General features: G+C 36.9%; 1 protein-coding gene and 1 pseudogene across 3 annotated transcripts; both read right to left on the bottom strand.

Annotated features, from left to right (window-relative positions):
* Positions 1 to 4869: 4869 nt before the first annotated feature.
* Positions 4870 to 12945, bottom strand: LOC132031482 (ankyrin repeat protein SKIP35-like). Of its 3 annotated transcripts, XM_059421467.1 has the most exons (4): positions 12753 to 12943; positions 11773 to 12675; positions 10538 to 10976; positions 4870 to 5933 (listed from the first exon to the last, which is right to left on the bottom strand). In XM_059421467.1, the coding sequence occupies exons 2-4, from the start codon at positions 12336 to 12338 to the stop codon at positions 5133 to 5135; spliced, it is 1806 nt and encodes a 601-aa protein (XP_059277450.1). In that variant the 5' UTR covers positions 12339 to 12675; positions 12753 to 12943; the 3' UTR covers positions 4870 to 5132. The 3 variants fall into 3 exon arrangements, with proteins under 3 accessions (XP_059277450.1, XP_059277451.1, XP_059277449.1); XM_059421468.1 differs by having other exon boundaries at positions 10538 to 10973; positions 11773 to 12945; XM_059421466.1 differs by having other exon boundaries at positions 11773 to 12943.
* On the bottom strand, positions 12635 to 34096 carry LOC132032158 (uncharacterized; annotated as a pseudogene).
* Positions 34097 to 51639: the final 17543 nt, after the last annotated feature.

The raw sequence follows: 51639 nt of genomic DNA, 5'->3' as shown, positions 1-51639 counted from the left end.
GTTTGCCAACGCCTCGAGCATTTTCAAGACCTCGGATGAACCATTAGAATCGAATTTCAAGGCTTCGAATGAACCATTAGAACCGGACCCGTTGCAATTGTCACTCACTCTATCTCCCCCATGGACCGGCTCATTGATTTGGTTCAACTTCGCTGTTGCTGGGCCGTTGTTCTTCTTTTGGAGTTGGACTATGGTCGCCTGTTGTTCCTACAACATATTAAAAATCAAACGTAAGTTAATCTCTTCCCCCGTACCATCAGATGTCTTTGCATCATTAGAATTGACGATGTTTGGATCGACGGGGAGGCCGCTGTTAGGATCAACAAGAGGGTAGGTCATTTGCTGGCACCCCGTTGTTGGGGTTCTCGTCATGGTGACTTGAATCATCGTCGTTCAAGTGGGCTGACTGGCTAAGATTTTACATGCTGAAACAAACCTGAAATTACAAAGACCAATAGAACAAGTGAAAGTAGGGTTGTGAACAAACCACCACTATTATCTCTTGCCCCACGGTGGGCGCCAAACTGTTTACCCCTTAAAAAGGTAACAATTGAATTTATACGCGGTTAAAGGATATGTGGCTTAATTTGTTGTTGAAATAACGAAGTATAACTCACAATCTATGATATGTAAATAACAAGAAAAAGGATGGCCTGGAATTGTTATTGTAGAATACAGTAACTTGGTCCGTTGCCCGAGCCGAAGCTTATTCAACTTGAGAACTTGTAGGTGTACAACGTATGGATGTAGAAAAAATGAGAACTAGATGCCCTAATGAGGGGATCTCCCTCTCTATATATATATAGTACTAGAGTTAGAGTTATACAAGGAAGTTAGAGTTATACGAGGTAAGTATTGTAAAGGAGATAATGATTCCGACGATCTCGGGAGCCTCAACGGTTGATGGCGTTATGGCCGGCGCAACGGATGGCGAGAATTTCGCTACAGGTCGGATTTCTCGGGTTCGTGTCGATCGGCGCCCCTTCGGTTTGTGACCCCTCGGGACTTGTTTTGTCCGACTATTCGAACCCAAGCCGGCGCTATATACCAACCCTCTTATTTTGCTCCGATCTTCCGTCGACGGATATAAACACTTTGTTCATGTTTTACACCGTATACACACACATCCTCAAATACACATGATATACCCGGAAGATATACACATATTTATACATCCGTACACAGCGTGAAAAACCCATCGCAACATTTTAACATATCCTCCACCACACCACCACCATATCCCTGGTTATCCCACCATAACAATGCAAAACACCATTTCAAAAAAACAAAAAAAACTGAGAGAGATAGAAAAGAAACAGAAAGTTGAGATTTGCTTCTTCATTTTCTTCTCTTAAAGCTTTGCTTCTGGTATAGACGTTGAAGATGATGGATGATTGAGAATAGCTATGGGGTACCAATTGTTTTTAATTTCAAAGCTAATATGTGCCAATTGTTTTACTTTTAGGGTGTATTCGATACGAAGGAAAATGTTTTCTAATTTTCTCATATTCGTTTGGTTAAAATTTTTGAAAAACATTTTCTTTAAGAAAACAAGTTTCTTAAAAATGGGAAAATGACTTTACTAATCAAAGTAGAGAAAACAACTCCACAATTGGCATTTCACTAACCACCCAACCCACCCCCTAACCACCAAACCGCAACAACCCCACACACCTCCCCCACCACCATCCCTCCTCCACAAAAAAAAGTTTTTTGTTTGGTTTTTTACACCACCCACCCCACGACCCCTGCCCCAACAACCCCTCAAAAAAATTATTTTTTTGAAAAAAGAAAAAGTTTTGAATTTTTTTTTTTTTGGTTTATTACGACACCCCTACACCCCGCGCCCTACCACCCCCTCCAAAAAAAATTAATTTTTGTTTAAAAAAGTTTTGAAAAAAAAAATCTTTTTTGATTTTCTACACCCACCCACCCCCCGCCCTCCCCCGCACCCCTCACCCCCTCCCGAATTTTCTACTTCATATTTATTTTTACCTTTATAAAAAAATTATAAAAATGGAAAGTTTGTGTGGTTAAATTTAGAGTGAGGTGGGTGGTGGGTTGTAGGTGGGGGTGAGGGTGGGTGGTGGTGTGGGATAGTGGATGGTGGTGGGGTGGATAAGAAAAAGTTTCCCATTTTTTATCAAAGTTAAATGAAATATATAAAATAGAAAATTGGGAGGGAGTGGGTGGGTTGAGGGTTGGATAAAACGGTGGTGTGGGGTTGGCGTGGGTGGTGGTGTGGGGTAGGATGGGTGAAGATGAAGTGATTGGAGAGTGGTGGTGGTGGGATTTGGTTGGGGGTGGGTGGGGTGGGTGGTGGAGGGTGGGTGCTTGGGCTGGGGGTTGGTGTGGTATGGGGTGGTGGGGTTAGGGTAGGGTTCGAAAAAATATTTTTCTACCAACCAACCGAACATGAGAAAATAAAGTAAGAAACTCACTTATTTTTCACTACCCAACTGAACATGAGAAAATAAGTACAATTCACTTATTTTTCAAGAACACATTTTCCAGGATTCCTTCATACCGAACACACCCTTAAAGTTAATACGGATTATCGGGTGCCAATAACAAACCAATGAGCTATTTTATGCCATTGGCTGAGCGTAGTTGTCATACAATGCCAAATGCTCATTTATTTAATCTCACTGATATTACAAGTAGATTATACTATGGAGGTAATGGGCATCCAATCTAGGGGTAGGCGTTCGGGCCATCGGATGGATATGAAATTTTCGGTTTGGATATTCGGTTTTCAAATTGAAGAAATTACAATTCAAATCCAATCCAAATAAGTTCGGATTGGATTGGATATTTTAAGTTCGGTTTTGGATTATTCGGTTTGGATATTTCGAATTTTGGGATTTGACTCTTGAGACTTAAGGCAAACTTATTAGGAACGAAATTCATGTGTTAGTTCCACAGAGATAGATCTAAATCTTATTTGCTCAGTAAAAGAAGCCTTCCAGTTCAAATTAGGATTAACAAATCCAAGTCATGTCCAACATAGTAAATCCATACTAAATAAAAGCATTCTTGAAAAGTGAAAATGAACAAAATAAAATCTAAGTAGTCATCTAGAAAAATAACAAAGAACTCTATCATGGGTGACACTAACGTGAGACTTTTGAGACTTGAAAAGTAAGAAAACCCTATATTATTTGATTTAGTAGAGAATTGTATATTGGATTTAATATTTTAATGGATAGGGCCTTAGGTACTAATCTATTGGACCTTTAAAAACTAGAGTTATAAGTACTGGGCACATATGATATAGGTAGGTCTAGATAAAAGGTATAAAAATTTCGGATTTTCGGATATCCAAAAATCCATAGTACTAAATCCATATCCAATCCGAAATCCATAAATTTTAAAAATAAAATCCGGAAGTCCAATCCATAATCCAAATATCCAAACCAAATATTTAAAAAGTTCGGATTTCGGGTTGGCCCAGACTGTACCCACCCCTAATCCAATCACACATTATTAAGATTTGTCGAAAGTCTAAATAAACATGACAAAAGTTCTTCTCACAAAATGAGCTGGATGCTATGACTCCTAAACCAATGCTTGAATGACTTGATGTTATTATAGATAATGGCTCGAGATCATCGGGTCAGGTTACACTTATCTTTTCAATTATGTGGCATATTTTGAAAGAGCATCATAGAAATTTGATTGAAAATAAATGTATCCTTATTGAACTTATATACAATCAGATAACAGATTATGCTCGAGATATTGGCTAATCAAACTCCTACTTCCAAATAAGTTAAACTAATAGCTTGGTTTCCTCATTGGACAGGAAAGATAAAACTGAACAGTGACGATAGTGTCAAGATGCAATCTGGAGATGCTGCTTTAGAGGGATCTTTAGAGATGATAAGGGAAAGTGGTTGTTGTAACACTCGGGTAAGATGAAGCCTACTTCAAGCATTACTTCAAAATGGTGGAGCATCAAGCAAGGATTAAAAGTAGCAAACCAAATAGATTATGAAGCAATAGAAGTGGAAACAAATTGCTTAATGGCTGTCAAGCTTATCAATGAAGAGGACATCTAAGATTATTCACTTAGACCTATTATTGGAGATCGTAGATATTTCTTTGAAAGCCAACAAGGTTGCAGGGCAAACCAATGCGCCGATTTTCTAGCAAATGGACACAACCACACAAAGGCTTCACTACTCTGGAATAGTGCATTTAAGGAAATTGAGTTTCTTCTCCTAGCAGACTTAAGCCATGTGTCTTATTAACGTTTTTAAGTTTTTCATTTAGTTTTTTTTTTTTAATTGTACGAAAGAAAAAAAGGGGCGTCCGATCAAAAATCCTCATTGACTCACTAAGTCTTACTCAAATTCCCACATTGAAGTTGCGGGGAAAGAAGCTGCTAGGCAGCAAACTTGACAGTAATTTTAAACACAGGTCACACTTGAAGTGTATGTTAGTTGTAGACAAACATTTTATTGCAATTATCTACTTATTTATTTTCAAACATCCTGTCACTTCTACAAATATGTGGTCTTTTTTTCTCGCCTTCTTTTGCAGTATTATATGTAATTTTTATGCATAATTTCAATATAAAACTGCATACAACAAACTCAACATAATTCAATTCTCCAAAACCCGCACATTACGAGAGCTCTGAACCATCCTTTCATTTTTAAACTTATTTAAGCATATACCCCATTTGTAACTAATGTCTACTTTTTGATGAATTCATTTTCTACATCCAGGTCCATGTAACGTTAATTATATAAAACAAAGCTGACATAGCCTGGCAGTAGGCAGTTGATGAGTTTCACGGCCATCCACTTAATCGATTCTTGAGACAGGATCACGAAAGATAAGCGGGAAAAAACACCAGGAAACTAGCCGATATACAATGCCCATTTGAGTTACTAGCCCTTCTTAATGTGGTTAACTCTGCTTACATAACATTCAACATACACATTTAAGTATACATCTTTCAAGACTCCGCGCAGATATGCAGCAACTAAGCAAACAAAGCTCTACCTAATTGTTCATTTAGAAAATAGACCAACCTTGGATGCTTCTTCCTCACTTTCAACCCAACTATTTCTGTTATTATACTTGGTGACCGGGGAGGTGAAAATTTCAAAACTTCGAATGTACTATGATGCATTTAGCAAAAATGGAGGAAGATGGTGCTCCAAGACGGCCAATAATTCTTTTCCTTGGTTTGCCTCTTGCAGTACTACGCCACCGAGCCTTTTGGCTGCTTCCACAAGCTGTCCCCTAAGTCTTTGAGATAACAAGCAGCATCCCCCTGCCTTAACACTTTCTCTATACAGTGGCAGGTATGCTATTGCTACCCTCAGAGGTCCAGGAAGATCCTTCAAAGAGATAGGAGTTTCGCCCCATTTTACAATACGCGCAAAGTTTAAGTAGTGTTCTTGTCCTTGCTGCAGTCCATCTGAGAAAGCAGCTTCCGACCAATGCTCCCGAAGGAAACTCCTCAGCTTGGGATTAACAGCATCATCATCGGACTTAGCTATGCTGTCGGCAACAGCATAAGTGGCAACAGGATCACCGAGGAAGTCTGAATGCAAAAGAAATGCTACCCCATCAAGAGAACCACCGCTTCTTTCACCAGCAGCCTTGAGAATCTCGATGCTGAGGGCAGCAAGAACATGGTGAGGAACATGGGGGAGGAGATACGCAGCAACTTCAACCTGACTACTGGAGGTCGCAGCTGTGAGAGCCAGACATAGTTCCATGTCTCTGCATCCCCTTGTGACAAACCATTCAACAACCTGTATGCATCCCCTCTCAGCAGCTCTCATCAGAGGGCCCAAGAAAGCCATTGCATTACCCTCGTCCACTAAACATTGCATAGTTCCAATTTTACCGTAGTGGGAAGCAAATCCCAAAGCCAGGTCAACATCAACATCCAAGCTATTCCTTTGAGCAATCTACGAGGGAACCAAAGATGAGAATGACAGACCACTTCCTCTCAAAAGACATTTTTAAGCTTCGAATACATTGGAAAAGAACACAGCAACAAAGTATAAAAGTAAAACACATCCTCCAAATTCATGCACACCAATCGAAATACAAATACTGAAATCAAGCACATTTAGTAACATAAGGAATATTATGGACGACACAAACCCAATTAGAGAATTAGACCACCATCAATAGCATTTAAAACCAGGATAATAACAAAGAACTCAAACTTAATGACTAACTGCAACCCCTCATAATCGTGGTATGCAGATAGTGAATTTTTCATGCCACTTGAAATACCAAATGATCCTTTACAAAGCCCCCAACTCCAAACAAGATTGCACTTGAGTAGTTTGCAAACTAAAGCGATGAAGATAGTAATAGAACATCAAAACTTGAAGCCTACAGTTCCATCTCCCTTCTTGTACGCCGAGTCATATGAACTCCAGAGTCGAAAGAATTAGCCCCCGCATTCTGTTCCCCCCTTCCCTTTTAACTTTAGAAAGGGAAAAACATGCCACTACACTAGTACACAAGTTAGTGTTAGGTTATTTTGAAAAGGGATGACCTATTATTCCATGATTAATATGTGAGGCTTTGCGATCATATAGATGGTAGTAACTAATTTTTTGCCTTGCTTTTATGCTGTTCTTTTGTCTGATAAACAGCATCACGTCCAGTTTTAAGTTATTAACAGAGGCATGCACTCAATCGTCTTGCAGGATGTGAAGCAGGAACATCAATGAATTTATCCCCAAATGTCAGACTTCTGAAACCATGTTACATTCTTCATAGAGAGAAGACGAGTTGCTGCTGATACTGATGGCTAAAGAGGGGTAGCTTCTTCACAAGATAAGGATATTGAAGACACTACATGTTGGGTTTTTGGGTTTTCCATTCCTATGTGGAATTGGATTAATAAAACCCAATCCAATTTAGACTAGGCCACTTTTGCCCTAAAATCCACTATATATAGGAACAACTTGGGTCTTATTTTCATAACACAAGAGTGAATTCATAGCAGCCATATAGAGAGAAAAATGTGAGAGAGAAAGCAGATTTTCGTCCAGAAATTTTCTACTACAGCAGTCCGCTCCAAATTGTGTTTGCCGATTCGTTAACCGTTGGATCGTTCTCAAACTTGAACTGGGGGTTTTCAACATCAGGTTCTTCGATTTCAACGGTGGAGATTGGATTTTGTGGTCTGTAGCTCCAGTTTTCGAGTACGATCAGTAGCTCGTTTTTGGGGGTGATTTCTCTCCTTTCTTCACTAGTTTTGGTGCTATCTTTTATGTGTTGTTGCTCCGTCTTTGGCGTTGATATTGTAGCCATTTGGAGAACATTATTGGAACTCTTGTTGATTTTAGTGGAGCTTTTGTGGGCCGGAGGTCCCGTGGATGTTTCCTCTTCACCTTGAAGGGTTTTTACCACGTAAATTTGGTGTCTCTTGCATTGATTTACTTTTGCTTGCTTTGCTATTTTGTTGTTGGTATAGTTGCTCTTCGGATTTCCACTTGTGCTAGTGTTTATTGTCTTCTCTTGATTCAAATAGTGTGGGAAGTTTTGACTTGGGTATTTCTTCCGCTGTTACCTCGTCGTGCAATTTGGTATTTGCTTGTTTCTTCCCAACACTACAGTCTACATAGCACACCATAAGGAAGATATCCTAAGCATAATCAATTCAGAGCCAATCAGCTTGACGCCACCCAAAAGTTTGTCCAACAATAAGGCCTTCATTGCTTTAATCAGCTAAATCCCTCCATCACTCCACCAAACACCAAGAGGAACTAAATCCTAACTTCTAATTTCATCCAGGGATACAAGACAAATTTTAAAGAAACCAATTAGGTCTGTTTCTCATGAAAATATGAAATTCAAGACAACACTAACACTCTGGTGTCATAATTAGATCAAGTTCTTCCAATTCCTTCCTCTTCTCTTTTTCTTTTTCCAATTAAAATTGTTTGGTAAGACTTCACAACTAGATTTTATGCAATTGGTATCAAGCAAAGTCCTTTTTTTCGAGATACGTATCAACTACATCCTTTTGTAACCATTTTGCAGTTTAAATGCTTTCCTAGTCTACGTTTTGATGTTGAATTATAGCAATTTATCATTTGTATCCTTTGAACCTTCAAATTTGATGGAAAATGTCCTTCACATCTTTTGTTTGACGGTCCTAAATGTTTTCTAGCATATTCTAAAATGCCCTATGCCAGACAATTTAACTATGTATTACTCAACTTGTAGTCAGTAGGATAGGGACAAACGGGACGAGATAGAGATAAGTTGTCTTGCAATACCTACAACCACTTGAAGCATGCAGTAGTACAAATTTTGCTACAAAAAAAAAAAAAAAAAAAAAAAAAAAAAGCACAACAGAAGCAAAGGATCTATAGAGATGATACCGACGATTGAGATTAAAGTTTACTTGTTGTAACCAATGTCGTTAAAGGCTCGCTGAAAGCGCGCTTAAGCCTTGAACCTCGGTGAAGCCCAAGTTGTGCACCTCGCCTCACTTTATTGTCGCTTTAGTGTAGGCATCAAGGTGTTAAGGCGTGTAGATCTTCAGCGATGGGTACTGTCTTCTAAAGCACAACAACTATATATATATATATAGAGGTCAGACCACGATGATCGATAGGGACAAACGGGACGAGATAGACCTAAGATTACAGGAAGATAAGTTGTCTTGTAATACCTACAACCACTTGAAGCATGCAGTAGTAAAAATTTTGCTAAAAAAAAAAAAAAAAAAAAAACACAACAGAAGCAAAGGATCTATAGAGATGATACCGATGATTGAGATTAAAGTTTACTTGTTGTAACCAATGTCGTTAAAGGCTCGCTGAAAGCGCGCTTAAGCACTGAACCTCGGTGAAGCCCAGGTTGTGCACCTCGCCTCACTTTATTGTCACTTTAGTGTAGGCATCAAGGTGTTGAGGCGTGTAGATCTTCAGCGATGGGTTCTGTCTTCTTATATCTAAAATATAATTTTTCCATTCTTCTGTCCAAATAATTATTATGTGTTTATAATTACATTTTTTATTCAGTATTTGTGTTTATAATTACATTTTCTTGCATTACATTTCGAATTTTTGTATCTTTTCTTCATTGGCGCTTTTCTGGCTAAAGCCCACGCTTTAATTGCACTTGGTTTAAAACTCCAACATATTTTGGTGTTTTCTTGTACTTCTTACTCTGGATTTGTAACAGCTACATTAGGCTAGTGTCTGTCAGAAGCCTTTTATTCTGGTCTGAGACTTGTATGTTTGTGTAATTTTAAACTACTCGTCAAATAATTTAAGGTTGAAAGTTGACGTAAGTTACTCCGTGATGAATGTGTACCAATCTATAGACCAAGTGAAGGGCCTATACATTCTAAAATTATGAAGTTTATACTATTTTCACTTATTTACTTCGATCGGAAATAGTTCAAGCTTCTACCATCAAATAAAAAATTCGTTCTTTTTTTCTGACATGTATTTTTCCATTCTTTTCTTTATCATCCATATGCCTTTGGTTGTTGTATTCACCACAATTACAGTTTTATATAGCATTTCTTTCGGATAACACATTGTAGCAGAAGTTCACTTTACACCTTGGGTCGCTTAAGGTCCCACTTCATGCCTTACATCTCCACCAATGGAACTAGTAGAGGACACAAACAGTTCGAAGTCAAAATCTATTACCTTACATCATAGTACCCCCCCAAATGTATGAGGTTCAATTGCCTTTTTGCTCCAAGGTGAATTCATCACAAAACACTAATGCAGTGTAGCGAAAAATAACCCAAACGCAACTGCTTCAGAGACGAGGAGCATGCGGAGAACCATACAAAGTTACAAAAACCACACACAAAAGAAAAGTTTCAGTGATATGTACAATAGCTAGAAAATTTTAGGTGTATTCAACCGGTATTTTCTTGACAAAAATGCGTACTGAACTGGAAAAGCACAACTAATGGTTTAACAGGTCCTTCTAACCCTCTCAAACCCAAATAATTCCCCACTTTTCTGTCTTTTCTTCTCTTACAAACAATCGCGGAATTAATGAGTTCTTATGCAGAAAGCTATTTCTATCAACGGCCAAAAGGGAACCTACGTACTTTTTTTTTTGTTTCCTTTTTTTGCCTTTATAAATAAGAGGCACGAGCTATAATAATTTTGACCTAACTAAGTATTCCAGCGAGCTACAAGTCTCAGGCGTCTACTTGCCCTGAGGGGAAGTAAAACAAGATTCTTTATAAGCAATTTTTAGTTGAGATTCATTTATTACTTAAAGGTATATCTAAAGTTTTCTTTTATGTATTTACTTTTTTCTTTTATCTACTTACAACAAAACAACAATATTACCCAGTGTAATCCCACAAGTGGGGTCTTGGGAGGATAAGATGTATGCAGACCTTACCTCTACTTATCAAAGTGAAATTAACATTGCTTAAAAACCAATGATGAGAAAGACAAAAAGCAAACAGAACATCCGTGACAGGTGAATTACCAATATAAAAATTACAAAGGCAGTTAAAGTTACCTTTCTTTAAAAAAACTTCAAATATACATCAATATACCTGCAGCAGAATGCGGACCAGCTCTGTGCTCCCAAAACGCGATGCTTCAAGAAAGCACTGATTGACATTGTCTGCACCCCCTTCCACAAACATGCCGAGCAATCCTTGGATTGCATTAGCTGAAACTCCTGATGCCCAGCCAGTATCAAATGAACTTGAGAATAGTGTAAGCGGAAAGCAAGCTGCATCAAATGCTTCTGTAAAGTCCTTCCCGGTAAGGTGGTTCCCAGCAAGATCCAGGAAAGTTTTGAAAGCTGATAGCTGCAGTTGTACTATTTCAATAGCTGAGTTACGCCCAACCCCAACCCTCTTTCCTTGGCAGCGGGAATGGAAACCTATACATTTAAGAGCCCACTCCGTGAACTTCTGAACCTTAGCACCAGCTTCAGCCTTCAAGACTTCATCTCCGTTGCATTCTTGTAGTCGTTCATGCAACCTGCTGAGAGTGGTGGTAAATACCCAGCAAAAATTTTAGTGCCACAAACATCTACAAAACCAGACATCAAGGGAAATGGAAAGAGATATGTTGAAACTTGACCGGACCCAATGGTCTGGCCTAATGTCAATGAAGTGGGAGCAAACCCTAGATACCGGGATTCAAATTCCAGCAGAGACAAAAAATACTACGTGATTTATCCTCATCTACCTAAGCCTTGGTGAGTAAAGTTACCCAGTACCCATGCTGACGGGACGTAGCAGGTACCCGGTGGAATAGGTAAGGTGCACACAATCTAGCTCAAACACCACCGCCATCAAAGAAAAGAAATTGTGACTTAACCTTGTAAAGTATCACCAAGGAAATTCTTTTGTATGAAGAATAAACTTTTCAATAATATGTCATCCTGTGTATTCATTTTGATGATAGTCCATAATAGCAACAAACCAGCAAATACTAAAAGAGTATTTTCAGCATAAAGATAACTCAAACAAAGATTTCACAGGCTGTTGGAACCTGAAATAAATGCTTCTTTTGAGCAAAAATATATTAGTATTGGAGAAAATAAAAGAAAAACTATTTCACAACTACGTACACAAAGCATCCAGTGACCGATATCTGGGAATAAAAATTTGTTGTTCCGGGTGGAAGAACTTGGATTTCAATAAGCATGCTACGCTACACAGGAATCCTACTAATTTGACTAGACATGTATACTTCAGACATTCAGCAGCAAATTGAAGGCCTTCTCTACCATCATTTAAGCATTCAACGACTAAGGAAAGGCAAAAGGTCTGACCTTTGTGCCATTACAGTGACAGTATCTGCAAGGCCCATCGTTCGACTCTGGCAAGCAGAAACACAAGAAGCAAGAAACGAAGTCCTCAAGGCAGCCCGAGTGAAGTCGTATGCACCATTAGCGATAATCTTCTTAATCAAACCCGTTATCCCATACAACTCATCATGACTAGTTAAAAACCAGATTGAATCCAAAGCAATACACAACGCATCATTCAGGGTTTGGGGATCAGCCAGTAGGATCAAACTCTCTGCCAGCTCCCAATCACTGCCACTCACAGCACCCTGTAACAACCGCCCCAACTCAATCCTATCTTGTCTACTAAGCTTCTTTTCAGGAACTGATTCCGAATCAGCGTTAGCTACCCTCGATTTATTCTTATTACCTCCACCACAACTACAAGTGGAGTCCTTATGTACAAGTGGAACTTCTCTTGAAAATACCACATTTCCATTGCTTCCCTCACCTTTTTCGGATGGTAAAACAACAATCTCATTGCTCACATCAGATATTTCCACTTCCATAGTCTCTTCTTCACTAACAAAAGCCGCCTTATCTTCTTCCATTATTTTTCCTTAACAATTCTCAACGCCAAAAACTGGGCAAAATACCTCAAGAATCAATTTTTCCCATCAAAATCCACTAAATACCAAAATTTAAGCAAAACCCCAGAATTGTTTTTTTGCTACACAATCAAGATCCTTTTTGTTTTTTTTTTTTTCCCTCAGTCACAGCCACAAAAGCCCCAAAATTTCAAACCAACAAGTAATCAAAAGCACATCAAATTGCAGAAAGAAGTTGAATGAAACTTAAAAATCAAGAAAAGAGCAAACCATCATCATAGCTTATACAGTAGAAAACACTAACAGATGAATTCTTGATCAGGCATATCCACTAACAAACCTACAAAGCAACAAATACCCATCAGCTAAAAAATAAAGAAAATTAATGGAAGTGAAAATGAAATAAAGAGAAGAAACCCCTTTGCCTCTTCATTGGCTTGGATGGTTAACTACTGGTTAGGAGTATTTTGCTTTTGCCAAATCTGCAATTTCTTTATTTTTTATCTTCTCATTTGTTTCTAGGGAATTTTTACTTTTGATTCATCAATTATTGAATGAACTTTTATTTTTATTCTACAACTAGAGCCTGGAGACCATCTTAAAAATTGTTTATCATGTTAAATTTTGTTGCTTGAACATTATTATTACATTATATACTTTGATTAAATTTCAACTGTCATACTAGTATTAATACCCACTCAACGTGGGAAAAATATTAATTATTTTTACAGTAAAATTTACGTGCAAACAAATCTATCTATATTTATCTATCTAATTACATATATTAAAAGCATGAATAATTTTCACTAAATCTTTGAAGCATTAAAAAAAATATCCTCTAAACGTTGATCGCTTTTTTTTATACTCTTAAAAATTTAAATTAAGTCAAGATAAAATTATAATAACCCACTATCCGTATGAATGTAAATAGCCTAGAATCCTAAAATATATCTAAAACCAAGACACAGAAAGCCGCAAAAAAAATTCCACTAAGAAGCTGATATGGAGTATAACTCTTTTCGATGCTAATTACCGCACCGCCGCTGTGCGTTATTTTTTCAAAGGATTGTGAAAGAGATAATTGTTCAAATGTGTAAATCCTGTATATAAACAACATCAAACTCCTAAATAATAGGATGATTTATCTTTAAAAAAGAACAACTTCAAAAATATGTGAGTCTATCACTCGAATACAAACCAAATGAAAAACTTCTAAATATTGTCCTATTGATTCAAAAATCAAAATAATAGACAATTCTAAATTACAATTTTAATTTGACAACTATTTGATTCATAGATATTATTTTCTCAGATTGCCTTATCAGTAGAGAAAAGAAAAGAGTCCTTTGTAGTTTAAGATCCCGTAATAAAATATCAAAGAACTCATCTTTTAAGGTTCTAATAATATCTAATTGTATTAAATTTAGATATTAGGTGATCGCATCACAAGCATGTGCAATTAATTATTTTTAACATAAATATTATAATAATCGATAAGGGATATCCCTGCAACAATTCTAAATATTGATTGACAAAAATATCCCCAAAATGTTGGTCAACTTTTATGTCTTTTGAAAGCTAAAGTGTTTATTTAATGAAGAAATTATATGTATAATTATAATATCTATAATGTCGCTCAATATGTGTAGGACATTGAGTGGACTAATTTAAAACAAATTTGGTGAAATAGAATTCTGTTTGCACTTTAATCAGTCAGTGGATGTTTAGTTGAGGTGATCACGTCAATTGCCGCAAGGATTGATATATCATTAGAAATTATAATGCGGTTATAAATTTAAATTACTCAACAGTTCGAACTCTTTTAGAAAATAATTAAGTACAATTAATTATATTTAAGACATATTTGTCAGCTTAAAGATTCGCTATATTGAGCTTCTGCTTTGAGAAGATAAGCATAATTAATTTATAATTGAATACCAATTTCATTCTTCTCTCAGTGTAGTGATTTATTGATGAATTATTTGATATTCCATGTAGGAGGAGATCTCTCAACTATTTATGTGGAATAAAAAAATTTCCAAGTTTGTTTTCAGTATATTAAATGGTGGACTCGAGATTTAAAGGTTATCTTTGATTTGGATCCAACATATTTTATGATAAACTCTTATTTTTTTGTTATACTTTTTATTGAATTCTTATCTTTTCCGTTTGATTTATTTGAGCCTATTTTTTTTTAGTAAGGTAATAAAATGAATGACCTCTTTCCTAATTTGGAAATAAATTCACTTTATGAATGATTTACAGATACACAAATTTTCAAGAAACTTATTTTGAGCTACAAAGTTTTAAAAGTCTTACTCTTTCTTAAATGTCGTCTTTCGATCAAATGGGTTCATATAAATTGAAAAGGAGGGAGTAGTATTTTTGTCTTTTTAGTAGATTAGAAATGAAGAATTAGGATCAATGATGTACATACTGAAGGGGCAGATCAAAATCAAAATTGGCCGAAGTTTTATATAGGATATAGATAAATACGTTATCAATAAAGTTCAATTTTCTAGAAAGATGCTAATCGTAAAAAAAGAAAAGGCCAATTCATAGTATTATCGTACAGAAAATTCTTGTCTAAAGTAACCTACAAGTCGATATATAATCCTACATGTTAACCAAATATTTAGGACTCGGAGATTTTGTAAACCACCCATATAAACTTACAATTTATTGTTTTAACATAAATATTGTAACAAGCCACCAGGGATATTCGTGCAACGCACGTAGATAGAGACTAATCTATATCTATATTATCTTAAAGGCTGAATAGCCTGGGAGGCCCTTATACTTCTATTTTTATCGTGCCGGCGTTCATACTTATAGATTTGCCAATTAAACCCCTCAACTCAATCAAAACAAGTGTTTTAAACCCCTCTGAGCTGTGGGTAGACCACTCGCCCTGACAAAATGGACACCTCATATCCATCTAGATAAATTAATGCCATATCATCATTTATTATATTTAAAAAATTATTCTTTACAAAATATCCGAATTCATGACTTTTTTTTTTCCCTCAAAATTAAAGAATAGAAAGCTAAGTGTGGAGAGAGAGGCCGCCAAAGTTTCTGCCGGCGTGGATATCACCATAATTGGTTTCAATTGCAGGTCAATTAGACCAATTCCATTAATCCAAGACCCCTTTATCAGCCATAACCACCATCTTCTTCCTCTAAATGTCCACCATTTTCAAAAGTCACCTTAAGACCTATTTGATAGTCACTTCATGAAAATTCATCAAATCAATCAACCACCCATTTTCCTCTTTTCCCCTTTTCACCAAAGGCATAAAAACACCATTAACATACCCATCTTCATCTTTCGTGCAATAGCTTTTCGTGTGTATAATTTTGATTAATTTGACTCGACCCATTTGACAACTCAAAAAATTCATCCCAAAACAACCCTCTTGAAACTTCTAGCAAAATTTTTCATCGAGAAAAACATGGCCTCACCGGAAAGAATGGCTCTCAAGATAAATCTCTCTTCTCTTTCCTATATTTCTTCATGGCTCCTCAAAAGAGACGGCTGGAATAGAGTGGAAGAAAAGGAAAGAAGGAGAAAAGAGAGAGAAGTGGGTGGGGGGGGGGGTGGAGTTCAGGGGAAATATTGGGAAAAAATAATTTTTTAATCAAAATCAATACTTTCACTCGCCTTCAAAGCGTGAAAATCACGCACTTTATCAAATTCTGCAAAGCACATGCCACATATGCTTGGTCAACGGTCAGAGGGGTTTAAAATACTCGTTTTGATTGAGTAGAGGGGTTTAGTTGGCAAACCTGTAAGTACCAACACCGGCATGATAAAAATGAACAAGTATAGGGGCCTCTCAGGCTATACTGCCTATTATAAAAACATGAATATAAATGTTGGTTGACCAAAATACCCTTCAAATATTGAACGACTTTTATACTTTTTTAAGTTGAAATCTTTTCTAAAAAGATAATTTTATATTGGATAGAATTATAATATTAACTTTTTCTAATATTTAGGAGTTTGAGTTTAACTTGAAACTAAAATCTTAAAAACTAACGTACACCCATACTTCCCTTTTTTTTTCTTTTTTTTTTTTAAAAAAAATTTTGAGTTAGACAGGGAGAAGGATTCCTAACTACACTTTTTTTTTTTTTTAACCTTAATGTCAAATTGATTATATTTGTCAAAATAGGAAGTTAAAAATTAAAGAATACACCAACAGAATGTTGAGGAAAAATGATTACCTTTCTGCCGAGTCTGAAAACATGGTTATAATAAAATGAAAGAGAACTCAACCTACTGAGACCGATTTGAACCAAAACAATTATTTCTTGAATTTTAAGTAATCTTTAGTATAGTCCTGAAGATTTTAACCAATATCTAGGACTTTAAATTCGTAATTAACTTATAATAGAATTTATTAAAATAGGCTACATTTATATTTGATAAAATAGTTGAATTGTCGCCATTAATAATATTTATATAAATGATTTTTTTTTAATTTGGCTTTTTCATTCAAGTATCGTGCTGAATATAAAAATAATATAATTTATAGGCACTTCAGTCATAGACGATAGACGAGTAAATTTCACCGGTGGCTATTTAACTTTGAGTTTATTACATAAAAGTTACTTTCGATTTCGGAGTGTCATGTCATATTTTCTGGACAAAATATAAGAATGCAAGTGAAATTTACATTTTAGTTAACTTGGCTAAAGTTGGATCGGATAACTTTTATGTTATAAAAAATAGAAAACTAATTTTGTGTGATGAACTTTAAGTTGGATGACTTGTACGTAACAAAAATAGAAAAAATCTTTGGGTTTGAAATATAATTAGGTAGTCGGCTTACCATCTTATATTTGCATATTATATGAGAATTTTTACTGCTAGGATTCTTCTTTTTATTTTATTTTTCATATTTAATTCATACATTCCTTATGCACTTCAAATTTTCCACAAGATGTAAATATCCCAAGCCAACCTCGATTGTGAGGTCCTTTGATGATCAACTTAAATTTCTTGAAGAATCTACACAATTTATTTTGACTTTGAAAATTTTTGGAAGCTTCTTTTGTTGGATAAGGATCCTTACTTTTGCTTAATTATTAAGGAGATGTCAATAATAAATTTATATAATAAATTTATATAATTATAAATAATATTATCTGGAGTAATACTTTTATTATGATTGAGATTGATTGACAATAACGTGCAACCGCATGTTTATAGAGATTAGTTACTATAAAAGCATGAATATAAATGTTGGTTGACCAAAATATCTTTAAAATATTAAACGATTTTTAAACCCTTTAAAATCTAAAATTACTTCAATTATGTAATCTTTATAGGATAAAGTTGTACATGCATAATTTTACCTACAATGTGACTCGAATTTGAGGTCCAATGCTATACAAATTCCACTTGGATAATAACACTAAAACGTAATGTGAAGTTCTGCTAATTTAAAGTCACTCTATTTAATTCATTCCACTCCAAATATATCTACAAGAGCATAGTCTCCATTACTAATTCTAGAAACGTCATATTCATATGATCCATGCTAAGGATGTGATACTGGATATTGTGTGCATCAAATGTTTTGGGGTTTGAAGAACCTTTGCTGATTCGGCGTGGGAGTGCAAATTTTTGCCGCGCACTGTTCTGCAAACTCTAAGAGCAAGCTGGTGTTTATTAGATTTAGCATCTTTTTTAATTTCTTGGTGTATATGTTTATTCTTTGTCAATATTTTTATTTAAGGCTGACATTTTATGCAGTGTTTCTATTGGGATTTGGTATATATATAGAATTTTGACCAAATTATTTTCAGAAAATTTTATCAAGCTCTTTGTTTTGGGTGATTTTAAATAATATATATAAACAAATTACAAAGCTAATTTTTATCTCATATATATATATATATATATTCAAATTACAAAGCTAATTTTTATCTAATATTTATTTTTCGTGAAAAATATAAATTAAAGTGGAATGCCTTCAAACAAAAAGAGCATGGGTCATGATTACAAAGAAAACGAATCAATATGAATATGCTTAAATAAAATAGGAGGATGAGCGAAAAAAACAAGAATAATCATCACAAAATTGATTGATTATTTCTTGCAAGTCGGTAGGTATAAAATTTTATGTTAAAGAAAATAAAATAGTTGAAATTGTTTTTTTCGTATAAATAATTCACTGTGAAACTACCAGGCCAGAAAGATAAACGGCAACCGGGGGACCTGATTTATTTATAAAATATCAACATATCTTAATTTTGTAATAATCATATTTTTTAAAATAAATAATTAAATATTTTTAAAATTGATTGATATTCTTATGATTTAATTTTGCTTAGTAACAATTTTCAATGGTTTTATATTCGTAAATGAAAATAAATTAATATATGGTCGTTTTTAATCCTTAATATTATATTATCTTTTTCGTAACATGTTTTTTCATGTCGGGGAAAAAGAAGAAAAATAATATATACCAAGAACATCAATTCGAAGAAGTATTAAGTGGGAAGAAGTATTAAGTGGATAAAATCTTATATTATGATAATAATTTTGTACTTCATAAAACAAATATATATAATTATAAATAATATTATCTAATATATTTTAGATGATTGAGATGGATCGACTTTTATACCCTTTAAATTATAATTTTGTGTTGGACAACATTTTAATTTAATAATATTGGTCTAATCTTAATTCGCATGGAATTCTAATCCCAATCAAATCCAATCAGACTTTGAAGTTGTAATTTAATATTGGTCTAATATTAATTCACATAGAATTCTAATCCCAATCAAATCCAATCGGACTTTGAAGTGAAAATTTGAAAGGATATGAATTAGAGCTGGATAAAGATTTTAAGAATAATAGAGGATTGCTAAATTCTACTAAAGGTGATCCTTTTACGTTTATAAGCCAATTGTATGTTGTGTTAGATAACATTGTAGTTTAATATTGGTCTAATATTAATACAGGTTGTTGTTGTCATCGTCGTCTCTAGAAATATGGAAGACATTAGAAAAGTAACTTTAATTTGTTTGTCGTGATACTTTTTATTAAACTTGAAATTTAAAATTAAATCTATTAGCTTTAAGTATAAAATTTTATATGCTAATATTGATGTGATATTTAAATTTTGTGTTTATTTGGATAGAAACCTTGCTCTATTGTTGAAGATATTCGTGCATCGCACGAACATAGAAACTAGTTTTATATTAAAAGCACGAAGGGCTTTAAAAATGTTGATTAAACTTTTTGCCCTTCATTAAAAGTTCTTACAATAGACAAAATAGTCATTTATTATTTTTCTCATATTATTATTTAATTATTTTTTATATTTCACCAAAAAATTTGGAGAAAAGAAAACCTGCCTTAAGCCTAGAGGTGTCAATGGTACGGTTCGAGCGGTTATTTTATAAAATTTATACCATACCAATTTTTCTGTTATTTCACTTTGTAAAACCAAAATTAGACTTTTCGAAACCGTCCCATCATCTCGGTTTTTCTTCGGTATCGGTACGGTTCGGTTAATTTTTCGGTTTTTTTTAAAACAAAGCAACATCATGTCATAGTCACTGGTAAAAGTTAAAGACACGATATCATGCATACTTCAATGGGACTTTGGCTAAATTCTAGACATTTTCTTGTTTAAAAGGTGATGAATCAAGAAAATATGAAAGACATGAAAGACGACAAGAATAAAGATTGATCCCACTATTTCACGGTAGTGTAAAACAATGTTAAGCAAAGACAAAAAGTATAATTTATATCGCACGAGGAGGCAAAAATCAATCAAGATGGGACTCAAGAACTGCGACTACTAAGATTAAGTATCCAATAAGAGTAGTTAGTTACTATTCGAAACGCTAGAACTAATTTAATTTCAATAGGAGTAGTATAATAGGTTTTAGAGTTGGAACTTTAGGTGTTAATTATTTCATCATCCCGAACTCAAGGCGCAAATTTTAATATTTATTATATTTAAATCTAATATATAGAATATATTTTACACATAAATTTATTCGGTGCGGTTCGGTATTTTTTCGATTTATTTTTATAAAATTAAAAACCAACCCAATTATTCGGTACGGTTATAAATTTTTATAAAAACCGTCGGTTTTATTAAAGGAAGCCTAAAATCGATTCGGTAAGGTACGATTCGGTCGGTTACGTCGATTTTTTGAAAACCATTGAGACCCCTACTTAAGCCTAGCACTGCCGGGAGTCCTTTCAAAACTCCAACAAAAACCTGCCTTATTTTTGGTAAAACATGAAAAGAATTTACCTTATAAGGATCCTTACTTGAAGGACCAACACTTTTTTAGTCTAATTCTAATTTCTATCCCTAATTTATAGTCTACTAATATTCTTGTTCTACGTGCGGGGTTCTTCCCCATAATTGTTGGCTCGCTTCAATATATATCCTCTCTCCTTCATAGACCTTGATCACGTACGTCTCTTTTTCTCACGGTATCTATTGTCTCTTTTGTTTTATAACATAGTGTAAATTAGTGTAGATGTTTATGTTTCTCTTTGTCGGTTGAACTAAGTTTATGAGTTTAATTGCTTTTATTTCAGGTTTATTATCACTTTCTGCTGTTGGTTTTTCTTCTTGGAGTTAGGCATATATGAACAGATTGTGTATTCAGTGAACTATTTTTGAGAGAAGTTAATTGGTTGCAGATTCATTATTTTAACTTTTGAGATTTTATATCAATCCGTCAACATATTATTAGGCCAAGTTTTCTCTTTTGGCATCCAACTAAACAGCTGAATGAAGTAAATTTGATAGAGACAATAGCTATACCAGATTTATAACAAAGCGAGAAAAATGGAAAGATGTTACTAATCGTCAAATTATAATACCTGATTTGGTTGTTGCTGCCCCATTTTCTCCGTTCTATGCATGCGACTTGCCTCCGGGTTGTTTTATTTTTATTACAGGTAAAAAATTCCTCCTAATTCCTCTTACATTGACGAGCTAATAACTACAGTATATTTTTCCATGTTGGTTTATCTTTTCTTTATTTACTTCGGGGAAAATGATAAAATGAAACAATATATATTACTACTCTTTAAGGTAAAGCTACATTGTGTTGATGTATAGGTCATCTCTTCTCTTATTTGTCTCAAATCCAAAGATGAGACTATATCGTCTCATGTCTTAAGTCAATTTTATACAATTTCTTTACTTTAAGGTGTTCCATTTTATCGATTTGCGGAATGAATCTTACTCAAGAGGTCCCGTGTGATATCCTAATCAAAGACGGCTCAACATAATTGGAGGCCTAAAGTAAAACATTTGAATGAAATTTTTACGGCAAAATTTACTTGCAACAAATAATAGTCTAAAGAAGTCGGTTAAGAATGGAAATTGCACTACAGTTTATGAATTTCTATTTGCTATTAATATTTTCTCACAATCATTTATCTAATTACAGAATATGTAATTTTTAATGACAGAGATCGACATTTTTAGATATACTTAGCACGAATTTTATTATTATATTTACGTCATCATTTTGACTTACACTATCATTTATAATGAGAATTTCTTCTCGCAATCAAATTTTACCACATGTTTTTGTGGTTTTAATGGACTCTTTCATTATTTTCTTTGTGCGGCTCTTTTATCGTTAGTTTATGCTATAGACTATTAGTCCAAATAGTTAACATACACCAGTTTTATTAAAATTATGATATAATATATGACAAATAATAACATCTTGACCCTCTACATTTTTTCTCAATGTGCCAATAAAACTTCCAAACTTCAAATGTTATTCCCATGATTGACATCAATAAAATGCATGTTGTTTCCAAACGCACACGCAAGTATACGCGGTTGTACAAGTAATATAGGATTTAAAGTCCAGATATCGATGTGATTAACTATTTAATATATTAAACTAATGCTAATTATCTAAACAAGAAATAAAATCTCAAAATATAATTATTAACTAACTAAAAATAAAATAAAACAAATAATGAACTTCAACCAAGAAAGAGCGGATTTTTATCGGAGAAGAGATAGATCTAGGGCTCTGACCACTAACAATCCAGTTGAGTCTTCAAATCGTTCTACCTATGGGTTACTAGTTGACGGGTTGATGTTAACTTAATGAGTATCTTTCGAGTTGCTCACAAGCCTGTAGATGCTACTATAACGCCTATATTCCTATGGTCGTCAGATGTAACAAGAACGCATTTACTTCTCCGTATTCAACTAAGCAAGGCTAAAGGGTATATTTCTATCCTCATTATCGAAACGATTATATCGAACAAGCTCTATTTATTCTTATTACGCATGCAAATTCCCTATCCCTAGTTTAATTCACACGCCACAGATAGTGCTCAACTATTTTGTCAAATAATCAAACAATTAAGACTAAGAATAAATAAATAACCCGAAGATGAAAAATCAATAGATAGAAATGATAATCAAACGTCAACTTTCATGTTTGAGCCAAAAGCCTAGAACTAAAGAGTTTAGCTTCGCATAGACATGGAGGAAAGACAACAAATCATCCGAATAAAAACGTAAAAATAAGTATTACAGGGAAGAGAGGTAAAACCCCGTAACTAAGGCCTCCACGGCGGCTCTAAGCTCTCTCTAGGTTCAAAGTTCTGAACTAAGGATTTCAAGTAATCCAAAATTATGTAAAAATCGTGTAGGATATGTATTTATAAGGTACTAAAAAACTTGGGCTTTTAAAAATTAAATCCAACTCGGATCGAGAAAAAAATAGCGAAGACGCGTCACAACCGCATCGCGGGTGCAACGTGCAAGGCAATATTAGAATCAGAGGCTATTTTTGTGCGCATCAGGTTTCATGTTTGAGCCAAAAGCCTAGAACTAAAAAGTTTAGCTTCGCATAGACATGGAGGAAAGACAACAAATCATCCGAATAAAAACGTAAAAATAAGTATTACGGGGAAGAGAGGTAAAACCCCGTAACTAAAGGCCTCCACTACGCTCTAAGCTCTCTCTAGGTTCAAAGTTCGAACTAAGGATTTCAAGTAATCCAAAATTATGTAAAAATCGTGTAGGATATGTATTTATAAGATACTAAAAAACTTGGGCTTTTAAAAATTAAATCCAACTCGGATCGAGAAAAAAATAGCGAAGACGCGTCACAACCGCATCGCGGGTGCAACGTGCAAGGCAATATTAGAATCAGAGGCTATTTTTGTGCGCATCAGGAGTGCGACGCAGGTTGATCACCTGATTGCTCAGGTACGTTTTTTTTTTTTTTTTTTCTTTCCTCAATTACAATTTCATGTAGACTTTCCTTTGTTTTCACTTTGGTACACATATACTTCATCAATCATGGCTCATCATTATGTCCCCCTCTTGTCTCCTTTCATTCTTTTTTTTTTCTTTCCTTTTTCCGCATTTTATTCAATTTTGCTTCAAATTTTTTCATCTTTACACCGCTTTATTTCTATAATAATAAAAATATAATATTAAGCACAAAGTAATATAATTAATACTTCAAAGACAATTAAAAATACTAAAATGTGAAGCAACAATGGCTAAAAATATGCATTTTAGGCCGAACATCAATGCACGCTTCTCCATTTTTGTTTAATTGTAAATCTTTCATTTATGTCTATTACAGACACTTTTTCTATTAAATACTTATAAGGATGTTGAACATGAAGGCACTAAAGAAATAAGAAAGAGTTAGCATAAGGACCAATTTTTTCGGCTCCATTTGAATCCCAACCTTAATATTGAACTGCTTAGTTGTAGCTTATAATAAAAGAATCAAAGAAGTTCATGAATCCGTCAGTGTTAAATTTCGTGTAATACTAAGAACGATAAAATTACCACAAATTATTCAAGAGAAATATAATTTTGCATGGACTTATAATATAAGATCAGATACGAAATGATATTGGTGCAATTAACTTTAGAATTACACCAAAAAAAAATACAAACATATATATTATCGCTGGGGGATAACTTTGAGAAGAAAAGTTAATGTTAGTTTATGTATAAAAGAGGTTAGAAATAGAGTAAGATTTTTTTAACCGAAATATTTTCGCTCAAAATATAAAACTAATAATAGTTTTTCATTAAAAACTTCATAGTTTGGTTAAAATGAAATCTTACTTTAAAAGAAGTGCTGATCTTCTTAGCTTTCCTTCTCATCTCTTTTCGTTCGAGTTTCGTTATATTTAACGTTGACGAAGGAAGTCCACTTGATCCACATTTTATTAGATTGGATGATGTATTGGATGAACTAAAGTAGTTTTTGTTGGCATTTGGGCCAGTTACCAAAATCATAGGAGATACAATTTTGAATTTGAATTTTAAAATTAATAATCACTCTCAATTTAAAAAAAAATATCTCAACATAAATTCAAAAAAGTTTTACCATTCAATATCTTTTTCTCCTTTTGTTCCTTGGTTATCTTTCTTGCATTATCAAATTTTTACATTTTGATATGATTGTTTATTACCTTGCATATCGACTTACGACTTGTTTGGCCAAGATTTTAGGTCAAACTATTTTTTTAATGCTAAAAAAGTACCTTTTGGAATAAACTAACATTATGTTTTTAGGGAGAATCTGTAAATTTTAACTTTAGAAATAGAAAAAATTGTAAACTACTATTTAAAAACACCTTTTCTTTAATCAAACACCTCTATTTAAAAATTAAAAAAATTGTTTTTCTTAAGCCAAAAAAATTAAAGCCACTTGCTATCATTGTAATTTTAGAAGAAAACGGTGAAAGAAACTTAAGCATAGTCAGAATTTTAGATCACTTATGTTTCAATCAGTGTTTTAAAAGGCGTTTTCGGGGAGAGCCCTGGGGCGGGGCGTACCAAAAATGCCCTGGGGTGATGGGTCGAGGCGAAAGTCCCAAAAGGCATACGCCCAGCAATTCGGGGCGTACGCCTGGGCGTTTGGGGCGAGTTTTTTTGTTGGGGCATGTTGAGGCGTAAGCCCAGAAAACTTCTTCAAACTAAAACGAAATTTGTTAAATAAGTCCTTAGTATAATGCCCAAATTCTCAAAAGTCAACATGTAATTACTCAAATGTTTTAAAAAGGAACTGAAACATTAAATTTAAAAGTCAAGACCTTTTTTTATTGCTAGAATGCCTAATATATGTTCTTTTCGGTTATTTATCTTGTCTTCTACTATCTCATAAAAGTAACGAGCGATACTTGTACTTGTAAGTAGCGTATAATAGATTGTTCTAATTAGTTTTTTTGTGGGGGTGGAGCATATATATATAGACGTACAGTAGATTGTTCTAATTAGTTTTTTTTTGGGGTGGAGCATATATATATATATATATATATATATATATATATCACTTATTTATAGTTTTCTTCAATTTTTTACTCTATTTCACCTATTTAAAAGTATTTATTATAATTATATCATTTTATAAAATACTAAAAATTAAAACCCCATGGAGCTTACGCCCGTGCCTCGGGCTTACGCCCTCATTGTGCGTACGTAAAATGCCCCGCCTTACGCCCTCGCCTTTTAAAACACTGGTTTCAATTGTATTCAATCTACCTTCTTTTTTCCTTTTCTTTTTTAACTATTGTATTCACTATTTATTAGTTTATCTTGCATTTACTAAAACAATGAATACAATTTTTTGGAAATGCTAGTCTATATATTTATCTATATAAAAGAAAAAAAGACATACAATAGCCATGCATATAAGCTAGTATACCAAAGGGGAAAAATAAATGCAAACGAAATAACAGAGCACAAAATAATCTTTTATTTGCGCAGTGCTCTTGAGATAGTGAATAATGCCAAAAAGAAGGATTCGTGTACATTCATAATATATTTATGATCATTCCTTGCTCAAATGATTTGATAAAACTCCTTTATATATTTCGGTCTCCATCATACTTGTTCATTTTTCAAAGATTCATTTCGCATTTGTGAGATATTTGTATACATCATATATATGGAGTTCTTATATATTAATGTAACCTATGAGTAGCATATCACTACTAGAAACAGAGGGTTTTTCCACCGACATTTAGTGGGAAATTTGTGCTATAAAGCATGATTTTCCCACCTCATTCCCACAGAACCAGCTCATTGGAAAAACACATGGGGGGGGGGGGGGGGGAGGAGGGAACAAGTTCCCATTGAAATACTGGGAAACTTCATTATTTTTCCCTGTGAAAGCACTATTATTTAGTTTTTTCCCACCGACATTCAGTGGAAAAAGCCACTGAACATTTTTCAGTGGGAAATTAGTGGGAAAATAGAAATTTTTTAATAGTGTATCTTTGGATTCAGAAAACATTACTGAGCAGTAAAAATGTACATATGCAAATTATATCTTTTTGCTTTGTTATCTCGAACCTTAGCATCATATTCCTTGCTTGAAGGAAACTTTGATAAACTATATGGATCACAACTCACAAGGGAAGGTCTTTGCCGTGAAAAACAGAGAAGTGAAAACCAAAGAAGAAAGAAATAAAGCTTTATTTCTTTTAGTAGTGAAATTTGTACGAGGCCATTAACTTATTCTAATAGATTGAACAAACGATACTGTCAAGCCCTAAATTGGGGAACATGCGGACACCTACCATTTCCCACCTCAGTAGGCGAACCCGTTCCTTGATCAACAACTAATAGAAATGCAGTAAACTCAACACCCAATAATAATAACATAATAGGTCTAGCATAAATAGGAAAATAGCACAAGTGCGGAATTACATCAATCCCAAATCTGGTCTGAATGGTAGAAGAGCTACTAATAATACAAGTCTGGATTAGTCAACATGTCTCCAAATATAACTACTATCTCGAAAATAGAAAGGACAAGTAAACAGAAGAATCTCCGGGCTGCAGAATCCATCAAGCAAGCTCACCCTAGAAACTTTGATAGGAAGCCTCGGATCAGCCTCGAGGGATAGACAACTCTCCAACAACGTACTCTGCACTCATAGAAAGAGTACAACAAGGTAGTATCAATGCAAAACCACAATACTGAGTAGGCATCATAGGCCGACAACAGCTAGGAAATCATATATAAAAGAAAGAGACTGAAAAAGTAGGCATGCTCACAATCAGATAAAACTCAACACAGTCAAAATATTGAATCCAGTACCAATCACCAAGTCTAGAATATCACCTCCAGTCCACTATGAGTCCGAAACACTAACTCAAGAACCACAGTATCATCACAGATCAACCACAAGTCCAATCCAATGCCGTAAGTAAATATGAGATGAATGCAATGCAAATGCAATGATACACACACGCTTCAGGCGGAATATCTCGTCGCCTCGATAGTCATGATCCATGGGGGACCGCTAAGTCCATGTACCTGCTGCGGAATGCACAGCCCGATCAAATAGTCAGTGTTGCAGAACGTGCAACCCGATCCCAGTGAGTGTTGCGGTACGTGCAACCCGATCCAAGTAAGTGTTGCGACGCGCAACCCGATCCCAAAATATGTATAAATGAGTGAATGCATGATAACAATGCCAACATGAATATATGAATCAATGGTGCCACACATTGACACAAATCTCACTCACAATATCAATATCATAACCCTTCTCTCCTTTCCAACAACCTCAATCATGATAAATATGCTTTCCAACACACAAGTAATCACTAAGCATTAACTCTAGAATCAATCACGTGGTGACAAGCCAACAACTCACAAATAATCAACAACTCAATAGAACACAATAAGGCGACAAGCCCAAGTCAACAACAGTACCATCCTAAATATTCCATCCCGACTTCATACCCGAAGGTTTACATGCTTTCTCCAACAATCACTAACTATACATATGATCCGCTAACCGAAGTCTAACCAAAAGGTAAGCCGTAACCTACCTGGAAAGCCGAACAGGAGCCACGAACCGTCACACCTTGGCCTTGCCCTTTCGTAGCGCCTCCAAGTACTCAAAGTCTATTCATAATCGAATTATATATTAAAAACCACAAATAATAATACCCATAATGCTATACTTCTAGTTAGGTCAAAATCTAACCCAAGGAATTGGAGAAATAGGCCTACAAGGGTAAAACGGGAAATTGAAAGATAGAACATACAATTCAAGCTCTAGGTGATCAAACCCACTAATCAATTGCTAAAACAACTCAAGATCAAGCCTAATTCGGATTTAAAGTAAAACCCCCAAATTTGGGTATGAACCCTAATTCTTCAATCCTCAAATTAACCATTAATAATGGAAGAAATAAGCTTAACAACAAGGAATTCATCAAATTCTATGGTTATACTAGTCAATTTTACCACCAATTTCCATTTTAGAAGTCTAAACCCATTTCAAGAATTTTAACACAAGACTCATCTTCTCTATTTAGATTCTAGTGATTCTAAAGATGAAATTAGGAAGGTAAATGATGAAGTCTAGGTCATAGATCTTACCTCCAAGAAGATTCAGTCCACAAGTTGAGAATTCTCCCAAAGAGAGCTTAAAAAGTTCGAAGAAGTGATAGGGTTTAAGGGTTTTAACTAAAGAAAAGAATAGAATTTCGCCGAAAATTGCGTACGCGTCAGAGGAACCTGCAAGCACACACATGGCGCCACAAGGCCCGCTATGGCGGCCATCCCAAAAACCACAAATTCATAGCGGCAGATTACCACTACCGCGAGCCAGCCATGGTGGTTGGCATGACCGCTATGGCGGCTAGCCACCAAAAAACAAGTCCGCTATGGCCGTTGGTCCAGCGCTATAGCGGGACCGCTATGGCGGTTTATAGTCCGTGTCGCTACACTAGATATCAAAAAGTTCTAGTTTAGACCAATCTCAACCCAAAATTCGACTATCACCCGAGGCCCCACAGATACAAAACAACCATGCAAACACACATAAAAACGCATTATGAACTCACCCGTGGCCTCGAATTTCCCAACGGAGGTCTATTTGACCAAGTCAACCCCCAATGGCCTAAAGCCAAGTTTCCAACCCAAGTTCCAAAATGCTCCCAATTGCATTGGGGAATCAAACCGAACACACTACCAAGTCATAAATGACTATCCGATCTCTCAGAATCGATGAAATTCCAAAAAAGGTCCGTTTACACAAAAGTCTACTTTGGGTCAAACGAATTCCACTTTAAGGCTCAAACCTCCAAAAGTCACTCCAAAACCCGCCCGATGACCTCGAGAAAGGGTCAACAGGGGTAAAAGGGTCATTAGCACTATAACGACCAATCGGGTCATTACATCAGATACCAATTAAACAATCGCTCGTCCTCGAGCGACAAGGAGTAGAAATGGGGGAAAAGTACCTGAATCAGCAAACAACTGGGGATATCTCTCACGCATATCGGACTCGGTCTCCCAAGTAGCCTCCTCAACAGGACGATGCTTCCATTGAACCTTGACCGAAGCAATCTCTTTCGACCTCAGCTTCCTAACCTGCCTATCCAGAATCACTATAGGCTCCTCCTCATAAGACAGATTCTCATCAAGCAACACAGAATCCCAACGAACTATATAAGAACCATCAGAATGATACTTCTTCAGCATGGACACATGGAAAATCGGATGAACACCTGACAGGCCCGGTGGCAAAGCCAACTCATAAGCAACATCTCTAACTCGACGGAGAACCTCAAATGGGCCAAGGTACCTCGGGCTCAACTTTCCCTTTTTCCCAAATCGCATAACACCCTTCATGGGTGAGATCTTCAGAAGCACCTGCTCGCCCACCATAAACTCTAAGTCCCGAACCTTCCGATCCGCATACATCTTCTATTCGACTCTAGGCCGCTCGAAGCTTTTCCTGAATAAGCTTCACCCTGTCCATGGACTCTCTCAACAAATCTGTGCCCCACGGGCGAACCTCAAAAGCATCAAACTATTTAATAGGAGAACGACACCTCCTACCATACAAAGCCTCGAACGGTGCCATATCAATACTCGAATGGTAGTTATTGTTGTACGCAAACTCCGCTAATGGCAAGAACTAGTCCCAATGACCACCAAAATCAATGACATATGCTTTTAACATAGCCTCGAGCACCTGAATAATCCTCTCGAACTGACCATCAGTCTGGGGATGAAAAGTTGTACTAAGGTCACACTGAGTACCTAACTCTGCCTGAAAAGACCTCCAGAAATTGGAAGTAAACTGGGGACCTCGATCCAAAACAATAGAAATAGGGACCCCGTGCAATCGCACAATATCTCAAATGTAAATCCTGGCTAACTTCTCTACAGTGTAAGTGACCAAAACTAGAATGAAATGAGCGTACTTAGTCAACCGATCAACAATAACCCAAATTGAATCAAACTTGCCTAGGGTCTTCGGAAGACCCACAACAAAATCCATGGCAATCCTCTCTCACTTCCACTCGGGAATGGGCATCTTCTGAAGCACACCACCAGGTCTCTAGTGCTCATACTTGACTTGCTGACAATTCCCACACTTAGCCATAAAATTTGTAATATCTCTCTTCATCCTCTCCCACCAGTAGTGTTGTCTCAAATATCGATACATTTTCGTAGCTCCTAAATGAATGGAATATCTAGAGCTATGGGCCTCCTCCAGAATCAAATGAATTGAATCACCAACACGAGGAACGCACACACGTCCCTTGATCCTCAAAATACCCTCACCATCAAGCATGGTCTCCTTGGGCTCACCTCTCAGAACCTTATCACGAATCTTACACAACTGGGCTCAAACTGCTGGGCCCTAATCTGCTCCAAGAGGGACGACCTCGCCTCAACACAAGCTAAGACTCTGCCCGAAACTGAGATATCAAGGCGCACAAAACTGTTAGCCAGAGTCTGAACCTCCATGGCTAACGGACGCTCAGAAGAAACTAATCGGGCTAAGCTACCCATACTCACTGCCTTGCTACTCAAGGCATTAGCTACAACATTGGACTCCTAGGATGATAGAGAATAGTGATGTCATAGTCCTTCAGAAGATCCATCCACCTACGCTGTCTGAAATTTAGATCTCTCTGACTGAACACGTGCTGAAGGTTGCGGTGATCGGTGAACACCTCACAACGGACTCCATACAGATAGTGCCTCCAAATCTTCAAGGCGAAGACTACTGCTAATAACTCCAGATCATGGGTAGGGTAGTTCTTCTCGTGGATCTTCAACTGACGGGAAGCATAGGCAATGACTCTACCCTCCTGCATCAACACAACACCCAAACCAACACGGGATGCATCACAATACACTGAGAAATCCTTACCCTCCACGGGTAATGCCAGAATCGGGGCTGAAGTCAAAAGAGTCTTGAGCTGTTGAAAGCTCTCTTCACAAGCATCAGACCACTAAAAGAGAACCTCTTTCTGAGTCAATCTAGTCAATGAAGAAGCAATATAAGTGAAACCCTTCACAAATCGACGGTAATATCTGGCTAACCCCACGAAGCTACGAATCTAGGTCATAGTAGTGGGCCTCACCCAATCACTAACAGCCTCAATCTTCTTTGGATCAACCATGATCCCATCCTTAGACACAACGTGGCCCAAGAATGCCACAGACTCAAGCTAGAACTCACACTTCAAAAACTTGGCATAAAGCTCCTTCTCCTTCAATAACCCAAGGACAATCCTCAAATGACGCTCATGCTCATCTCTACTCTTCGAATACACCAAGATATCATCGATGAATACAATAATGAAGGAATCAAGATATGGCTTGAAAATGCCATTCATCAAAGTCATAAATACAGCTGGGGAATTCATAAGCCCAAATGACATCACAAGGAACTCGTAATGACCATAATGAGTCCTAAAGGCGGTCTTCGGAACATCCTCGGCCCGAATCTTCAGCTGATGGTAGCCTGACCTCAAATCAATCTTTGAAAATACCCAAGCACCCTGAAGCTGGTCGAACAAGTCATCAATGCGAGGAATGGGATACTTATTACGAATGGTGACTTTGTTCAACGGACAATAATCTATGCACATCCTCATCGTATCGTCCTTCTTCTTCACAAACAAAATAGGAGCACCTAGGGGGAGACACTCAGTCTAATAAACCCCTTACTCAATAAATCCTATAGCTACTCCATCAGCTCTCCCAACTCAATGGGTGTCATCCTATAGGAAGGAATAGAAATGGGGCGGTGCTCAGATCCAAATTGATATAGAAATCAATGTCGCGGTCGGGTGGCATACTCGACAAATCAGAAGGAAAGACCTCCGCGAACTCACATAAAATGGGCACAGACTCAAAGGGCGGAGAATCAACGCTAGTATCACGAACATGGGCCAAGTAAGACAAACATCCCTTGCTAACTAACTTCTTTGCGCGGAGATAAGAAATGATCTTCTTCGGAGTGGGGCTCGGAGTACCCCTCCACTCTAATCTAGGAATCCCAGGCATAGTTAATGTGACTGTCTTGGCATGACAGTCTAAGATCGCATGATACGGTGACAACCAAGTCATACCCAAGATAATATCAAAGTCTACCATAAAAATCTACCCAAGTATCATACCCCATAAAAGTAACTAAGCAAGACCGAAAGACTCGATCAACAACAACTGAGTCTCCAACCGGAGTAGATACATGAACAGGCACATCAAGACGGTCACTAGTCAAATCCCAACCAACAGAATGATAGGCAGATACATATGAGAAAGTAGACCCCGGATCAAACAAGATTGAAGCAGGTCGATGATGAACAGAAATAGTGTCTGAGATCACAGCATCAGAGGCCTCAGCCTTGGGCCTACTCGGAAAGGAATAACAAAGACCACCACCATGGCCACTGCGCCCGACCGTACCCCTCTTGCGGAGGCACGAGAATCGCCTCTACCGGCTCGGGTGTTCACCCCCGGATCGATGAGATCCACCGCGGCCCGATCGAGCACCGCCTTGGCCGAAGAACCACTCCCCGGCTACATAGTCGCAGTCCTCAGATTTAGGAATAGTACCGTAGTCCTCAGAATCTGGAATCGGGAACCCTGCTGGAACCCACTCTGTCCGGATCTAAGATAATCTCTCATATGGTGGCCAGAGTCACCACAAACATAGCAAGATCTGGGGGCTAGAGGTCGATGGACGAAAGCCAATGAACTAGAGGGACCACCACGGTCAGCTAGACGAGAGTACGAACCACTATAGGACTGTCCGGCTCTCATAACCACCTTTGGGTCTAGAAGGACACTTGACAAAGCTCTATAATGCGCGAATAGGCGGTTCTCGACCGATAAGGCTCGGATGACGTCCCCCACCCCCGTAGCTAGAACCACTAGAACCACTATGATGACGTGGCCTTTTCTCACTAAACTCTCAAAAGATCGAGTTTTGGCAGACTCAATACCCACAACATGATCAACAACCTCCTGGAAAGAAGATCCCAAAGCCACCAACTAAAGACAAGCAATATGGAGTGGATACACAAGTCTACCTACAAACTTACGAACCCTCTCCTCCTCCGTGGGAATCAACTGAGCAGCATATCTAGCCAAAAATATAAATCTGGCCTCATACTCTGACGCGGGCATACCTCGCTGTTGCAAATGAAGGAACTCATCTCTACACTCATCCCTCAAAGTACGCGACACGTACTTCTCTAAGAAAGCTTGATGGAACTGGGTCCAAGTAAGTGGAAGTGCACAACGGGTTTGCTTTTAATAAAAGTCCTCAACCAAATCTTCGCATCGCCGTGAAACTGAAATGACACATAATCAACCCCATGAGACTCCACAATACGCATCTTATAGAGCCTCTCATGAATTTCCATAATGAACTCATATGCATCCTCACTACGCAAGCTAAAGAACTTGGGCGACTCCATCTTCAGGAACCTCCCAACAAGCTCCTGATCCTCAACGGTCAAAGGATAGGCGCCACGGGTCCGGGAGCACCCTCGGGGACCGGAAGACCACCTAAAACGGAGGCCATAGAAGCAGCAGGATGCATCCCCATAGTCTGGATTTTCTCAGGAGTCTGTAGCCCCTAGTCAAGTCCGAGAACCACCTGGAGTAGTGGCACCCCCTACGGCATGCTAGCTGTCAAGATGAAGAAGTACACGAGCCATGATATCCAGGAATGCCTGATCAGACATGGCATCGGGGTGAGGTATGGTTGGTCCCTCACCTCTCCCCTAGGCCCGTGCTCTCTCGGCTGACGCTTCTGGAAAGGCCGAACGTGCTCTCTCTGTCCGGCCACGGGGCTCCACACCCTAATGCGGCTCACGGCCTCTAGCTCGGCCGACCTCTCGCGTGCTCGTCCTCCGTGCCTACCCCAATAACGGGCTCGGACGGGCGTCCTCGCGATGGTGGCTCGTGTCCTCACTTAGATGGCGCGATTTTAAGATACCAATTTGAATAAAGTAGCACGAAGGAATGAAAGAATGTGAAGTTTCCTAAATGTCCTGTAGCCTCCCGTAGATAGGTACGGAGCTCATCGTACCGATCCACAAGACTCTACTAGACATGCTCTTGTACTTATAGACCGGGTAACCTAGGGCTCTGATACCAACTTGTCACGCCCCAACTTGGGGAACGTGCGGGCACCTACCATTTCCCAACCTCGGTAGGCGAACTCGTCCCTTAATCAACAACCAATAGCAATACAATAAATTCAACACCCAATAATAATAACGTAATAGGTCTAGCATAAATAGGAAAATACTACAAGTACAAAAATACATCATTCCCAAATCTGGTCTGAATGGTACAAGAGCTACAAGTAATTTCAAGTCTGGAAGAGTCAACATGTCTCAAAATAGAAATACTGTCTCGAAAATAGAAAAGACAAGTAAACAGAAGAATATTCGGGCTGCAGAATCCATCAAGCAAGCTCACCCTAGAAACTCTGATAGGAAGCCTCGGATCAGCCTCGAGGGATAGATGACTCTCCAACAACGTACTCTCCACACATAGAAAGAGTACAACAAGGTAGTATCAGTACAAAACCACAGTACTAAGTAGGAATCATAGGCCGACAGCAGCTAGAAAATCATATATAAAAGAAAGAGACTGAAAAACTAGGCATGCTCACAATCAGATAAAACTCGACACAGTCAAAATATCGAATCCAGTACCAATAACCAAGTCTAGAACATCACCATCATTCCCCTATGAGTCCGAAACACTAACTCAAGAACCACTTTCAAGTACATGTATCATCAAAGATCAACCACAAGTCCAATACAATGCCGTAAGTAAATATGAGATGAATGCAATGCAAATGCAATGATACACACACGCTTCGGGTGGAATATCTCATCGCCTCGGCAGGTCATGAACCATGGGGACCGCTAAGTCCATGTACTCATTTGCTTAAAACACATATCCCGATCTAATAGTCAATGTTGCGGAATGTGTAACCTTTGATCCGATCGGTGTTGCGTAAGACGTGCAACCCGATCCAAGTAAGTGTTGCAGCGCGCAACCCTATCCCATAATATGTATAAAAGAGTGAATGCATGATAACAATGCCAACAGGAATATATGAATCAATGGTGCCACACATGGACACAAATCTTACTCACAATATCAATATCATAACCCTTCTCTCCTTTCCAACAACCTCAATCATGATAAATATTCTTTCCAACACATAAGTAATCACTAAGCATTAACTCTAGAATCAATCATATGGCGACAAGCCAACAACTCACACATAATCAACAACTCAATAGAACACAATAAGACGACAAGCCCAAGTCAACAATAGTACCATCCTAAATATTGCATCCTGACTTCATAACCGAAGGTTTACATGCTTTCTCCAACAATCACTAACTATACTTATGATCCACCAACCGAAGTCTAACTAAAAGGTAAGCTGTAACCTACTTGAAAAGCGAACAGAGCACGACCATCACCTTCAGCTTGGCCCTTTCGTAGCACCTCCACATATTCAAAGTCTATTCATAATCGATTTCTATATTAAAAACCATGAATAACGACACCCATAATGCTATACTTCTAGTTAGGTCAAAATCTAACCCAAGGAATAGGGGAAACGGGCCCACAAGGGTAAAACGGGAAATCGAAAGATGGAACATGCAATTCAAGCTCTAGGTGATCAAACCCACTTAGCATTTGCTAAAATAACTCAAGATCAAGCCTAATTCAAATTTAAGGTAAAACCCCCAAATTTGGGTATGAACGTTAATTCTTCAATCCTCAAATTAACCATTAATCATGGAAGAAATAAGCTTAACAACAAGGAATTCATCAAATTCTATAGCTATACTAGTTGATTTTATCACCAATTTCCATTTTAGAAGTCTAAACACATTGCAAGAGTTTTAACACAAGACTCATCTTTTCTATTTAGATTCTAGTTATTCTAAGCATAGAATAGGGATCTAGGAAGATAAATGATGAAGGATAGGATCATAGATCTTAGCTCCAAGAAGATCCAATCCACAAGTTGCTCTATTCTCCCAAAGAGTGCTTAGAAAAGTGATGAGAAGAAGTGACAGGGTTTAAGGGTTTTAACTAAACAAAAAAATAGAATTCTGCCCGACATTGGCTACGGCGGTCAGAGGAACTGCCGCAGCGCACGCGCTATGAGGCCACAAGGCTCGCTATGGCGGCCATCCCCAAAACCTGTAAGCCGCTGTAGTGGCAAGGACACCGCCACTGCGAGCTCGCCATGACCGCTATGGCGGCTCGTCACCAAACAACAAGACCGCTATGGCCGTCTACCCAGCGCTATAGTAGGACCACTACGGCAGTTTATAGTGCCGTCGCAGCACCTACACTAGATATTAGAAAGTTCTAGTTTTGACCAATCTCAACTCAAAATTTGACTATCACCCGAGGCCCCACAGATACAAAACAAACATGCAAACACACATAAAAGCACGTTACGAACTCACCCGTGGCCTCGAATTTCTCAACGGAGGTATATTTGACCAAGTCAACCCCCAATGGCCTAAAGCCAAGTTTGCAACCCAAGTTCCAAAATGCTCCAATTGCATTGGAAACCGAACCGAACACACTACCAAGTCATAAATGACTATCCGGACCTCTCGAAATTGACAGAATTTCGAAAAAGATTCGTTTACTCAAAAGTCAACTTTGGGTCAAACGAATTCCACTTTAAGGTTGAAACCGCCAAAAGTCACCCCAAAACCCGCCCGATGACCCCGGGAAATGGTCAAAAGGGTCATTAGCACAATAGCGACCAATCGGGTCGTTATAGTTACACAAAACAAAAACAAAAACAAAAAAGAGTTGTCTAATTATATCATTCCTTGACAGTGTTAGGGTATATACCATTAACCATGCGTATAGATATGGTATACTCTAACAATTGTCATGGTTAAAAGTCTAATTGGGAGATTGTTGGGATATATACTATTAACCATGTATTTGGATATAGTATTTATTATAGAATAATTATTTATTCAATTTTTAATAATGATTTAAATAGATCATGTATTCGTATGTGTGTCCTTTACTTATATAGTAGATGATTTAGTGTACGGAGTTTAGCTTATACACGGACGGTTAAATCATCGATTTTTATAAGTATAAAGTTTATGTTCACAATCTAAGATGGAAATTGGATAAAGCTATCGGTTCTTATAAATTTATGTTCAAACTAAATGTGTATCAGCAACTCCCAAAGAAAAAAAAAAGAATAGATTACATGAAGTTCAAGACACCAACCTCCACATATTCACACTTTTTAAAACTCCTAAATAGGGATTCTTTGTTACCAGTAGTCCTAAATCAGTTTACTGCCTTAGAAACAAACTAAAGACCACCCCCTTTAGAAAGGATCACATTCATTATTCCTAACCTCTTAAGTGAAATGACAGGATCTTAAGGAAGTTACATCCCTTCAGGACATGAATGTCCCTCATGGCATATAGACTGGTCATGACACCCTTCATTGCGGGGGTAGATATTATGAGTCAAGCTGAGCTTGGCTCTTCTCTGCTCCTCCTGAGGTGTCTTTAAAAGACCAGTCTAGACCAAGTGCCTCCAGTTCATACCTAGGCTCACCTCTTACTCTCCCAAAGCAAAGCTACCCCTTTACCTTATTTTCCTATCAAATGCCAACCATCACAACTCATGGACAAAAAATGGTTTGCCACTGCCCACCTTCTAAAATAAACCTCACCTAGACCCCCTAATTCTTCACATAAGCAACACAGTTCCGAACAACTTAGTTTTAAATCCACACTATGTGAGACTGTACTGAATATTTCTAACCATTGATGCTTAAGAAAACTAGAACAATTAGATCACTTAAGAGCTCTAAGAAAAATCAGGTTGATCATCAAGTTTCAGGTTCAAAATAGTTCCATCTCCAATTAATCAACCCCTTTTAGACAGTTAAAAATACATTAAGGCTCAAATTACCTTTTTAATCTGTCTTAAACTCTTTTTGATAAAAATCAGACATGGATCAGAGAGAGGGTTAGGTAATATGAATGCAGAGTTTAAGTTCTATTTAAATGAAACCAAACATGACACTTAAATCTTGTTAGTGACATATGATGCTCCCTTTTTATTTTAAAACAAGCTCAACCATTTTTAGACTTTCATGAACTCCTAATGGACCTTTTGACACTCTGTTATCTCATTAGTGATCTTAAACCTCAAATTTCATTTTTAGACTCCTTTCTCCTACTCTAGGATGTTATTTTCCTCTAGAATTACCCTTCAATGCACAATATACCACTATTCAGAGTCACTTGACCAACTTCAGCACATTCAAACAGGCCTGGGGAGGCCCCAGACTCACACAAGTGTAAGCAAAACCACAACTCCAGATACCTTGGCCAATTGCCATAGATTTATAGATATGTCCAATTTCCTTAAGTGTTGTTTCAACCTAATCATGATCTTTTCTAAACTTCATACCAATCATAGGCCCATATCCCTTAGTTGACAACCAAATAAGCACACAGGATCATAGGAAAAAACAGACTCAGAAAGAACAAGGAGTCACATTCTCATTCAGAAAACAGAAACAAGTACTTCAAAGTCTCCAAATAAACACCACAGCAACTTTAATGTTCTATTACACTCAGCAGGGTTAGTGTTAGTTTTAAAGTTCATCAAGACTAGTTCCATGACTTAGGTGACCACATTCTTATCAAACTTAAGCATAGAACAACAAAAGGTAGCAACTTTCAACACATAAGAGAATATACGGAGCTTATCTCAGCATGTTTAAGCAGTTCTTTTATTATTTAGACACACACATTCCACCTTTATCACAAAGACTACTTATTAAGGTCAGGCAGAACTTTTAAAATAAAAGGGACAACTTCCACATCTACATCTTAACTAATATCTGCTTAATATATAAGCTCAACTATATTATAGGCAAATCAACAAACAAACAACATTAATGAACTATTAACATATAAGCTGATGCTGAAAAATACTATAATAAATAGACAGGAAAGAGCATTATCTTTTTGTGGTGCAGCCTGACTAAAAATGAATTTGAAAGCCTTAAGTGCTTCCAAAACTCTCAACCCAACCATACAGACTCAAAAAGAGAGATAAAATAAAATTTTTGACTCGGAAAAGACCTCACAATTAGTGTTGCCTTAAAATTTTACTAAGGAAGGCTTAACATTCGAAGTTTAGCCTCTCTTCGGATTTCCCCAAATCTTTTCTGATCTCGGAAACCCTTTCAAATTTTTAAACGTAAAGAAAACCAGATTTTTTTTCTCTCAAAAAATCCTTTTTCTCCCTTTTTCTACTTTTTCCGACCTTCCAAAATCTATTTTTGTAAGAGGGTTGATAGAACCCCAAAAATCACCTGAAACTACCAAATAAACAATGTGGGACAAATGCATTTTAAAAAAAATGGACTTCAAGGCTTGATCTACACCTCATATGGCCTCTCAAGAATATATACGGTCAGATCTGAACTTTGCTTGGTTCGATCCAATCTTTTCAAACCAAACCAATGAAATTTAAGCAAAGTACAACAATAATACTTGTAAATCTCAGCGTAATAAAATAAAATAGGCGAGAGAATTGATTCATTACCATACTCGTGATTTAGAATCACGAATTCGGGTACAACATTAAATGCTTTCACCAAAATGGACATGATAAAGCTGCATGTGACTGCCATTGCTCCGTGGATTTGCCATTTTTGGCATAGAGAGAGAGAAAATACGCAGGCGGCGCTAGGGTTTCTAGAAAGAAAAGGGAAGAGAGAGGGGACGGGTTGGGGGAGGTGTCTTTTTCTGAAACGGGTAAAATGAGGTAACGGATGGGGTATTACCCCCTTTAACATTTTGAACGGTGCAGGCGGGTCTCGGCAGTTTGAAATTTTGGACTCGGTCTAGACTTTTTTAAAAAAGGAAATAAACGGGTTCGTTGTTTTAGTACACATATATATGTATATTAAAGTATACATGTATATATATATATATATATATATATATATATATATATATATATATATATATATATATAATATTAAAGGATTAAAATTAGTAATATATTAATTAGACAAATTTAGGACGTATTCATTTTACTAGTTATGTGAGGCCCGGTCAAGATATAAAAGTAGATATTTTAACCAAAGAAATATAATTTGTGTTAGTATAAATGTACAACAACAACAACCATATACCCATTGTAGTCCCACAAGTGGGTAGTTATATGAAAGCAAAATTTTCATTCCACTCCTTTAATATTTTAACTTCCATTTTGATGAAATTATTTAATTCAAATCAAATTTGGAACCAGAATTTGACATTATAACTTATGTATCCTAATTTTACTGAAGTTATTTAGTTCTAAATAAATAATCTATACATAGTTAATGAACTTTTAAGACAAATACATAATTTAACTTGTGCGACGGATGAGGCTCCTCTCTTAATCGGGGATTAGGGGTTCGAACATGGATATGGAAAAAAATCTTTGGAGGAAGCGCTCCCCCAAATAGGGCGCGATGCGGCGAATTATCTGGATTAATTGAGCTCAAATGCGGATATCCAGCACCAATAAGAAAATCAAAGAACGTGAAAAATGAGGTAGGAGGTTCGATAGCTTTTGAAAAGTAGACTTTAAAAACAAAAACAAAAAAATTGACTTAAATAAATAAGATTAGGACCTAAAAGTAATTAATTAAAAAGTTTTAAAAAAATTTAAAAAATTATTGTGAGGACTACAAAAGTCCCCAGGTTCGATAGCTTTTGAAAAGTAGACTTTAAAAACAAAAAACAAAAAAATTGACTTAAATAAATAAGATTAGGACATAAAAGTAATTAATTAAAAAGTTTTTAAAAAATTGGGAAATTATTGTGAGGACTACAAAAGTCCCCAGGTTCGATAGCTTTTGAAAAGTAGACTTTAAAAACAAAAAACAAAAAAATTGACTTAAATAAATAAGATTAGGACATAAAAGTAATTAATTAAAAAGTTTTAAAAAAATTGAAAAATTATTGTGAGGACTATAAAAGTCCTCACATTTGCTCTTATATAATATAGTAATTTCGTAAAAATAGTGTAAAAATGGGCCAAATTATATCAATGGGCCCACAGTTGCAAACATGGCCCATAGTGAATCTTGACCCAGCTGATCATTTTAATTATGGCCAATTTTGGCCTCAATTGATTTTAATTCAGCTTGTCATTTCAATTATGGCCATACTTGGCCTAATTAGCAAGTTTAGAAATTAAATTAAACTGGTTATTACAAGTAAAACCATTAGTAGGCTAATTTTGCAAAGCTAACTCTAACATCTTTAAATCATGGCCTGATTAATTTAATTGTGGCCATGAAAAAAATATTTATAGACATAGAAGGGATAAATTTGCAATAATTATTATTTAATTAATTAATTATCCTAATTAAAACATTTATGGGCAATTATGCCTATTTTTGGCAAATCATGCGAATTATGTAAAAATCAGAAATTTAAAGGGTTAAATAGTTAATTACTTAAGTTACTCAAACCTCGTGGATTTTTTTTTAAAAAAGGAAATAAAGTATTTGCAAAATTTTGATAATTTTAAATAATCAAGTAGATGAAAACCCCTTCTTCCTCTTTCTCTCTTTTTTTAAAAAAAAAAAAAAAATCAATTTAACAAAATCTCATAGAATATCATGCAAATACTCATTAATTTCTAAATAAATTTATGATGCATGAAAATCCCTTTTATTAACTTTAGGAGTGAAATATGTTTGACTTGGACAATTTATAAAAATCATTTAGCTCTTTCAAGACGCCCAGCTCATTTTATTCATTATCCAGGGACTCTGAGTGATTGAAATAAATTACGGGAGGTCAAAAATTAGGTGTCAACAACTGCCCCTTGGATTTTCGGGGATGGCGGGACCATCCCTGGGCAACGAAATTTGACTAACCTTAATTTTTGGCTGATCCGGCTCATTTTACCCTTTGTCCCCATGCAATTTTCACATATGTGGCCGGACCCTGGTGTCACACCCTAATCTTAATCAGGGTGTGATGGGCACCCGACCCCGTATTCGGAGCCGAGCGAACCCGCTGACTCTCATTTCTCACACATTCTCTTTGGATTCTTAAATCAACTGAAAGTAAAATACATAGTAAAATTTTTAAAACTCTTTTCGTCGTCTCTCAAATTAAACACAGTCTGTAAACATAAGGGCTCTATAACATAAGGTATAATAAAAATACATCAACTAGTGGAACCCTTTTTAAAAGCTGACACTCTGGACCCACGACTCTGTCTGCAAAGTCTCTAATTCGAACATGACATCATAGCATAGGACTCTTGACCCGGCAACTCTCCAGAGCAAATGGAGATGCCAACTCCGCTGGAACATCTTCTATAATGGCTTCTGATCATCTGGTGTACCTGCGCGGCATGAACGCAGCCCCCGTAGAAGAGGGGTCAGTACGAGCATTGTACTGAGTATGTAAGGCATAAATAGTAACATAGTATGAAAAGTAGAACATGTCATGTAAAAGAGAGTATCCTGTACATATGGAACATGTCACGTGTCAAGTCAGTAACTTATGCTTGTGGAACATATCATATAAAGCCGTAACTCCGTACATGTGAGTGCCTCTTAAGGCAGAGTCATTCATGCTTACTGTTACTCTTATATGCATCCATAGCCTGTGTGAATCACATAACATCATTAGCCCGCGTCCGGGCCTCCCGCGTCCGGGGTAATCATCTCATGCCGCCCACTAGTGGTGTCTGCCCACGTCACTAAGACATGGTGTATACATGTAGCTGCCCGCCTTGGCGGTGTCTGCCCGGCCATATAGGCACGGTGTAACTATCACAACTTAAGCATGCATAAGAGCCCAATGAAAAGCTATAACTTTATCGGAGTGACGTAAGGTCGGTAACCTCCGATTACATTATGGAACAATCAGGATCGTCATGTCTCACCTTGAAGGAACAATTATAAGGCGAGACTATCAATCAAGGATATCATCACAGAAACATAAAACGGGATCATGACACATCATTTCATATACTTTGTAACCTTAAAATAGTCATTATTCAAAAATAACTTGACATTTCGTATCGTCGTATTCATAGTAAGAACATATCCTTGGCATACTCGTTCTAGTCATTTTCTCATGTCTAGCACCATTATTGTCATCATAAAATCATAGTCGTTGTTTTGGTCATAAAAACTTTCAAAAATCGTAAACTTGGATTTTGAAGAAAAATGGATATTTTGGAAAGCATTCACAAACCTTTAGGAAGGAAAATCATACTTTGAAATCATAACTTCTAACTTTTGAAAATAAGGACGTTACGGAAGCATTTATAAAATCTTACATACGAATCATGCCATAGAAAGAAAAGGGACGAGCCTTAACATACCTGCGCCGCGCCTTATTAGCTATGCTTATTCATCCAAGCTTGGTTCCGTTAGTCTACATTCAAGAAAGTTGATGCAACCATTAGATTTATTGACATATACTTGTCGTAACCTTTCAAGTTCCTTCACTTATGGTCTGCCGGAATTTCGGCAGCATCTCCCCTATAGATACACCGTCCCCGAGGGTCTAACTCGGCCAATTTTTAATCGGCAACAACAATCCGGGAATTCAACCCGGCCAAACCATCAACAATATCAACAATTATTCTAACAATACTTCAACATCCAATTCAATTCAATTCACATAATTTTCCAACACTCAACCCATACACTACTTCATCTGAAACCTTCAACTTTAGCGACAATCATACATTTCGTTATCATTCATATACGTTAGCTTCAACAACAGCCTTCATTCTACATCACATGATCCATAACGACAACAACTAAAATGTCAAATTGCATCAATTTACATTAACTTACCAAAACACTTATTATTCGACCATAGCCACTTCTTACATATTTTCATGCATTTTCATCCATCTTTACCCATTACAACAACAACACAGCATGCTCTATAAAATTTATTCATTCTTCCATGCACACAACATATACACACAACCAAACTTGGCATGCATACTTCCATATATTTTCATTCATTTCATTGGCATTACCATAACAACTAAACTACTAATTAAAATTAATTCCTCACTTCTACACACACTACTATACTCGGCCACTCTACTACATCCATATTTTTCCATGAATTTTTCCATCTTTTTTTTTTTCTATATGTTATAACAACAACCAACATACTACATAAAATTCATTCATCACTTCAATGCTATACAACACATTATTCGCCAATCATGGCATGTACACGGCCCCAACACCAATTCCACATTCTCATGAATTTCATTTATTTTCGTGCACTCTAGCACGTATAAATTATCCACAACATATATAAGGGAGATTGAGTCTTACCTCTTCCACTCATTCTTCCAACTTTCGACTAGGGCTAAACAACACCAAAAAGAATGATTGAATTACTCCAACAACCTCTTCATGTTAATGAGGGACTTCCATTTGGTTGAAGTGCTTGAAGGAATTAATTTTTCTTGACCAATCTCCACGGCCCTATTTTTGCCAACCTTGGCCGTGCACTTCTCCTTTTTGCTCTTCTTCTTTTTTTTTTTTTTTTGTTCTTTCTTTCTCCCTTAATGGTCTTGAATTAAATCATGACTTATGTGTATATATATATATTGCTACAAGCATGTGAGTGGCACATGCTCTTCCCTCTATTTTCTTTCTTCTTTTCTTCTCTAGAGAATTCTTCTTTTTTCTTGATTTTTCTCTTCTTTTTCTTGAATTCCTTACTTGGTCAAAGAAGACCAAGTGTCTTCTTTTTGTAAACTTTAGTCCCTCTATATTTACACTTTGCCCCCTTTTCTTTCTTTCTCTAGAACTTTCTTCCTTTTCTTGAAAATTAACAAAGAAGACCAAATTTCTCCTTATGCAAGTTTTGGCCCCTTCAAGAATTTTCTTGAGCTTTTATAAAATTACCATTTTGCCCCTTGACTTCCACAATATTACCATAGTGCCACTTTGCGAATTTTCCTTTTTCTCCCTCAACCTTTCTCAATATTCCATATCAACAATATTCCTAAATAATATTAATAACCCACATGCGCATTAAAATAATTTTGGAAAACAATCTTGCCTTCCACATTCCACGACTTCTTCGAAATGTCCGAGCGTACGAAATACGGGCTATAACATCCTCCCCCCCTTTAGAACATTCGTCCTCGAATGTTCAACTGACCTTATGGGCGTCATAATCCTTCGGGAGGGTTCCTTTGTTTAGCCGCTCTTTTCTTTATGCCCGTTCCTTATCCTTTTGTCTTATAATCAAACTCCTTGGCCTTTTCATGAGCCCTCGCTCCATGTCATAGGTTTTCCTACTTCGCTATACCAACTCGTTACCCCTGCCCTTTCCAGGTCATTTCTTTCCTGTTATTGTTCGTCACCGCACCTTAACGAAAGCCATGTCTTGGTGCGCAGTCTTTGCTTAACGATCGGCTACAGGCTACTTCCTTACTCTCATATCCGTCTCTCGGTACTCTCGTTGTTACTTCGCTTCCACTCTTCTCCCAAGTATCCTGGCGACACGCCGACATACTCTAAACTCCGATTCCAAGCTAATAAGTTTTTTTTTTTTTTTTTTTTTTTTAAGTCTAATATAATATGGTCTCCCCCCCTTTAAGGGGCTCCTTATACCAACAATCTTTCTATAAAGTTTTCGTTTATACCTTGTTTCTCATCTTTCTTCTAACTCCATGCCTGACATCCCAGAAACTTCTTATCCTAAGTTTTCTTTTACCTTCCACCTATGTCATCCCTTTGTCCAAGTTCTCATCCACTATTCGTCCTTTCGCTTCCTTAGTTCGCTTGTTCGTAATTCTTTCTTGACTGCGCATTTGTGCTGTAGCTGTGTATCCATATCTCTCCCTATCCTACTTACTATTACTTTAGTCTTGCTTATCAAAATCGGTCCTCAAGCCTCGTACACTCCGTTCCGGTCTCTTTTTATCATACTCTATCCCTCTTCACATGTCGACTTTGAGTCCTTACCCAAACAATCTCGCGCTTTGTCGGTAATTTCTCTCGAGAGCCTCCTTTACTGAGGTTCCTTACCTTTCACCTTCTTTCGACACTTTGTTCCCTTTGTTTTCCATTAACGCACTCTCTTTCCTTTCTACTATCACCATATTCGACCCTCCAGCCTTAATCCATAACAAATTAATGACTGCTTTCCTTGTAGCACTTATATCGTCCACTTTCGCTGTCACTTGGGCTTCGATTCCCTCACTTGACTAATGCCTTCCTTACCGTAGCGCCGATTCTTGGGACTCCCGTATCTATCGATCATATGTAAAGTATTCTATACAGTCCTATACATATATATATTTACTATCAACTAACCCATAAAGTACTTCCAAACACTATTCAAGCCTATCCAACTTTCCGGAACTGTGACGCATTCCCTGTCCGTTCTCCAGTCTAACCTACCTCGTTTTATGTGACCCCGTATAGCTTCCAGCCATTCCGTATGCTCTGATTTCCCTTAGGTCACTCTTAGCTTCCCATTTGTCCCTTATATCTCAATTTATAAAACTTTTAGTTCACTTCCCGCGGTGGGGTCACCCATCCTGAAATTGCTCCCACCTGAGCACGCTTAACCTCGAAACTTTGGTGGGATTCGGTGCCTTAACACTAATATTTTCGCGTCCGCTTTCTCACATGGCCTTTACTACTCGATCTAAAGCCAATCAAAACTTTACCACTGCCGAGACATTTTCGTAATACGTCCTTTCTTCTACATTGACCGTTTTGCCCTTTTTAATTCCTGATGTTCACCTTCCGCCTGTATGTATGACTATCTTCTGTCTGGCGCCCAGGTCCACGTAACAGGACAAGTATATCCATCCAGTCTCACCTCGTTTGACTTCCATATCATTCCTTCGCCTTCCTCCGCCGATACTGGGCGCCTGCGGAAATCAACGATTAATATAAGGAATCTTATTTCCTATGTCTTGGCTCTATCGCACGATCTAATGACAGAAAGAAGGTCAACCATTCCTAAATGCCCCGCAGCCTCCTGTCTATAGATGTGGCCGGCTTCACACCCATAAACAGGACTCTACCGGACACGACTTTGCAGACAACCCTTAGACCGACCTGCTCTGATACCACTTTGTCACACCCTAATCTTAATCAGGGTGTGATGGGCACCCGACCCCGTATTCGGAGCCGAGCGAACCCGCTGACTCTCATTTCTCACACATTCTCTTTGGATTCTTAAATCAACTGAAAGTAAAATACATAGTAAAATTTTTAAAACTCTTTTTCGTCGTCTCTCAAATTAAACACGTCCGTAAACATAAGGGCTCTATAACATAAGGTATAATAAAAATACATCAACTAGTGGAACCCTTTTTAAAAGCCGACACTGCGGACCACGACCTGTCTGCAAAGTCTCTAATTCGAACATGACATCATAGCATAGGACTCTTGACCGGCAACTCTCCGGAGCAAATGGAGATGCCAACTCACATTGGAACATCTTCTATAACGGCTTCTGATCATCTGGTGTACCTGCGCGGCATGAACGCAGCCCCCGTAGAAGAGGGGTCAGTACGAGCATTGTACTGAGTATGTAAGGCATAAATAGTAACATAGTATGAAAAGTAGAACATGTCATGTAAAAGAGAGTATCCTGTACATATGGAACATGTCACGTGTCAAGCTGTAACTTATGCTTGTGGAACATATCATATAAAGCTGTAACCTGTACATGTGAGTGCCTCTTAAGGCAGAGTCATGCATGCTTACTGTTACTCTTATATGCATCCATAGCCTATGTGAATCACATAACATCATTAGCCCGCGTCCGGAGTAATCATCTCTCATGCCGCCACTAGTGGTGTCTGCCCACGTCACCAAGACATGGTGTATACATGTAGCTGCCCGCCTTGGCGGTGTCTGCCCGGCCATATAGGCACGGTGTAACTATCACAACTTAAGCATGCATAAGAGCCCAATGAAAAGCTATAACTTTATCGGAGTGACGTAAGGTCGGTAACCTCCGATTACATTATGGAACAATCAGGATCGTCATGTCTCACCTTGAAGGAACAATTATAAGGCGAGACTATCAATCAAGGATATCATCACAGGAAACATAAAACAGGATCATGACACATCATTTCATATACTTTGTAACCTTAAAATAGTCATTATTCAAAAATAACTTGACATTTCGTATCGTCGTATTCATAGTAAGAACATATCCTTGGCATACTCGTTCTAGTCATTTTCTCATGTCTAGCACCATTATTGTCATCATAAAATCATAGTCGTTGTTTTGGTCATAAAAACTTTCAAAAATCGTAAACTTGGATTTTGAAGAAAAATGGATATTTTGGAAAGCATTCACAAACCTTTAGGAAGGAAAATCATACTTTGAAATCATAACTTCTAACTTTTGAAAATAAGGACGTTACGGAAGCATTTATAAAATCTTACATATTTAATCATGCCATAGAAAGAAAAGGGACGAGCCTTAACATACCGCGCTTCGCGCCTTATTAGCTATGCTTATTCATCCAAGCTTGGTTCCGTTAGTCTACATTCAAGAAAGTTGATGCAACCATTAGATTTATTGACATATACTTGTCGTAACCTTTCAAGTTCCTTCACTTATGGTCCGCCGAATTTCGGCAAAGATCTCCCCTATAGATACACCGTCCCCGAGGGTCTAACTCGGCCAATTTTTAATCGCAACAACAATCCGGAATTCAACCCGGCCAAACCATCAACAATATCAACAATTATTCTAACAATACTTCAACATCCAATTCAATTCAATTCACATAATTTTCCAACACTCAACCCATACACTACTTCATCTGAAACCTTCAACTTTAGCGACAATCATACATTTCGTTATCATTCATATACGTTAGCTTCAACAAGCCTTCATTCTACATCACATGATCCATAACGACAACAACTAAAATGTCAAATTGCATCAATTTACATTAACTTACCAAAACACTTATTATTCGACCATAGCCACTTCTTACATATTTTCATGCATTTTCATCCATCTTTACCCATTACAACAACAACACAAAGATGCTCTATAAAATTTATTCATTCTTCCATGCACACAACATATACACACAACCAAACTTGGCATGCATACTTCCATATATTTTCATTCATTTCATTGGCATTACCATAACAACTAAACTACTAATTAAAATTAATTCCTCACTTCTACACACACACTACTATACTCGGCCACTCTACTACATCCATATTTTTCCATGAATTTTTCCATCTTTTTTTTTTCTATATGTTATAACAACAACCAACATACTACATAAAATTCATTCATCACTTCAATGCTATACAACACATTATTCGCCAATCATGGCATGTACACGCCCCAACACCAATTCCACATTCTCATGAATTTCATTTATTTTCGTGCACTCTAGCACGTATAAATTATCCACAACATATATAAGGGAGATTGAGTCTTACCTCTTCCACTCATTCTTCCAACTTTCGACTAGGCTAAACAACACCAAAAAGAATGATTGAATTACTCCAACAACCTCTTCATGTTAATGAGGGAATTCCATTTGGTTGAAGTGCTTGAAGGAATTAATTTTTCTTGACCAATCTCCACGGCCCTATTTTTGCCAACCTTGGCCGTGCACTTCTCCTTCTTGCTCTTCTTTTTTTTTTTTTTTTTTTGTTCTTTCTTTCTCCCTTAATGGTCTTGAATTAAATCATGACTTATGTATATATATATATAGCTACAAGCATGTGAGTGGCACATGCTCTTCCCTCTATTTTCTTTCTTCTTTTCTTCTCTAGAGAATTCTTCTTTTTTCTTGATTTTTCTCTTCTTTTTCTTGAATTCCTTACTTGGTCAAAGAAGACCAAGTGTCTTTTTTTGTAAACTTTAGTCCCTCTATATTTACACTTTGCCCCCTTTTCTTTCTTTCTCTAGAACTTTCTTCCTTTTCTTGAAAATTAACAAAGAAGACCAAATTTCTCCTTATGCAAGTTTTGGCCCCTTCAAGAATTTTCTTGAGCTTTTATAAAATTACCATTTTGCCCCTTGACTTCCACAATATTACCATAGTGCCACTTTGCGAATTTTCCCTTTTCGCCCTCAACCTTTCTCAATATTCCATATCAACAATATTCCTAAATAATATTAATAACCCACATGCGCATTAAAATAATTTTGGAAAACAATCTTGCCTTCCACATTCCACGACTTCTTCGAAATGTCCGAGCGTACGAAATACGGGCTATAACACTTGGTCTCCGGGTTTTCTACATATCTCAGGTCGTATGAGAATTCAGGCCACTTATAGTTCGACTCAACTAAAAGCCCTCAAGTGATTCGGAATAAACTATCCAGAGATCCAATATTGTGGTTAGGGTTTCTCTGGAAGACTGTTAGAATGTGACCGACTCTCGGGGCTTGAGTTTGCCTACATATCCCTGATTTTTGGGAATCAGGTCCCATGTAGTTCGACTTGCTGGAGGAGAGTATGTCCCTTATGTAGGCATACTTTCAGACTTCCTGGTGTGTATCCGACCGGTCGCAATTTTTTTTTCTTTTTCAGGAAAGAAAAGCAATAAAACAGGACAAATTGTGGCTGAGTCCGAGTCTGGATGGCTTCCAAATCCTGGCTGGATAGCTTGACTCTCATGGGCACCCTATTTTGACCTGTTACGTAAGAAAAAGTTCCACATTTGATTCGCAATTTTTCTGGATCTGGTTCAGCAAGCCAGCTTCCTTCTGGCGGCTGAGTGCCTTTTTCCTGGATTTGACAATATGCGTATATTCTTATGGAAATTTAGATGAATGGCCCTCTTGGCTTGTTTGTATGAATGGCCCTCTTGGCTTGTTTGCATGAATGACCCTCTTGGTCGCCATTTGTATGAATGACCCTCTTGGCAAAA

Source organism: Lycium ferocissimum, chromosome 9 (genome assembly GCF_029784015.1).
Source record: "Lycium ferocissimum isolate CSIRO_LF1 chromosome 9, AGI_CSIRO_Lferr_CH_V1, whole genome shotgun sequence".
Taxonomy (NCBI): domain Eukaryota; kingdom Viridiplantae; phylum Streptophyta; class Magnoliopsida; order Solanales; family Solanaceae; genus Lycium; species Lycium ferocissimum.
The sequence above is the reverse complement of the archived record's forward strand: the minus strand, read 5'-3'. Positions and strand labels throughout refer to the sequence as shown.

What these genes read in the sequence shown, in the direction of transcription:
- LOC132031482 (XM_059421466.1), bottom strand. Translation starts at nt 12,338, where the DNA reads ATGGAAGAAGATAAGGCGGCTTTTGTTAGTGAAGAAGAGACTATGGAA. An exon ending in GTCACTGTAATGGCACAAAG is followed by an intron (nt 10,977 to 11,772) that starts GTCAGACCTTTT and finishes CACCACTCTCAG; the next exon opens with CAGGTTGCATGAACGACTAC. An exon ending in TGGTCCGCATTCTGCTGCAG is followed by an intron (nt 5,934 to 10,537) that starts GTATATTGATGT and finishes GTTCCCTCGTAG; the next exon opens with ATTGCTCAAAGGAATAGCTT.